The following is a 72,089-nucleotide window of genomic DNA, read 5'->3' as shown; positions in this document are numbered from 1 at the left end:
ACTCTGGAGAACATCCTCTTTGTGAATCAAGTGCTTGCAAGAACAGAAAGCCGCTCAGTGACTCCACTTTCGATTTCTGATTGTGAAAAGTGCAATTACAATGGTGGGTGTGTGTGAGTTTGAGACAGGTGAGGGAATGAAGGTGAATGAGTTCACATTCCTGGCATCCCCCATCAAAAGCAGCAGACAGTACACAAGAGAGATGAAGAAGAGAGTCCAAGCAAGTTTTACAAGATGGAGGTGAAATCTGCTATGATGTATGATTTGGAGATGGTGGCACTGATGTGGAGCTGGAGGTGGCAGAGCTGAAGATGCAATGATTTTTGTTGAGAGTGACCAGGAGGAACAGGATTAGAACTGAGTCTATCAGACGGACAGCTCAGGTTGAGCAGTTTGGAGAAAAAAGTCTGAGATGATTTGGAGAGATAGAGGATGTATTGGGTAAAGGATGTTGAAGATGGAGCTGACAGCCGTAGGAAAGCATCACTGTTATCAAAAAAAGATTTCAGTAACTCTGTAATGTAATGCATTACTTTACTAAATTCAGTGATCACGTTATGGTCACAACGATGTTGTTACTTGTATTGTAAAAATTCTTCAGTTATGTGCATGATGGGTGGATAAACATGCTTTTCTCTTCCTGCAATTTAGCACTTCAATCAGCTGATTTCAGTTTGTGTGCAGGGAGGAGGAAAATGGTGGGGCAGTTTACAGCTTTCCAGGAGTAAAGATATGGACATTACTTTAATTTTTAATGCACAAAAGAACAAGAGTGTACTGGTGAACTGTAAACTGCCAAATTAGTGTTTTAGGATAGAACCGTTTGCATTTATGTTTGTCCACCAATGGTCATCTGTCATTTTTAAGAAGCTTCTACAGAGGTGATCGAAGCTGACTGTCACAATGAATCGTAGAACAAATCATTGGTGGCTTTCAACGTTATTCACATATTGAAAATACAGAAACTGCCAAAGTTTAAAATATGAATCTCATTTTTCTAGTCTGATTGATTTGCAGTTCTTGGGGTACAGGCTGTTGTGTCAGGTCATTTCTAATGAACTGGAGTACATAAACAACACTGTTATTGTTCTAATATCATATATTCTACTGTGTATTCACCCAGTGATTAAAACTCATGCCTGCTGTCACATCATATTTGATTATGTTACATTCTAGTTCCCTTTTGTAATCCTTCAAAGCCTTCTCAGTCCGGGCACTGAACCCAAATGTGATATTATGTGACCCTTTAACGAGTGTGGTGTAGGTGTGCCAAAAGGATTAATGTTACACCAAATATGAATGAGTAGGAGGTTAATTGTGTGTATGCTCTGTGTGGGTGTCAAGCGTTGAGGCTCATAGGGTGCTAGGAATGTCAGAGCCAGAGAATGAAACACACAACGGGTTTCAGATTATGCTGGCTCCTATAACAGTGCGTGTTGAAAAGAAAATGGATCTAACATGAAATATTGAAGCAAGGGAGGTGAGCTGAAGTCTTCTCAGGACTTCATGGAGCTTATAGGTGCCCACCTATTTAGATGAGAATAGGGAATATATGAGTGCAATATGGCTACTTAGCCATATAAATAAGCATCTGTCTATGGCTTGGCTCTTATTCCTGCCAGTCAGTTGACTTTTCAGCACCTATGTTACCTTCTGGAGGATTCGGCTGTGGCTGACCTTTGTGCATCTTAATCATGGTTCCCGTTGGCCCGTGGGATACAGCTGTCCTGTAGATCTGCTCCACCCCTTCTGTGCAGATCACAGTCCCTCTCTTTGCAGCCATTCGACCACATTTATCCAGTCAAATGATGAAGTCCTCACTGTAGATGGCATGTACCATCAACAGATAGAAGAAGTGGCTGAAATAAAAAGTCCTACCAATGGCATGAAAAGGCTTTAAGGACATCACAGAGGCTCTGATCATGGCAGTGCAAGAACAGGCCCTAAGCACCAGATCCATAGTCTACTGCAGATGATGTGACCCAAGTTGCAGACTGTGCAAAGGTGCCCTGGAAAGAGTCCAGCCCTCAGTCCAGTCCAATATACAGATACAGATGATATTTTATAAGCACACACATACGCTCAAAAATTCATGTTTGTGGTTTGTCTTGATTACAGTTACCTTCCAACCCTTCAGATACCAGCGTGACCAAACTGCCTGTGACTGTGTTTGTTGCAGTGCCCACGTGCACAAATGCATTAGTTAAACTACACTTTTTTGTAGAATTAAAGTATAAGAGTAAGCTTTTGATAAGAACGGGTTTTACTGTGTGTGCTCTTTTGAAAAACCTTGATGGTAATAAAAAAGCAAAACACCACCTTTAAAGTAAATGAAAAACAAAAAAACAGTACATTGATAATTTTACTGTAATTCACAAACTCTGTCTGCAAACTCCTCTTACATGATTCGGAATTAAGCAAACAAATTTGACACACGTGTACAGCTGATACTTCTGAACCTCCTTATCTGTATCACAAATTGTGATATCATCATGTTGCCTGGTAGCTACCTAACAACAGGCTATAATTACCCATTTGTGCAATTACACACTTATAAATCTTTATAAAATTATCTTAGCATTTTCATTTCGTGACGGTAACATCTAATTTATAACCACAAAACATCAATTATGCATGATATATTATGAAGTCATCATGTTGCCTAGCAATCACCTCATAACAACTAAAATCACAGACTAAACAATGTTGTAGCATGGATATGTACCAGTTAATATGAATTAATGAATTATATATGATAATATATCCAGAAATGAAGATTTGTAGTCCAAAATAATACAAATAAATAAATAATAACAGCTTTGTTCCAGCAGTCATTATTTAGATAAACAAATTGTAGCTTTTATATTACACGTTAGGGAGTTTTGTTTGTTTGTTTGTTTGTTTGTTAATAAAACCTAAATGGGTTTTACTAATGCTTGGGGAGGACCCTTTGACATCCCTATTCAGTCACCTTTTGCTGATATCACAGTATCAGAAGTACTGTTGCTACTACTTTGCCGTTATCTAAAGATCTCTGTAACATGTTACCATTTATGTTTGGTGTATTGGTTGGCATCCAGATTGTTTTGGCTTAAGCAGCTTCTTTCTTTCCATTTCACGATAAAAGCTTAACTGTTCCACCACGAGCTCTTCAATAATTGTAGAAATTGTGGGAAGAACTGAAATCAGTTTGTAAATACAAATTTGGTGAATTTGTGGAGATACACATGTCGATGGCAATATCTATTTACCTAAAACCAACAACACTGTGGTTTCTACAACCTAAAATGTGGTGTTGCTGTTTCTTTTAGCAAAATGAGAGATGTGAAGACCTGGTGCATAATTATGCAGCAGCATCAGGTCTACAGTAAGTACGAGTGTAGTGTCCAAAATACTTTAACAATGGTCTGCTCTTGTTCCCCACTGAGTCTTGTATATGACAAACATATTGTATTGGTTGAGCGAATGAGTCACTCAACCACAAACACAGCATTTCTTTAATTTTCTTCCTCTGTCATTACCTACCCCTTCCCAGCTGCTATAACCTGACCTCAATTATCTAATCAATCACCCACTTGTATACTGTATATACTCCCTTGCTTCCCTTTGGTCCCTGCCAGACTGTCATTCCAAGTGTTCTATGTGTTTTCTTTGCTGGGTTTTCTCTTGTGTTTCCTCATTATGTTCCTTCTCTGTGACCTCTTGCCTGTTTTGGGATTTTTGCCTCCTGCTTCATTTCTTTGCCACAAGGACTTCCAGTAAATAACCTCTCATCTTATAATAAAGTTTGGGGATTGGAATTTTTACTGTCTCTGGTGTCCAGTGTTCTTCCTTGTAAAACCTGGACATGTTGCCCATACATGTAGGCCCCAGGTGGCAGAGATGTAGTCATTTATATCGATGTACTTGCACAAACCCGACTCTCTCTCTCTCATTCTCTCTCACACACACACAAACTCTCATCAGCACTACCCAGTAGAGCAGTTTGAGCTTTCCATCTGTCCCTTTTTTCCTTCTTTTCCTCTTGTCCCTGAGTCTTGTTGTTGTTGTAGTGCAGACATCATCCAGGCAGTCTGAAGACTGCAAAGGTTGGTGCCACCTGGCCCAGTGCCTTGTGACTGTTTAATGCCTATACTGCCAGCCAAGGTTCTGTCAGACAATGTGCATGTGTTTTTATGTCCATGCCAAACTCAAAGTGTAACAGGCAGGTTGGAGGAAGACCTCTAACAGTGACCTGACACTTCTCATCAATTCTCATCAACACACACTCATATGGCCTTGCGGGTTTCGTGTCGATGTTCCTCCCACGAACTCTTTTGCAAGCTGCCAAATCCTTATTTTCCCACAAAGGCTAAGCTGGTGTGTGTATTTGTGTGTTAGAAAGACAAATTTATGTGTAAACCAGTGTGCATGTAGAATAGGCATGCACATCCATTGCCAATGGTGGATACAGGGCATAAAGCTGTTTCTGTGTTGGAGAACTCAGCAAAAATAATTGATTGTCATTTAGGGTCTGAGGGCCCAGAAACTGTTAATTAAAAAAAAAAAAAAAACCACACAGAATAGTCACACTTTACAATATGTAGTCTAATGGAAACTGTTGTTTGACAAACCCATTAGCAATACAGTGAATACCATCTAATTTTCTACCTGCTTTTGTTGTTGCCAATAAACTCCCCTCTTAATTTTAGTGTCTCGTCATCCACTCTCTGTTTAAATAATGCTGAGTCTTTTTTCCTTTCCAAGTTGCTTTCATCTCTCAGCCCCCTCCGGCCCAAAGCTACAACAGTATGTCAGCCAGCCTGATTGAATAACCAAAGCAGCTCAGGGCTGATTTTTTTTTTTACAAAATGTTATTTTTCAGGAGACGTGTGCAGTGTGTATGGCCAGACATGAACATGCAGCCAGGGGCTACTAAGCTGTAGCTAAAGCTCTATCATTGCAGAACTCAGAAGAGTTCTGCAACGACTCATTTTGTTTGTCACTAAAACCCTATGATGGGTCAAGACACAAGTTGTAAAATAAGGTTGATCAATGGTTTATTTTTAGAGTATATATTACAATAATTTTAAACAAATCCAATGACAAACTTATTTTGTTGGCTTGTTCAGTAAAATAAATTTAAAGTTTGAAGCCATTCTGCTCATCTATCTTATTTTGGCATGTTAAGAAGTAAATACTTGCCATTTACTCATAAGTTTTGCATAAACCAAAGGCATGGACAAAGTACAGTTTAGACCTGAAAGTCAGAGTATTTCTGGAATGATAGAGGTCCATCCTTAGAGTGAGGATGGACCTCCATCTAGTCTAGTTGTTGCACATGGTTTAGAAAAGTAGATGGTTGCCATGGTCAGCATAAAAACGTCGGATCATACAAGTCAGATTTTCACCTACCTCGGATAAAAAAATCTGGTCCCATTGTAATACATTTCCAATTAAATATGATCGCATAAGTCGTATGAGTTTAGCGCTAAAGCCCTCCTCAGCCCCCTTCACGCCCGCTTCCAATATGTACGATCTATGTAAACTCCATGCATCGACTCGTTCATGACTGGATTGGCTGCACCTGGCGAAACAGTTCATTTCACTGGAGACAATCATGGCAAGCATAAGCTACAGACTCACACTTACGCACAGAAATATGAGATTATTAAATTTGTGGAAGCGTATCCAGGGATGAAGCAGAAAGCCATTGCAGCAACATTCAATATTAGACCCCAAACTGTCTGATATTTGGAAGAATTTTGAAGAATGTGTAAGTCGGATTTATCCGATTTACACATTACCATTTCAATACGATTTAAGGTGTGTTTACTGTACCTTTGTAATCCCAGTTTTTCAGCCAAAGCAGTGGAGTACAATTTATGATTATAAAAGCATCACAAAAATATATGCAGTTCAAACAACACACAATGTCTCCCAAAAAATGTCTCCCAAAAATCTTCCTAAAAGCCTTTTTGAAGCAGTAGGTCTCCATTAATCACAGGGTTGGCTACCTGATTCCTGTGTGAGTGAGTGAGTCTTTTCCCAAGTGTTAGTGAACCAAATTACTACTGATGGTTCAGGACCTTTTGCATAGTGACCCATGGCCATGGGTGACCGAGAGGCTAACTATAAAGAATTTTTGATAGAAGCCTTAAAAAGGAAAGGTTAAATAGGTGTATTAGGTGTACAACCTGATGGCAATTCTACACACAATTCAATCAGTTCTGAACCTCCCAGCATTGCTTGCTTGAATGGAAAGCTTAAGGTGGGAAGAAGCCTTCAGTGTGCTTGCATGAAAAACCAAGAACAGAACAAATAACAAAGCAGCTATCAGTGATAATTCAGTTCAATTCAATTTTATTTATATAGCGCCAAATCACAACAAACAGTCACCTCAAGGCGCTTTGTACTATACGGTAAAGACCCTACAATAATTACAGAGAAAACCCAACAGTCAGAACAACCCCCTATGAGCAGCACTTGGTGACAGCGGGAAGGAGAAACTCCCTTTAACAGGAAGAAACCTCCAGCAGAACCAGGCTCAGGGAGGGGGGGTCATCTGCTGTGAGGGGAGAGAGACGGGACAAAAGAGATTAATAATTGGTAGTGTGCCTCATTAATCCTGGTCAATAAAATGTAAAGGATTTTCATTAGGGCTGACAACCCAGCTGAGGACAGAGCTGGCTGACAAGAGGTCAGACAGGAAGAGGAGATGCTAAAGGGATAAGAGGGAAAAGAACGGACACAAAGAGGAAAGTTTGTTTATCGAGCACTTATAGAAGAACACATGGTGGTAAACCTATTCAATACATTTTCACAAAAGCATATAAATTAGGGCATGATGAGTACAAAAACTGTCTAAAAGTAGGAATATGAGAGAATCAAAACTTGGAAAGATTACAGTTTTATCTCTCTCTCTCTCTTCAGACACCTTGAAAACTAAAGAGTAGTTTACAAAGTAAATCTCTTAGACCTCTCTCATGTTAGTGTCCACAAACATTCTCAAGGTAGCACAACAGAAACATGCCAACATTAAAGAAGTTACTGAAGGTGTCCTCATATTCCTCATGTTGTCCAAGTAAAGGCACGTAAACAACATTACTCTACATGCAATATACACAAAAATCATTACCGTGTGGATCTCTTGGATCACATGCAGAATAATATCATTTTTATGGCTGTATGTCTTTCCTCTGCGTGCTCGCTTCGACCCACAATGCCAAGGTAGAGCCCTCGCCTAAACTTACATTTGGTGTCAACATGGAGGTTTGCAGCACTTTTAGCCAAACCTTATTTTACAATCATACATTTTAGACATTTATTTTTTTTATCAATGCTACCTTCATGGTGAGTAAATGGTTTGGGGTAAGTGGATCTAGGTGTTTGAGGTCATTGACATACAGTTGACATACAGTACCAGTCAAAAGTTTGTGTGTCCAAACTTTTGACTGGTACCGTAGCTTCATAGAAAAATTTTCTCAAGGAAGCATCATCTAATCTTCCAGAACTCTGTGAAAGGACTTGGTTAAGACACTCCTAACTACCACAAAACCCTCTTCTTTTCCAACTTGACCCAGTATTGGTAGATGGTGTTCTCGGGGCGGGATTAAGGAAGGCTTCCTTGCCTCTTGACCTGAAGACTGATGGCTCAGGTGCAGGAAGTCTAGTAAGAACCATTGTGTCGTGCAGGGCTTGTATTAACAATGTTTGTTGTTAGTATTGTTTGCTTGTTATTGTTCTTCCATATTTGCTCTGTTTTGATTTCTTTATGAGCTAATGGAGGACCACTGATTACCTCACTGTGTGGCATTTTACCTTCTCCACAGGCTTCACGTGAGTCTGCTTCAGAGTAAGCCTTGAACTTTGCAGCTATTACTTGAAGAGCTTGCTGATTTTCCAGTCTTTTAAGCTCTCGCCTTTGTGCAGCAATAACCTCCTCCATCTCTATTTCAGCCTGCTTTGCAGCTAGCTGTGCAGCACACTCTGTTCTTTTAGCATTGATGCTTTGCCGCCCTGAAAAACAGCTTGAGTGGCAGCTACGAACAGCAGAATTGGAGTCCCAAATATCGACTGAGCATACTCTCTGTCAAGCTCCATATGAAGTCTCGCATTTTCTGCCTTTGCATCAAACTCTTATTGCCCCACTTCACTCATATATACTTTCATTATCTTCATCAAGTCCGCTGTTACTGCTGTGCAGGAATCAATTTTTCTTCTAATATCTGTGGAAGGTGCTGACTCAGATCTTATATTTTCATACACATCTCTCTCCTGTGTCTCCAGCCCTTCAACAGCATCCATCATGTCTTGATCAGGGCACTCTTCTTTAAGTTTGGAACGTGTTGATCTAACGTGCTCCTTCCAGTGCTCCTTCCAGCTTTCATAAAGCTGTTGGTGCTGTTGCAGTCATCACCGCCCAAAGATCAAGGGGCAATAGAGGTGATTTCTGTCTTTGAGTCTGTGAGCTTCTTCTCCAGTGTGTTCTCTAGCCACACTCTGCACTAGCAAGCATTTTCCTCTTTTCATATTCCAGGACATACACTGCTCCTAACTGAATTTTCAGCCATTTTCTTTTTCTCTCTTCAGAAACTAAAGAAAAGTCATAAAGGTTAACATCTCAGACCTCTCTCATGTTAGTGTCTGCAAACAGTCTGAAGCTAAAACAATACAAACATCCCAAAATTGAAGAAGTTGAAAATGGTCTTATATTGTCCACGTAAAGGTTACATGAAATACACACAAAAATCATAACCGTGTGTATCTCTAGGACCACATGCTGAATAAGGTACATTTGTGGCTGTAAGTCTTTCCTCTGCATCCATGCTAGCTTTAACCCACATGGTAGTGCCCTCGCCTAAACTCTGGTCATGTGACCATTACATTCTGCATCAAACACTTTCAACCAAACCTTATTTTACAAACATGCATTTTAGACCTTTTTTAACATCTTATTTAGAACATTTAAATTATTCTCAAAGAATATATTAACATATGAATTTATGACAAAACGCAGAAAATAAACACCTTTTTTAAACTGTCTCTGGGACAGTTGCAGTCATCTTTTTCCAGTCGTGGCAGCTCAGTATAGAGGGTTTGTGAGCTGTTCTTTGTTTCTTCTTATTTTGTTAAATTTCAGTAATTTCTGTTCCCCTGCTGACTTAACAGTGATTTATCACATTCTATTCCATATCTACACTTCCCGTGCTGTGGTCCATGAATGTAATGAATTTAATGACTTATTTAATGAAATATATCAGACTCAAAAAACCGAGATTACATTAATTGTAATAGATGTTATTTACTTTGCACCAAATAAATAAATCATGCCAACTTGACTTTCAGTCTTCCTCTCTGGTTTCCTAACATTTATGTATTAAATGCAATAAATTTAAAAATTAGAGAAAGGACAGGTCCATAAGGACATGTGTTTTTGTCATTGTCATTCAGGTTGACCCTGTCCTGCTTACCAAGACACACTAAGAGACAGTGTGTGTATACATATGTGTATCATTGTGACAGTATGTCCTTCCAGAGCCAGACAGAACAGTCAGACTAAAGTCACCTCTTCGTGAGCTTTTAGACAGCTTTGGATGTGTGTGTGTGTGTGGGGGGGGGAGGGGGGGGGGGTGTACGTGTCTCACACAGCATATAGTAATGCCATTATATGCCCTTTGGTGCACAAGCTCACACATCTGAGGCTGCAGCGGGAGATGCAAAAAGCTGCAATCACAGTTAAAGTGGAAAACATAATCAAGAAAAAGGAAAATGAAAGCAAATATTACAAACCCAGTTTGCAGCTGCTGTGGCATCCACACAAATATTGACTTGCACAAATCTTTTCTGGGACTTTGAATCTAGGCAGAAGAGGATATAATGTAAATCTAACCATGCAAGTTCTCAAGAGATTTGTTGCAAAAGCACCCCAACACACACACACACACACACACACACACACACACACACACACACACACACACACACACACACACACACACCCATTTGCCTCTCGTCCATCTCCAATACAGTTTATAGCCTCAGCTCATCGCTCTATTTTGATCTGTGGAATGACTTTATCCATATTTAATGACCATGCTAATGAAGTTTTCACCTCACATTTGCCTGCGTTCAGTGTTTCTCTGATGTGTTCAGGGCACTCCAGCCTCCTCCCACAGTCCAAAAACATTCATGTTAGATTTACTGGTGTTTCTAAATTGGCTGTAGGTGTGAATGGTTGTCTGTGTTATCCCTGTTAAAGGCTGGTGACCTATCCAAGGTGTAACCCGCCTCTTCCCCACTCACAGCTGGGATAGGCTCCTGCCCCATCATGATAGATGATAGATTTTATTGGGTTATTTTGGGAGTTTTCTAGTTATTGCTGTTTTTTGTTTTGTTTTGTTTTTTCCCCTTTTAGTTTGCATTTCACTATTGTTCTAGTGCTCTAATTTTGATTACTATTGTTAGGCTGTTTTATTATTGCTTGCTTCTCTGATTATTCTTTGAGTTCTGTTATTGTAGAATTAAAATCATGGGTTTATGGTCTTGGAGTTTGATTAAACCAGCCACTGTAGGGGCACAAACCAGTGTGCTCCTAGTGCCAGTCCCAAGCTCAGGTAAATGAGAAGGGTTACATCAGGAAGGGCAGCCAGAGTCAAATCTTTGCCAAACCGAACATGTAGATCATCAATAAGATGATCAAGACAAAGGGAAACAGAGCAGATAATTGGGGCAGAGGGAAACACATTGGGATGCTGAAACTCATCAGGGAAACAACACAAGGGAAGCAAAACTAAACACAGCACAGCGAGATGAACTACCAAAATAAAACAGGAAGTAACTAAACATGGACTCACTAACAGACGAGCACTTGACAAGAAGGCACAGGAAACACAGAGGAAGCTTGATAAGTGAAACAAGGATTAACCACAAACAAACTAACCAAGAAGAGAACCCTGGTAAAACGAACAGGGCCTGAGAATAGAAATACTAAATACAGAGTGAAACCTAAACAAGATAGCAAGACCACAGGACTAAACACTGAGGCATCACAGCTAACAGGGACACAAAAGGATAAAAGACCGACCACAAAGACAAAGACTAAACCAGAATCATAAGAGAGGCAGGAATATACAGGGACTCTGGGAATAAACCAAAACCATGAACAGAACTAGATAAGAAACCAAAACCTGGGAATATAAATATAAGAAAACAATCAGGAAGATACAAAGCTCTGAGTCCTACACCCAGGTACCATAACACCTGCAGAGGTGTGGAAATATCTGTGAGAGTGGGCAGTAGACTTTTTAACCAGACTGTTTAACCAGACTATTTAACACAATCTCGGAGAGTTAGAGGATGTCTGAGGAATGCAGAGGAATTCTGCTGGTACTGATTTTCAAGAACAAAGAAGGTGTGCACACCTGTTGTAACTACAGAGGGATAAAGTTGAGATCCCTAACTGCAGAGATAGGCTCCTGGCTCAGATGAAGAGGTCCGAGGGCAAACAGCTGGATGACAATGAGCCATAATTATGCCGAAAGCATCTCTTTGTTTCTTTTCCACTCAGTGTCTTTTGCACTCCCTTCCTCACCCCCAAACAGTCACAGCAGATGACTGCCCCTCCCTGAGCCTGGTTCTGCTCGAGGTTTTTTCCTGTTAAAAGGGAGTTTTTCCTTCCTACTGTTGCCAAGTGCTTGCTCATGGGGGGGGTCATCCAGTTGACAGCCTCTCCCTTACAGTATAAGGACACCTGAGGCGACTGTTGTTGTGATTTGGTGCTATATAAATAAAATTGAATAAAATTGAATTGAACGTGCACCCCACCCCACCCCCCCGACACACACACAAACACACCCATATACACACACTCACAGGTCACTAGTTCTCATCCATTATTTAACAGAAAGATCTCCCATCGAGCAGCGTAGCGTGTGGGGCAGAGTCACTGAGAATGAACAGTAATTAGAACAGTGAATGGAGAGCTTGTCTTTGGAAGAAGACGGCAGTGGGAAGCTTAGAGTGGTGACATATTCAGCTGGGGGACAAAAAGAAGGCAGAAAGACTGCTTGGAACAAAGAATGTAATGAGAAGTCAGAAAAGTCCGATAGATAAACAGAAAAGGTCGAAGGATGAGACTGGCTGAAAAAGGAGGAGAAAACGATCCTTACAGTAAACATCGCCTAACTCGAATTAAAATGGCCCATGAATTTCATCCAACTTGTAAAAAATCCGTCTTATGTGTAAGTCGGATTAAATCCAATTCTTCAAAATATCAGACAGTTTGGGGTCTAATATTGAATTTCACTGCAATGCTTTCTGCTTCATCCCTGGATTTGCTTCCACAAATTTTATAATTTTTTTCTCATATTTTTGCTCTTAAGTGCGAGTTTGTAGCTTACGCTCGCCTCCTGCGCTTGCTGTGATGGTCTCTGGTGAAATGAACTGATTTGCCCAGTGCGGCCAATCCAGATGTCACGTGACTTGTACAGACACTCAAGTGACCTCCAGGCGTTTAGTGTGTGTAGTTGTGCATGAACGAGTCGATGCATGGAGTTTACGTAGATACTGGAAGTGGGCGTGATGGGAGCTGAGGAGGGCTTTAGTGCTAAACTCATACGACCTATGCGATCACATTTAATTGGAAATGTATTACAATGGGACCAGATTTTTCATCTGTGGTAGGTAAAATCCGACTTGTATGATCCGACTCAGGAAATGATTTTTATTGGAATTAACATTAGGAACAGTCGGGACCTGCAGAAGCCATCCGACTAGAACGAAGATCCGATTTGACTTAGGCGACTTTTACTGTATTAGCATGTAACGGATGCCTGCTTATCTACATAAACACTAACTGATGGTAGGCTTCCTGATGGAAGGATAGTGTTAGAGCAATGCAAGGAAAAGTTAGTTCAGTTTGTAATCTTTGCAAGTTTTCCAATGACTTCTCCTCAGTCAGATGCAAAAAATAAGATATGAAGTTTATAGTAGTATGATTGTTGTATGAAATAAAGAAATGTAAAAAACAAAAAGAAAAAGAAAGACAGAAAAGAAAGTTTGCCAAACTTAGATTTCTGAGTTGGACTGTACAATATGTGTGTGACTGTGTGCTACTGTGTGTAAATGTGCAGCTTGTGGGTCATATATAATGAATAGGGTCAGCTATAAATGTGTGCGCATGCAGGTTCTCGCAGTACAGTGGCTGAGAGATGTTATGATTTACACAGAGAGGTTGGAGGTCACTGTACACAGCTGCTCTGACCCTGAGAAATACTGACAGCAAGAAGTGCTGTTTGCACACACAGCTGAAGATGTGTGTTGTGTGAGTAACATCTGCAGACCCACAAATAAAGAATAACTTCTCCACTAGTTCTATTTCTGTAATTCTGGAATCCAGTGTAGGATGGAGGCGATGTTTCTGTGCGTGACTGTGTGTATTGGAGGGTAGCTTTCTCTGAGTGTGTGCTACATCTAGATGGACATTATTAGTTTAGTGAAAAGGCAGCAGAGGTAATAACCCTCACCGTTCCCACTTTCAGTAATATAATTAATTCAGGATGAGTGAAGCTGCTTTGTTTACTTGTGTTGCTTTTGTTGTAAGGAAACAATCGCATTATGGCCGGAGCCTATCCCAGCTGTCATAGGGCGAGAGGCACCCTGCACAGGTCACCAGTCTGTCACAGGGCCAACACTCATGTGCATTCACCAAACCCCACTAACTGCACCACCGTGCTGCCCTGTTTACTGAATACTTAAAAGAAATCTACATGGTGTCTCCCATGGACTTCAAATTCTGTGTTTTCATAACTGAGTCATGTTTCATGGAACTATTTGTCAGGTCAAGCAGGGGGAAGCTGAAGGAAACGCTTTGCTCTTTGAAGAAAAAAAAATCACCTCATTAAAAGGAAACCACTCCACCCTGCATTTACTGAAACTCTTGCTAAACAGAACAAAAGCAAGAACATTTGATCCTCGTGCAAGTACACAGAGACCCGTTCTTTTGATATTTGACATAAAGACAGTATTTAAGCTGCCGTTAGCACATCAGATGGTGCAAGGGCACATTTGGGAGAATATGATCACACAATTGGTCCCAGAAAAAACTGCACAAGGGCAAATTACTTATTATAATATTACGTAAGAACATTAACCAAAAAAGTAGAATTTCTGGTTACTGTTACATTCATAGACAGGAATCTTTGTCTATGTATAATCCAGGAAATGATTAGAAAACCAAAGTAAATGTTCAGCTTACACCTTCACAACATTGTTTCATGTTGTTTTAGATTTTAGATGATGTAGCTTTATAGATTTTTCACTCTTTTTAAATAACAGCAATATCACACATAATATTTATGATGTATACTCTTATATTTTTGACTTGCCTGCTAATCTTTTTAACCTTTTTTGGGACTCCATGATTTTGGAATCATGTCGTGATCTCACTGTCCGAGATTGTGGAATCATGGATTTTGGAAGTGTGTACAGCTGCCTCACCCAGCAGTGAAAACAGTGGTTTTCATTAATATTCCACACTGCAGCAGCAGCAGCAGCCGCTCAATGCTGCTGTTTTTTGAAATGTAACAGGGTTGTATGGTGCTTTTTTTATAACAGTTTAGGGACATAATCAGGATCGTCTCTTGAGGGTAGACATGAAAACACTGTAATTTTTGCTCTGCTCTGCAAAAGCAGCCTGCCTGCAGTGTTTTAATTGGCTGTTTTATATTTTTTGTCATTTATTTTTAGCTCAACAAAACTAATAAGCATTTGTTTTTATGTTCTTTGTATAGTGTCAGCACTTGTGTGGCTTTTCCAATAAAAGTTATGTTTTGGTGTGTTTTACTCATTTTTTGTGATGTTTATGGACTACTAGTGTGTACAGACAGAAACATGTCATTATATTTATTTATTAGCTTGTAGGCTCTGGGTTCCTCTTCTACACAAAATTTTTGCTCTTCCATTATTTTTTCTTTCCAGCGTGCCAGTTTTTTTGTTTGTTTGTTTGATTGGCACTTTCATAATTTACCAAACTAAAATACCCACCAGACGAGTCATTCTACTTCTCCAAGAGTCCAACACTTTTTTCCTCAATCAATCACATCATCACCAATTCACATTAATTCCAAATAGTCTCCATTGTTGAATCCACATTGGCAACCAGTGTCAGCAATCATAAGACAAAGACCATTTCTGCAGCACTTTGTTAATATCATAAAACTGCCTATGTCACATTTAGCGAAACATGTCTATGCCCTTTCATCTGCTTTCATCATACTTTATACTGTTAAATGGCACACAACTTAGTTATCACTGGGGCACGGGACAGGGGCTGTTCTTACTTGAACCTGCATGAGAAGGACACACCAAAATCATAAAATACTGTGATCACATGCTTAATAGTTTAAGGTAATGCTTTACATTGTTATTTGATGTAAATTATTTCCTTAAGTTGGGGTTGTGGCTTGCAAATGTTAAGTCAAGTTTATTTCTAGTGCACATTTAAAAACAATAGCAGCTGACCAAAGTGCTGTACATCTAAAATAATCAAATAACATAAAATATAAGATAAAATGACTGTTAAGACAGGAAACATAAAATAGTAACAACCTGAGAGTGAAAACAACACCAATAATGTACCCAGGATTCAGTCTGATTTAAAAGCCAGAGAATAAAAATGGGTTTTCAAACAGGTTTTAAAAGATGGAGCGGTCCAGATGTGAAGCAGCAGTTTGTTCCACAGTTTTGGAACAACAACTGCAAAGGCCTGATCTCTTCTGTGCTTTGATTTGGACCTCGGGACACTTTGGAGCATTTGTTCAGCAGACCTCAGTGAGGAATGTGCAAACTTAAAAGATCAGAGAGGTAAGAAGGTGCTAACCCATGCAATGCCTTAAAAACAAGTGATAAAACCTTGAAGTCAATTTGAAAACTGACTGCCAACCAGTGTATTGATGCTAATATGGCGGATATGTGATCCCGCTTACAAGTGCCGGTTAGTAACCGTGCTGCAGGGTTTTGGACCAGCTGCAGTCGTCGAAGGGATCTGGTGGACTCAAGATGCAGATTCGTTACGATCAGCGTTCAGTGTGTTTATTTACAGCGTATGGCAACACAAATAATGACGATTAGAGCCAAAGGTCGTGGCAGCTGCAGCTCGCAGTGGTCCAATCTGAATACTCCCAAGGGTCCAGAGCCAATCTCACTAACTGTGTTAGTTAACAATCCGGCTTCAAGTGCGTTTCTAACTCCAGCTTGTAAAGAACCTGCTGATCATCCAAAACTTCCAACAGCTGCAGGAATCAGCCCAGCTGTTTGGCAAATGAGTGTCGGAGGAAGACCAGCCTCAACAACACAAGAATTGGTTAGAAACACACACCTCAGAATGGCAAACCAGAGTGAGGGAGAGAAGGAGGTCAGCCAGCTTCATGACAACTGATCAGAAGGTCAGTGATTCAATCCCTGGCTCCTCCTGTCTGCATGTCAGAGTATCCTTGGACAAAATACTGAACCCCAAGTTGCCCCTGATGCATCCATTATAATTGTGTGAATGTTAGAAAGGCCTCTTAGGCCTCAAAAAAAGCACTTGTATGATTGTGTCAATCATGCTTGTAGTAGACACTGGAATAAAAGCCTTAAAATACGGTGCGAGCCGAGGCAGTGATACCTCTCTATCCATCACAAAAACGGACAATATAACAAAGGACATGCACCGGATCTTTGACAGATACGTTTTGGAGATTTTTCCCTAAACGGACAAGATTGGACCCTGAAAGATCAAAACTTCGGATACTCACCTGTTAAATATGCGGGTAATATCCTAATTTTTTGATCCACCAAAGATCTTATATCAGATTTCTTTGCATATCTCTGTAAACGGAAAAGATTGGACCCTGAAAAATCCCAACTTCGGGTAGCCATCTGTGAAATATACATGTTATATCCTAAAATCTGCTGATGATCTTGTCTAGAATCTCTTTGCATATTAACTTTATCTTTAATGGATTCAGTATCAAGATCTGACATATCATTTTGCATATTGAATATTTGATATTCTTACATATGCACACAACAGGCATTCGGTGTCATTTACAACATTACTGCAATGCATGATTTGAAATCTTTTATATTAAATTTTATTCTACAGTATCAGGAAAAAAATCCCAAATTTATTTTTGCGTCTCTCTTATGTTGAGCAGCAAAAGCCCTTTTGGACAGGCTAAAATCTGAAACTCCCGGATTTAATCTGTTTGTACGTGGGTATGCGTATGCTTGTTAGGAGTCTTTACAAGTCTTGCCTACATATAGGTAAGCTGGGATATGTGTGCATATACTGAATGAAAAATAGTTCTGCCTCAAAAACAGGCTGTATGAGCATGAAAACACATTAAATAATTCAGAATAAAACAAGAATTCTAGTTTTAACTAGTTTGAAATGTATTGAGTGACAGTTGCTGCTCTGTAGTTCATACAATTATGATTGACAGAAAATGAATCTGAAACTATTCTGAATATTTAAAGATTTCAGTGATTTTCATTTCATTTTCAGAGAAGAAAATGCCAACAATGCCGCTGGTTTCAGCTCCAGAATGAAAATGTGTAACTTTGGCATCTTAACTGAACAGTAAACTCAGCATCTTCGTTTTGGACTGTTGGCCAGACAAAACTGAGCTTCTGAGGACATCACCTTCATCCAGAAACTGTGGCAGACACTTTTCTCCATTTCCTTATTTATGCACCAACAACTAAATTAATCAAGAAAATTATGAAAACAATAACTTATTTGATAAGAAGAATAATAATAATTGTCAGTTGTAGCCAAAACAAACTGTATTAACATTAAGTCTCTCTCATAAAGGACCTTATCTCCTCGGGGGGGCTGCCACATCACTGGACACCCTGCTGTGTACCATCCTGCAGGAGTTGTTGAGCTAGTTTATGTGGTTTAGTCTGGTGGACCTCCACTCAGGCTGGCTGACTCTCTGGGTTTGCCATCTCCTGGTCGCTCATCAGGCATCAGGATGTCTTTAAAATATCTGCTGTCCTCCTCATTGAGCTTATGATTGCCACGGCCTCGCGTGCACCCAGAAGCTGAAACAGAAACACTTTTAAGCAGTGCTGCACGTGCTTCGTTGGGATTTCTAGTGGCTGGCAATATTGGTTAGGTGCATGCGATTATTAAGTTTTGGCTAGAAGAAAATTAAATTTTTTTTTAATTAGTATTGGCTAAGTCAGTGTTTTTGCTGTAGTAGTTCTAACAGAATTAGTGCAGTGCCAGTAAAGGAAGAGATGTTAAACAGCTGATATTTCTAAGTACTTTTCAGTTATTTTTACAAATTCATAAGTCTAGTTTTATTTTCTCCAATACAAAACAACTTTCAAGAACTTCCACTATCAAATGGCTGCTACAATCTCAAAACATTCAGAAAACAACAGAAATCAGGACCCTGATCCAGAAAGCAACAAACTCAGATTATCAACTCTGAGATGGCCAACTCTGTTTTCAGTTCCACTAACTGCTGATCAGTCTGTCCAGTCATCTGAGTTTGTTCAGTTCAGCACATACACGAGAAAAGAAAGCCTTGATCAATGGAGCTCCGATACCAGGATTCACCCTGGCACTCTGTCTCAGGTTACAAACAGTGATTGCTGGGATTAATGTGCGGTTCATGTTTCAGGGAGCTAATGGACAACCTGGCAGCTGCTCTACTGTCAGCGGAGTCACAGATCGAAGATTTTATTTTGAGCTCTTAATAAATCCACAATGTTCACTGATCACCGTCAGTAACGACTGATTGAATATAACAAGAAACTGATGTCTAACTGGGATTTCATGTTTGCAAAGCTGCACACTTGTTCAGTATAATGTGCTCCTATGGAATGTGGACTTTAACTTCAAAATCTGAGTGTCAGTCAGCTGGTTCAGGTGCAGCAGGGGGGAAAGACTCAGGTTTAGTTTACAGAATCAATTATCATGGTTATGGTAACAGACTCAGAGGTGAAGTTAACTTTCTGGAACAAAAACCAGTTTCCCTCATCGCAGCATTAACAAACTCAGAGAAACACACGTCACAAAACCTCAAACCAGAGTGAGGGACAGAAGGAGGTCAGCCAGCTTCATGACAACTAGTCAGAAGGTCAGTGATTGAGTCCCAGGCTGCTCCAGTCTGCATGTCCTTGGGAAAGATACTGAACCCTAATTTGCCCCTGATAGATCCACTGGAATTGTGTGAATGTTAGAAAGGCCTCAAAAAAGCACTTGTATGATTGTGTCAGTGAGGTTTGTAAAACACTTTGAGTGCTCAGTTGTGTCAAAAGTACCGGTCCGTTTACCATTTGTGTTATTCGTATGCCTTTAGATTAAATCAGGTCAAAGTTTGACCTGTTTGACCCGCAGTCAGAATTTCATGAACTTTGTTTGAGCTACAGTAAAGTTTTGGTGTCACTTGATACACGGACACAAAAAACACACACCTCTAAACCCAGGCACCTCGTGGCCTTCATCACTTGTATATCCTGACAGCTGTTTTTGTGTTCTGCATTGATTAGAGAGACTATTAGTCTAAATAGTTTAGCTAAATAGTCAGACACTATTTAGCTAATCCTTTTGTTTCCCTGGCAACACAGCAGCCCATAATATATCCAATTTCTATATTAGAGGATTTGGTTTAAAGCAAATGTAAAAGGATGTAAAATTTCTTCAGATTTTTTTTAAGTTGTGAAGAAGATAACACAGATTACATGATCTACCAACACAATGAGGAAATGCAGTTAACTATACATCAGCCAATCAGGCCGTGTGTGTTTACTGAAATGCATCTTTGTGGTTTAGGTTACTGCAAGCCGGAATCATTTGCTATCTTTAAACAAAATGTGTTTGTGTCTTGTGGCTGTCTCATTCCCAACATTTTAGTGCTGCTTTTAAAACCTGTTCAGCTTGTAGGGTGATGAGGTCAGAACTCGCCACAGGCCTGACACCAGGATCAACTGACCAAGGGGGCAAATCTTTTTATCTGGTGAAACAATAAGTTATTATCAACACCTGTCTCTGCATTTAAATACTTTTGGCAATAGAACAACGTTTTGAACACTTGTGCCATAATATATCGTTAGCCTAATAGCATAATTGCCTAAGTCATATTTTGGCATATTTTGAGATACCTACCTAATTCTACTCTGCTAACAGTGTAGATTCATTTAGATAGATATCTCAATTTTGGCCAAAATATGACTTAGGCCATTATGCTGTTAGGCTAACGATATCAGAAATGAATTTTCTATTTCATGAACTTCCATGACACTGTATTGGATTTAACCAAGCATTAGTCTTTGTAAAGCTACATAACAACAACACAATCTTTCTATTAAAAAATGTGTCTTGACACAATTTAGGAAATTTAGAACTTGGAACATGAGCCTATGTGGAATTCTACTATTTATAAGCTGGTGAAGTATGAATGTGAAACAAAATAATAGGAAACAGCATCAGGGTCATTAAGTATGTATGGGCTGGGGGTTCTGATGGCAGGCAGAACATACAGCTGAGGGGCCGTGCAGAGTGCATATAAATCATAGCCAAATAATCGCTGCTGCAGTTGGGACTTTTCACTATTGCAAAAAATAAACAGGTTTTCTGCATTTGGGAAAATTTGTAAAAAAAAACCCAAAACAAAACAAAAAAAACCCACCTTTTTGTGTGTGTGTGTGTGTGTGTGTGTGTGTGTGTGTGTGTGTGTGTGTGTGTGTGTGTTTTTTTAGTGCTGCAACCTCATCAAACTGACTGAACATGATGGTCCTGCATGGGAATTATGTATTTGGGACTTGCTTTCAAATACATTTCAGCGTAATGTGCATATCAAATGTCAAATGTCCAATTTCAATTATTTGTGTGTGTTTGCTTGAGCTTAAAATTAAAAGTACATAAAACATCTGTTTGTTTGTTTGTTTTTTCTCATTAGATACATTAATATTGACTCTGTGGACTACCCGGGATGTGGTCTCTGTTAACATGATGACTGCTTTGTTCTCCATGCAGCATAATTGAGGCAACAAAGCGCAGCATTGGAAAAATAGGCACATTTTAAAGATTGCCTAGGAAACATGGTTGCTGCAACATTTTTTTTTCCAAAAATATAACTAATGTTCTGCAGTCATGTTGTTGTAGAGTAGGCCATTTAGAATTTAGGCACACCTGTCATTTTAACTAAATGCCGACGCTGTGAGACGGATGCACCACAGAGGACAACCTGACTCGAAGAAGCATTGATCATTGGTCTCTTTTTTTTCATGAGGTTGACCTTTTATGCAATTTTAGGTAGGATTTCATTTATAAATGGAACATTGCATGCAGCTGCACAGATTTTCTAAATCTGGCTCTTATTTGTTTGCACTATTTTTGCCATTTTAGCAAATGGTGGATTTTTTGCTATTTTTTTGCATTTTTGTACATTTTTTGTATCTTGTATACACTTTTAGTGGATTCATACAACGTCCATATGTCATGCCTGCATTGTATTTCCTGGTCTGCAGTGACTGCTGATTAGGTAATTAACGTAACTGAAAATCTGTTGATATGTTTATATTTGAGTCAAGTTGTTAATGTTAATGATGTCTCATCACATTCTGTTTTTAAAGGCTTACAGTAAGAGTTCTGTGAAGACAGAGCAAAGAGGCATGACTGTGTGCTTATGCAGAATCTATCTTGCATACAACTTGAGTTTGCAAGTTCAAGTTTTCTTGGTGTCTCTTCATGTATGAACTCCAAAAACGACTGCAAACCACAGAAGGCCCTGTTTTTCTCATGTGTGCAGTAGGCTACATTGTACCTAACGTACAAGAGGGGTTAAGGCAAAAAATGGTATGTCTTTGTAATTATGTTTTGCTACTACACTGGTTTTTAGATTTATTGTTGCAATTTATAGATTGACTGCTCTCTTGGTCTATTATTTTTAATAGTTTGCTTGCTTTACATTTGCCTGGGACATTATTGACAATTACCAGGGATGCTGCAACATTGCCACATTGCTCCAGTAGAACACCGAAGCGCCTTTGTACAGTATTTCTGAATCATCAAGGACAGATAAGTTGTGACGGAGGTAAGAAATAACTTGGTTCAGTTCCTGATCCAAAGAGCATTCAAGTTTCCAGTCACCATGGAGATCTTTTTGTCAGCTTTCAACAAGTGACATTAACAATAAAAGTGAGTTTTAAGACAAAAAAAAAAAAAAAAAAAGAAAAAGAAACACTGGCACCAAAGATGGTTTTTCTGGGAGGCAACAAGCGAGCCAGTGCCTGAAGCCTTGAATCAGATGGTTCTGGCACATCTGCTTACTGAGATTAAGTAGTGTGCCAAGCGGCAATGGTCTGAGATATTCTAACATGAACACAAGACAGTCTTGAAAGACAAAAGAAGTCACATTATGTGTAAGGTTATGTTTTCTGTCCTGTGTGGTTTCCATTGTTTTGGTATAATTCATAATTGGACTGGATACTGATTTGATTCTAATATATGCACAACACAGAAATGTTTCAGGAAAATTTTCCATATGATAGTAAATTTTTTTGCACAAAATCCAACTTGTCCAGGTTGTCATTTAATCAAGTTAAATTCTGAAACTGACAGAAACACAAGGAAAAAAAAAATGCAATTTACAAACAATTAGCAATGATGAGTCTTGTTTGTAGATCATACAGTAAATTAAACTATGACGTTTAACTTATGGGACTAACTGGTAAAATATGCTAGTGATTTATTCCTCTTTCAGACTGAATATGTGTTATGTGTATCTATCTGAGTTTGTGTAACGTGAAAAATGTGTTAGCAGAACTTTGTAGTAATAACAGGAACAAAGACCACTGATGTTTCCGTGGAGAAGCTCATGTGTCTGAGTTTGGCCAGTCAACAAGTTTCAGTTGCTGTAGCACGTTAAGAAGTAATACTAAAGAAATGTAGACATGATACCTCAGTGATATGAAAATATACAGAATACTGGGTGTGACGAAACACACTCTGCAGATGGGATAAATATATGCTTTCTGCAGGAGTTTACATCAACATTAGTAACATTAGTGAACACAGCTCTTTTCTGGACTCAGGAAGAGCCAAAGACATGCATTCAAACCTGGGACCTTTATTTTATTGTATTTTATGGGCTTCAAGAATGTATTGACAGGTGTCCTGCTCCTGTAGATGAAACGGGAAGCTAACTGACATATAATTTTTCAATTCAAGACAATTTTATTTATATAGCACCAAATCACAACAAACAGTCGCCTCAAGGCACTTTATATTGTAGGTAAAGACCCTACAATAATTACAGAGAAAACCCAACAGTCAAACCGACCCCCTATGAGCAGCACTTGGTGACAGTGAGAAGGAAAAACTCCCTTTTAACAGGAAGAAACCTCCAGTAGTACCAGGCTCAGGGAGGGGGGGTCATCTGCTGTGACCGGTTGGGGCTGAGGGGAGAGAGACAGAGATTAATAATAACTAATGATTAAATGCAGAGTTGGGTATAAACAGTATGAAAAGAGGTGAAGAAAAAGAAACACTCAGTGCATCATGGGCTGCACCAGCTACAGGTGAGCCATCTGTCACCTGGTATTCTTCTGATACATCATTAGCCCTTTTTTTTTGTTGTATCTGACCTTCAGCAGCCTGCTTTGAAAGATTAACCTACATTTTAGTCAGCTAGTATCTTTTTTTCTACCTGAACGGACAAAACATACCTCAGTGAAACACAAGAGAACCAAACAGACAAGGATGAGGGAGGCTCCAGGTTTCCAGCTAAACCATGATCTTTCTTTCAGGTCAGCTGCTCTTGCATTCAACAACATACCAGTTGTTTCTGGGACTCAGTTCCCAGTCTCAGAGTGTGGCGATGATGATGCCCCCCCCCCCGAACTGACATCCTGGCTCCCCCTTTGTTGTAGCATTTGTGCTGTACCTCGTCAATCTCGAGTTGTGATAGCAGTTGCTCCTTGTGGATGCTGAAACTCTGAGTCTAGATGTTAGATGGCAAAGAATCTGTGTGTATTAGTGGTGGGCGGATTGATCCAAATATTGATAATATCATTACCAGCATTGGTATTGATATTGATCAATACCAGTGTAATGAGATCGATACTTCAGCTTCAGTTTCTCTCCTGTATGCAGTGCTGTGGTTTCATCAAAGTTGCGAGCTGACTGTGTCTAAATGCTGCCCCTGTCAGAGCACAGAGCAGGCACACTTTGCTCCTCCCCTCCCCGCAGTGTTTTTAAGTTATACCGTCACGTGACACGTAACATATTTCACTTGGAAAAAAAGGAATTTGTCAGCGGTGTCAAACTCCTGGCCTGCGGGCCACGTCCAGCCACACCCCCTATTTCCAGCCCGCAATTTGATGTCAAAAATATAAGATAATTCGCTTTCCCCTCCAATTAAGAGGAGTTAGCGAAATGTCAAAAAATTGTCTTATATTTTTGACATCAAATCGTGAGCCGGAAGAAGGGGGCGGGGCCAGAAGTGTAAATGTTTTATAAAGTTGTGGAGTGATAATTTTGTACGGCTTGTTTATTTAAGAAAAAATCCAGAACATTAGTGAATGAAGGGAAATTTTTTATTAAATTTTTTGTATTATACTTTCTGAACACTCTACCTGAAAAAAAATAATAATTTGTTATTGAGTGATAATTTTGTACAGTTTATTTAAGAAAAAAATCCAGACATCACAATGTATGGAGAAAATTGTTTTGTTACTGTTCTAATGTTTCAAAACAAAAACTTTTATTTTGATGAAGTATTTTCTATTTACCTATAAACTTTGCCCAATTATATCCTGGTTTTTAACTAATTAATGATCAAAAGGAGAAAAAAAATCACAAAACACTTAAACTTCATGAAAATTCATCAGAAAATTCAGGTAGAACCAAGAAAATTCGGATGATTGGATTTTTCGCCATTGAGAGGTACCAGAAAGACTGTAAGGCTGTCAGCAAATTAATCAGTTATGACAGCCTGTACCAAAACAATTGTAGTATCTGAAATTTGGCACCCTGACCAGCCTTGGATAGCCGTGTATCTCAATTCTCTCCGGGATGTTATGTAAACAGAAGCTCTACACCCCCGCTTGTCCCGTTCATGTGACCTGTATGAACTGGTATCCTGGCGACGAAGGCTGACTATTCCACCTTATCATGAACATTATCATGAACTGCTAGCCAAGGGGGGGAGCTGGCTTGCCTCCACAGCATCCCTATGTTTGTCTGGTTGTTTTGTCTTTTCTTGGATGGGTTTTCTGTTAACTATAATTTACCCATTGTGGGATCAATAAAAGTATCATTCATCATTCATTCATAATTATTAAAAAGTATTGGAATTGGTATCAGATCGATACCAAATCTTGCAGTATCGCACACCACTAGTGTGTGTGTGTGTGTATATATATATATATATATATAAAATATTTATTTATTTGCAACAAATTTTCAGGATGGTTTTGTCTAAACAGAATTATCGGTTGTTTACTGTACAGTATAAAGCACCTGGTTACTGTTGTTTTAGATTGATGCAATATAAATAAAACTGAGCTGAATTAAACTGCCAGCACAGTGCTTCATACGGAACCCCAGACTCGTCCCTCACATTGCCATATGATGCTTTAGATATTTTTTTTTTCTGGTGCCCTACCTTCTTTTCTTACCGTCTTTAACTGAAGTAAAGGATGATGGGTGCTGGAGCATCAAGACACCAAGACTTCTTGATAATGGTGCCTGGGCTTTAGTGCCATGGATTTTACAGCAAACCTCTCTTGCATGTGTGTACACATGTATATGTGTATCTGACTTCTTAATGGTTAAAGCAAAAATGAGCCACTGGGTTGACTTAAGGATTGTACACTGTTCTGTCTGTTGTTGTAGCTGCCTCTCTCGCTCTCTCCCTCTCACTCTTGCTCTCTCTCTCTCTCTATCCCTGGGGGTGGGGGTGGGGGGGCACATGTGTGTATTGGCCATCAGTTGTTTTTGCTCTCTGGGGGATCAGAATGAAACATGGGCATAAGGAGCTAACATTTTCCCACAGAGCTGCTCATACAACACTCCTTCATATGCATGAGATTTGTCGTAAGCCAAGTGTGTATTATTGAGTGCTCATGCATGTGTGTGTCTGTGTAGAGCATGAACATATTTCCACCTCTAGATCGAACACTTTTTTAAGGATGGTATGCAAATGATAGATAGATAGATAGATAGATAGATAAGACTGACTCTCACAGTGCCTGTAATCTCATGCTATAGTAATAAACACAGGCATCTGGAAATGCTGAAACATGGAGGCACTTGTTTTCTACTAAAACTTCTCTAACACAGACCTGCATGTTCCACAGACCTACATCTAAACTGTATGGAGGTTGACCCACATGTAACATTAGATCTCTTTTCAGTTAGCATGTAGTGACTATTCTCAAATCAATAAATCAATGTTTGGGATGCTGTCAGAGGCTTCTCCTGCTTGCATATGTTATTTTATGGAGTCTTTTCATTTATATTTAAAGCAGTAAGTGCAAAGCACAACCCATATTGACACAGTAGCCATGCTTACGTGTTGTGCCAAACTGAAATAAACCAAAATTATCTTTAAGCTCATAATAACGTTGAATTATAAGCTGAAATATACTCAATATGTTTGTCTTCTTGGATTTCACAAGCAGTAATGGAAATGAGCTCTGCAAAAATCTGTTTTGCAGCTTTACAGCATGAGGCAATTTGGCATTTTGAAATAAGTGCCTGCCTGTACAACGTGCAACAGTTCCTGCTCCCAATTTAACTCTTATAATTACATGCCTTTGGAATTTGGATAGGACAGTGGATGCATGGTGTGTGCTTTTGGAAGCAATATTGGATATGTTGTTGGTTTGGGGGCCAGAAAGAGTGCAGAAAATGCAGGCTGGTTCTGGCTGTGAGTGGAATCCACTGTGGTTTACCTCTATCTCCCCTCATGCAGGGCTCTGTCTTTCTCAGCCTCACTGTGTTTTGTTTTCTTTAGGGGATTTGGAGGTCTCTAACTCTGCCATCCAAATCCATTGTATTTGCTATACACTCTCCTCCAGTCCTCCTGTATCGCCTCTACTTCTTCTCATGCCTACCCCCTTTTCATTTCTCCTTAGTTTTTCTCTGTTTCCTGCTTCTTTTCTCCTCCCAAATCTCATCTCTGCCTATTTCTCCCATTTTTTGTCTAATCCTATTTGTTCTATTCTCCTGCTCTCCATTACTACTCCTTTTTTACCTGATCACATCTCCCTCCAAGCTTCTCTCTGCTTGTCTCATCCTTCGCTCTTCTGCTTTTCACCCTGTCTCTGTTTCTACCTCTGTCTTTCTCTAATTATTTCCTCTTCTACCTGATCTCTACTTTTATAATCCTCTCTTTACTCATTTGCTTTTCTTTCTGTCCTCTGTTTTCTTGTCTGATCTGCTTTCCTCATCCTACCTGTTTCTTTTCTCCTCTATCCTTTACATCCTCCCCATTTCCAACATTTTCTCCTCCCAGGGAATGCCTTGAAGCACTATCTGTATTATTATATTAGTACAATATTAGGTGTCGAATGATCCACTTTAAAAAACAAAAATGTGACCTTTGTGTTTGCCACATGCAAATGAAAGCACAGGAAAACACAAAGACTGGGGATATAAGAAAGGCCTGGATGACTCTACTGTGCAATCTGACAAGTGATGAGTGAACCACTGGAGGCACATATAAACTGAGGAGACAGATGATGGGAAACAGGTGACACTTGGTGGGTGGCTGTAGCTCAGTAGGTAGAGCAGGTCACCTACTGATCGGAAGGTCAGCGGTTTGATTCCTGGCTACATGCCAATGTATCCTTGAGCAAGATACTTAACCCCAAGCTGCTCTCCTACCGTCCCGTTGGAGTATGAATGTGTGTGAGTGTTAGCTAATTAAAAGCACTTAGCTTAGTAAACATGGAAGTGCTTGTATGAATGGGAGTGCATGGGTGAATGTAAACAGGTTGTGTAAGCACTTTGAGTGCTCATACTGAGTAGAAAAGCGCTATATAAGAGCTAGTCCATTTACTGTTTTTTATCATTTATCTGTTTATTAAAATACCCATTATAGCTCTTGGCTTGAGGTTCCTCTGCCGACCATTCATCTCATTGTGATGCTCTCGAGGAGTGGCTCTGTCAAAAACATGGGTCTACACTAAAACAGCTTTTCAAAACTTTAAAGCATTTAAAGGAGCATGTGCTGTATATTTCTATTTCTGAGCATTTTGTTATTTGTATATTTAATGAGAAAGAAGTAATAAAACAGGAAGAAAAAAGAGATGCTGTGAGGTTTGTGGGTGTGTGCCTGTTTTGAGGAGGAGGCCTGCTGCTTCTCTCTCGCTTTTTGGGATTAGCTCCTGTCGTCTCCTGTGGCAGAAAATCTCTGGAGGAAAAGGGATGGATTGGGATAAGAGAAAATGGGAGGATGTGGGAGGAAAAAAGGAAGGGAGAATTGGAACTAAACAAAATCAGGAAGGGAATGAAAAAGGAGAGTCAGTGGGAGATGATGGGCTGAGAGAAGAGGGGAAAAGTTTAAAGAAAAGGGAGGAAGAGAATAGCAGGCTAGAGAAGAAATGGCAAGAAAAGGCAGTGCAGGAAGGCTGAAGAATATATCTCTGTGAATATATCAGTACCTGTTATCAACAAAAGCAGGAACATAAGTCAAATAAGAGGAAAAACACACTCCAAAAAGAAAGCAAAAAAGAGCAAAAGAAGAAATAAAGGATTATAGAGGGAAAGAAAAAGTCATAGAAAGCATCTCGTTTCAGAGCTGAGAAAGAAAAGTAAGATTAGCAAAGAGTAAGGCAAAGGTGAATGAGTAAAGATGGCAGGAGTGCAAGGAAGGGAGCTTCATCTCTGATATTCTTTGTATCCATATTTTTCTCTGTTTTCTCTGTAAACATTTGAACTTGTGTCTCTCTTTAAACACTGCTATAATACAGCCCTGCTGGAGCTCTGAAAAGATGTAAATAAAAACAGAATGTTTGGGAAATCATTTTAAAGCTTATGTCAAAATAAGAAAAATAGCAAAGAGACAAATAAAATGCTAAAATTGAAATTTTTATAAAGAATATACGCAAATTTGATGCTAGTAACACGTCACAAAAAGGTTGGAACGTGGGCATCAGAGAAGTGTGATTTTTATTGGACTGTTTGCCCACACAGTTATTAACAAAGTAAAAAGCATTGTGCGTTTGTTTGTGGAGATTTCAACATCAGTAGTTAAAATCATTAACTTTTCAAAGATTCTGGAGAAATCGCTGCACCAGGGACAAGGTTGGAAAACAATGAATGTGACCCTTTGGGCTGCTTTACTAAATGTCTGCACTGATAACAGACATCTAATAGAAATCAGTGCAAAGGCTCAGGGACACGTCTGAAAGCTGTTAACAGCTGCAGATAAAAGTTAAAGCCTGACAATAAAAAAAAACAAACTATACAACAATCGAGCATAACATTATGGCCACAGGTGGTTAACACTGATCATCTCTTCATCATGGCATGGGATATATTAGGGGGCAAGTGAACTTTTTGTCCTCAGTGTTGATGTGTTAGAAGCAGGAAAAATGGGGAAGTGTAAGGATTTGAGCGAGTTTGACAAGCACCACGTTGTGATGGTTAGATGAGACTGAGTCAGAGCAGCTTCAAGACTGCAGCTTTTGTGTGGTGTTCCTGGTCTGCAGTGGTCAGTATCTATAAAAGTGGTCCAAGGAAGGAACAGCGGTGAACCCGTGACACATTAACTTTTACATCACGTGGATGGCCGGGTGCCTGTGCATCGCTTAGCTGGGGAACACCTGGCACCAGGATGCACTATGGGAAGAAGGCAAGCTGGTGGAGGCAGTGTGATGCTTTGGGCAATGTTCTGCTAGGAAACCTTGGTTCCTGCCATCCATGTGGATGTTACTTTGATACGTACCACCTATCTAAGCACTGTTGCAGACCATATACACCCTTTCATGGAAACGGTATTCCCTGATCACTGTGGCCTCTTTCAGCAGGATAATGCACCCAGGAATGGTCTGAGTGAGCTTGAGGTGTTAATTTGGTCTCCAAATTCCCATCTGTGGGATGTGGTGGACAAACAAGTCCGATCCTTGGAGGCCCCACCTCACAACTTACAGGACTTAAAGGATCTGTTGCTAACATCTTGGTGCAGAAACCACAGCACACCTTCAGGGTCAGGTTTGGAAACTTTATGGTATGTCAGTGTCTCCTTCATGTATCCACTCTATTATATGACTCATTTTTATGTCCCTGTTATGTATTGACCAATGGGGGAATCATGCTGTTATTTAAGTAGAAGTCTAAAACCCGTGGGGCGCCCGGTGTGCGGTATATAAACAGCACCTCACAGGAAGTTGTGGTTTCAGAATTTGCCCGGCAATGTCCTCCAAGCCTGCAACACTACATTTAGCCTACAAACTTCGACATCACATCATTCAATGTGCTGCTTCTCCCTGTTTTTCTTGTGCGTGGGTACATAATCCAAATTCAAAGTAAGTCTGCTTCTTCACACAGGGACAAATTATTTTTGCTCAAAGTGCTGCCCATAATTGAATTCCTAGGGATTATAACATAAATCACATTTCACTGCTGAAAAAAGCAGCTGCATGTGTGCTAAAGGTTTGGACATTCGAAACAAAATCAAAACTTTTTTTTTCTAATCACAGTACTATTTTGTTCACTCAAAAAAAAGTCTCCTCATTATATGCCAGTTGTGCCTTTGTTTTCCCATGGCAGCAGTCTCCAAATTTTAATCATTTTGGAGAGAATGCAGATTTGTGGGAAAAGGTGTAAAAGCTGTTTATTGCAAGGTGTAATTTTTTAATCTCCATTTCATATACCCTCCTCCTTACATTTCCCACTCTTTCCAGCTCTGTATGCAGCTCTGCGATATGCTTCTGCCATCAGCTTTCTGATGAGATTAGGCACCAATTTCTGGTGAGGATGGAATCTTTGCAGATGACAACTCTCCTGAGCGTAGGTACTCTTCACATCCCGAAAGCCTGCTTAATGAGTTTGTGCATACACACACAGCTAAGATGGCAGGCAGTGACACCAGATCAGATTCCAGCAATGCTTTTTTTCTCCGAGTTAAATTACAGGCTGGTGTAACTCAGTAGCAGTGATATGTAAATCAAATAATAATAATAATAATAATACATGAATAATTTTTAAAAGGACTGTAACAGTAGCAGATTATAAAAGCAAGGCTGGAATCGCTGAAAACCGGAAGTTTAGACTGATCCTGCCGTCTTTGGCAGCATAAACATTGTTGGGTGTGATTTACAGTTGAAGCTCAACCACCTGAGCGCAGCTCTGCTCGCCAGGTTTTAATAATATGACCTGAATCATTTGAATAATTTTTTTTCTGATGTCTTCAAAAAAAATTCAGCTGTAAGGAAGAATTATGTCTGTAACCTTGAAATTGTGGAACTGAGCACATGCACTGGAAGAGAGTGCATGGGTCTGAGAGAGTGCGTGTGTGTGTGTGTGTGTGTGTGTGTGTGTGTGTGTGTGTGTGTGTGTGTGTGTGTGTGTGTGAAGCCTTTTTGATTTCCATCATTAAATATTAAATATGACTGTTAATATTTGATGGTGAGGCCTACCCCTTGATTTTTTTTGGATGAGCTCACAGATGAAATTCACTTTTTCCTACATTTCCTTCACATCTTCTTCTTCTTGTTTTCTTACAATTAATATTCTTCTTCTTTATTATCAGCTCAATGGATCTTGCTTTTTTTCATGTTTTCCCTTTTTCCTAATGAATTTTGTAATCCACTGGATTTTATCTGGCAACCCCACATAAGGCATCATAAGGTGAAAGGCAGGGTGCACCCCCCCCGGCAGGTCAGCAGTCTGTTACGGGACACAGAGACACAACTGTCACCTCCACACAGAAAACAAGCGCTGCATCGAAAGGGACAAATGATCTGTGTTTGATACACACATTCGTGCCTCCAGTGGGAAGATTTATAAATCTGGTGGTTTCTTAAGTCTACATCTGTTGCTATTAACAGGCCAAAATATTTCATTTTTATGTCCTGTCTTTCTTACTTCTGATTTGCTCTTTCTTTTCCTTTAATATTTAATCTTTATCTCCTCTTTCATCCATTTGTGATTTTTCCAATTTTGTCCTTTTCTTCGGTCATTACTCCATAGTTTCCATTACCTCTCCTTGTTTTTTACTCCCTTTATTTTTTGCAGGCAATTTCGATTATTCTCCTGTTTCTTTATTGCTTCCCCTTCATTTGTTAAATGTATTTCCTTCTGTATTTTATTCCATTCTTCCCTCTCTGTGTGTTTGTTATTTAGTCCATCTCGCATGAATATGTGTGCACTGTTGGTTCTCAGCCTAATGGTAACAATTTTCTTCTTTCTTCTGCTGCTGTGTTTCAGCTTTTGCTGTTTTTGCTTTTATTTTCAATTACAGGGACAACATGTCACTTACTTTCAAATGTGGTATGCACTGCTGTTTGCAAAGGGGGGTCAAACAAAATAAGCATGATCTGTGCTAATGGTGATTCTAATTAAAATGTAAGGTTCCAGCAGCAGCAATGGGCAGTAAATACACTGCAGCTGCTGAAAGCCGCTGGAAGCAACATTTCTCTCCTGTTTAGGATTACAACAGTGCGGGGTGTGCAATAGAATAAGAAAAAGATCATAGACACTAACAGATGTACTTGGCTACAACTGTCACACACAGTCGCTGCTGACACGTCTTCACTTCTAATCACCTATGATAACAAGAATGCCAAATCTCCGCTGGCAGTAAAGGCACATTCCAACTTTCTTTCTCTCCTCAATTTGATTCATGAAAATAGAGTGTAAACACATGCAGAGAGACAGCTACACACACACACACAACTGATTGTTACCTTCTTATCAGTTCTGGTTGTGTTCTATTTATGAGTGGTAATATGATACAGTACATCAAGCTTCTGTGTCAGATGAGAAATGACAGCTGACATGTGCAAGCTGGCACGACACAAAGGCAACAAGAGTTGCTGAAAGAAAGATACTACTTCTCTATTCTTCCCCCCTTCCTCTCGTTCATATCTGACCCAGTTGGAACTGATGTGTAAGGGCTTCACAACAATGAAAACCAAAGAGACAAGGGGAGAAGTAGGTGGAGGGGGTGGGGTTATCAAAGTAGGGAACAGGGGGTGTAGGTGGGGGTCACCGAAGTAATCAGAAGTCTAATCTTGCGCTGCCTTGCTCTGGATTTTGATCTTTAATTCTGGGTTTTCTGTTCTTTTCATGACTAGAAACTTACACCTCAGGCTGAACGCTGCCTGTTTTTCCTTCTGTGTCTGTACTGATGTTTGTGAGGTGGTGGTGGTGGTTTTGTGTTTTTGTTGTTGTTTTTTTTCAAAGTGTGAAATAATTTAAGAAGAAACTCTTGTAGGAGTAACTTGTAATAATCCCCTCTGCCTCTTCAATCTCATCCTCTCTGTGTTGTTTTGTTTCAGCTTATTGTGTCTAATTTTTCTCCATATTTTGATGAAGTTATATTTCACACAAAAACCTGTACTGACGATGCATTACAGTACATCTGTAAATGGATACGTTTTTTTTTTAATGTGGATTATTATATCGGAATATTTAACACAGTATATTGGAACGTGTGATTTATGACATCAGTAGGTGTGCCACTTTGTATTTACTGTGTCTTGGATCTACATATGCAAAATACCTAAAATCTGGCTCAAGTAACTGTTGGGCTGCTGGACTGAAGTAAATATTTTTAAGATATCAAACAATAATAATAAAAAATTACAGTCAAAAGTTTGGATACATGGGTGAGTGTGTCCAAACTTTTGACATTAAAAAAGAAAAAAATATTTTCTGACAATTATTTCATGGTTCATGCTTTACAGGGTTAGGGTCAAAGGTTAAGGTCAAAGTTTTCAGAGTCAGAAAGGTTAGATCACCATAGCAGCTTATGCTGAATATATAAGCTGGTCTGGAACCAAACAAACAAAACAACAACAAGAAAAACTGCCTTAAAGTTCTGAAGGCAAAAGTTGTGCCTTATGGATTTTGGTGCATACTGACATGGTAACGTCACACATTTCCTGTAGATTTGTCGCCTCCCTTTCCACCAAATCCCAAAGGTGCTCTACTGGATTGCAACCTAGTGTCTGTGGAGGCTATTACAGTACAATGTACTAATTGTCATGTTAAAGAAACCAGTTTGAGATGATTTTAGTTTGACATGTTACATTATTCTGCTGGAAGGAGCCATCAGAAAATGAGAGCATTACATGGTTGGGAATAACACTCAGGTAGGCTGTGGCATTTAAACTATTAATTACATTACTACTAAGGAACCTGAGGTGTGCCAAGAAAATATCCCCCACACCATTACACCACGACCACCAGCAGCAAGAACTGTTAATACAAAGCAGGATGAATTCATGCTTTCATGTTGTCTATACTAAACTCTGACCCTGTTATACAAATGCTGCAGCAGAAACTGAGACTCATCAGACCATGCAGACCTTGCTGAGTCTGATTAAGCTGTAGCCTCAGCTTCCTGTTCTTAGCTGACAGAAGAAGCACCTGGTGTGGTCTTCTGCTGCTGCTGCCCATCTGCTTCAAGGTTTGAGGTGTTGTTGAGATGCTCTTCTGCATACCTTGGTTGCAAAGAGTGGTTATTTGAGTGCCTGCTGCCTTATATTAGCTTGAAGCAGTTTGGTCATTCTTCTCTGACCCTCTGGCATCAACAAGGCATTTTCACCAGAGAACTGCTGCTCACTTCTCTTTTTTTCTCACTATTCTCTAGAGATGGTTGTGCGGGAAAGTCTCAGAAGATCAGCAGTTTCTGAAATACTCAGACCAGCCCATCTGGCACCATCAACCATGCCACATTTGAACTCACCTTAATCACCTTTCTTCCCCATTCTGATGCTTAGTTTGAACTTCAGTAGGTCATCTCAACCATATCTACATCGAGTTGCTGCCAAGTAATTGGCTAATTAGACATTGCCATTAACAAGCAGCTGAACAGGTGATTTAAGTACTTAATTAAGTGGCCATAGAGTGTCTGTGCCAGTAGTGGTGCTGTGGCAATGCATGCACAAAAACCGGGTTCCCAACTGTTGACAATTATGTGTGGTGAGGACATAAATGCTCATTATTGCAGGAAAGATGTAATGTAGTTAAGTGTATACTTATTGTCATCCTTGGTTAACTATGGGCATAATGTTAATTAGGATGACATTTTTCTCAGTGTTCAGGTGAAATAAGCCCAAGGCAATGATTATGTTTGTAATTTGGATTGGACTGTTAACGAGGCAAGTAGAGGTATAACTTGCAAGGAAAAAAATACCTTTCTAACCTTATTTATTTATTTATTTACTGTGATGCCATGGTTCAATAGTTTGCTGAATTAAATGTTGTGGCTCTTTCCACATGCATTTATATGCTGGGGGTTGAAAATAATGCCCTTCTATGACTTTGACTGTACATTCCTTTTGAAAATTCATATTTAAGTAGTGACGTATTACTTGTTGAAATGTCCTTAAGCAAATAAATAAATCACAATTCGTCAACTATCTTTTTATTCTTTTAGGAGGAAGCCAACAATGATTCTGGGAAGAGATGATCATATGAACAATAAACAGTGGGTAGAAAACAATAAATAAACACGCAAAACAGAAAATAAAACACCAAATCCTTTATAAGATTGACGGCATGGTGGCTTAGCACTGCTGCCTCACAGCTAGAAGGTCTGCGTTTGAATCCACCTTGGCCCTGTGGAGTTTGTGTCACAGCAGGCAGGAAGGAGGACCCCAAAATGCAGAATTCCAGGACAGGTGTAATTTACAGACACATTTATTTACACCAATCATATGAAAATAATACAGAAATAAACATGAGCTCTCCCCAAAATACACCTGACGGGGGAAGAGACGCGAAACTGACTAGACTTCACTCAACTTAACCTAACACAAATAGACATACATGAAGGACAGTGGACAACAACCAATGACACAACAACAGGCATAGAAAACAAAAGACTTATATACACAGGAGGTAATGGACAAATGGGAAACAGCTGGGAGGGAAACACAGGAAACAAAACTAAACCCAAAGCACACAGACCAAAGACCTACCAAAATAAAACAGGAAGAAACCTAACATTGTACTAAACACCTGCAGATAAACAATAGCACAGGGAGACAGAAACCACAATAACACAGAACTATACAACAGGAACACAAAACACTGGGCCACCGACCCAGGACCATGACAGGTTGCCTGTTCTCCCCGTGTCTGTGTGGGTTTCCTCCCACAGTCCAAAGACATGCAGTTACTGGGGTTAGGTTAATTGGTCACTCTAAATTGCCCATAGGTGTGAATGTGAGTGTGAATGGTTGTCTGTCTCTCTGTGTTGGCCCTGCGACAGACTGGCAACCTGTACAGGGTGTACCCTGCCTCTCGCCCTGTGACAGCTGGGATAGGCTCCAGCAGCCCCACCCCACCCCCCGCGACCCTGAATAGAAAAAGCAGAAGAGAATGGATGGATGGATCCTTTACAAGATGAACAGGAAAGTTAAGCTGCCTGAACTGGCTGTTGTTTGACATCTTTTATAATAGTTTTGATAACAAGTTAAAACAACAAAAATGGCATTTATGACAATAAGACCAGATTCCTAAAAAATTCAATTATCCTCTCAAAGGAAAGAAAAATCATCATTATAGTGCCTCAGGTTTAAAATATCCACCCTTGACCTTCTCAGCTACGAACTTGAAACACATCACAGCATTTTTATGTACACTTGATTTCCTTTTCACCTCCTCATGAGTGCATACAGGTTGCTGTATTTACTGTTGCCAATAGGGGCCAGCATTGTTACACCAACCTATAACTTTTCTCCGCTGGCATCTGCTGAGTGTTGAAAGCCAGCACAGAGCGGCTGGATGGCACACACTCAGCTACGGCTCAGACTGATAAGGGAATACACCAAAGTCAGTCCAGTACTTCCTGTTGGAATACACACAAACTGGTTTTGACTGGAGTGGATGGAGGAGAAGGTTGGGTGAAAGGAGGAAAGAGAGAGGGATTAGAAGTCTAATAGGGAAGAAAAGTGGAGAGGGGGCAGTGAAAAAACATGTTGGCAAGTGATGCCAAAGTGGAAGTGGTGAGAGGCAGAGGAAGGACATATATGGGTAGGTGAAATTAAGAAATGGGAAAAGAAAAGGAGTACGATTAAGTCAGAGATGTAGGACCAAATAAGAACACAAAGACAAAAACTTTAAGAAATAGTGAGGAAAAATTAGAGATTATAAATCTTTAAATATTATGAAGTTAACCTTTTCTCCTTCTCTCCTTATTTCAGCTCCATTTCTCCTTTTGCTTTCTCTTTTCTCAGGTTTTCTCATCCTCTCCTCTTCCCCTTTCTGTTCACACATCCTTTCATTCACTTCTTTCTTCTTCTTCTTTTTGTGCCTTTTCAGTCTTCCCCTTCTTGCCTTCCTGCAGCCCACTCCCTCTCAGAGCGCTGGAGGTAGACAGTAATGAGAAGAGTGACAGATTGCAGCAAGTTATCTGCTTCCTAATGCTACTTACATGGGGACAGCTTGCCATGTTCCCTCGATGGAGCGATGGAAAAAGAGGGAGCAAGGAGGGGGGGGGAAAGAGCTTACCAGCCTTCCTCTAACTTCCTCACATTTCATTCCTTCTTTTCTGCCTGTATTCTTAAGTCTTTTCAGACTTCCGTCCTGGTTAGTCTCCTTTTGTTGTACCGGAGATTGACAGGTTCATCAGATGATTGAGAGGTATACTGTATATATATATATAAGGAAAAGAAAATGATGATATTGAGGTCTCAAAAACTCATGTATCAAATATGATACACTTGGCATAACAAGGTTAAAGCTATTGTGTCATCATTTTCCTTATTATGAGAAAAAGGAATGGATTTTGAGCCTTCATATATAAGCATTTTTCTAACTCCTTAGTTGATGGTGGTACACAGAAACTGGTCAGTTTTTTTTCTGAGCAGCAAACACAATGGCATCGGTGAAGACGGCACAGCAATGGCTGTTTTTCCTAAGAACGCTGAAAAAAAGCTGGCCTCCCCAACAGGTGCTGCTGACCTACTACTTCTGCACCACAGAGAGCATTTTAATACACTGTGTTTGTGTTTGGTATCTCAGCTGCACAGCAGCTAATCAGAAAGCTCTACAGTGGGTTGTGTCAAGATTGCAGAAGATCACTGCCCTGGAGGACATTTACAGCACACACTGCCTCAGGAAAGCCATCAAGTCGCAAGGACACTGCAGACCCGTGCCACAGTCTGTGTGAACTTCTGCCGTCCAGCAAACGCTGCAGAGCCGTTCATCCACTGACTGAGGAGAAGAGAGAGTTTGATCCCAGGAGCAATAAATGCATTTAATCAGTCCATCAAGTGCAAAACTGTGTGAACTCACAATTCTAACTAAATCACTACAAACTTACACTACAGCTGTGACATTGCTTAACTTCTTTTATGAACCAGTTGCAGTATGCATGTTGTGCTTTGTTTTTGTATTATATATTTTTATTGTGGGTTAGCACTGCTGTCTCACAGCTAGAATGACGTCTAGAAGGTCTGGGTTCGACTCCACCTTGGCCCAGACCTCTTACTGTGTGGAGTTCTCCCCATCTCTGCGTGGGTTTCCTCCCACAATCCAAAGACGTGCAGTTAGTGGGGTTAGGTAAATTAGTCATTCTAAATTGCCCATAGGTGTGAATGGTTGTCTGTCTCTCTGTGTTGGCCCTGCAACAGACTGGCGACCTGTACAGGGTGCACCCTGCTTCTCGCCCTGTGTCAGCTGGGATAAGCTCAGGAAGGAAGGAGTGAGGAGTCCAATTTTGGTTAATGTTCAATTCAAAAAGCACCACCAAGAGGTCAGAAACCTCTATGTGATTTATTAATTTGTTAGTTATGAAATAGACATTCACTGCCAAACTGTTCAGGTTATGCCCTGTAAGAGCTCAACAAACTGACAGTTGGGTCTGGAATCACTTTTTTAAGAGTTCAGCCCCCAGAATTAAAGCAAAGAGTGTGTATTGCATTATAAGGGTTTCATTTCAAATTTGTTGTAATATCACATCCATCCATTTAATTATGCTTATCCAATTCAAGGTTGCAGGGGAGCTGGAGCCTATCCCAGCTGTCACAGGGCGGCAGATGGGGCACACCTTGGACAGGTTGCCAGCCTGTCACAGGGTTGACACAGAGAGATAGACAACCATTCACGCTCCCACTCACACCTATGGACAATGTAGAATCACCAATTTAACCAAAGTCACACACGTCTTTGAACTGTGGGAGGAAGGCAGAGTACCGAGGGACAACCCACACAAGCACGGGGAGAACTGCAAACTGCTTGTAATGACATAAAAAGAAAAAATATTTCTGGACTTAGCTGCATGTTAAAACCAAAGACTAGTAAACCTCAAAGAATCATATTAACGATTTATGTCTTTTTAATTCTCCTACTGTATGAAAACAATAATGATGAGTGTGTTTTGCTGGATGAAAGTGATGCCTTTCATGGTGTGGGTTTTCTGTGATTTGGAAATAAGAAAAGATAAGCTGGAGATGGTTATTCTTCTTTGTCACATTCAAAATGAATGGAACATTTTAAGAAAAGATCTTCTCAGTTCTGTGCCGATCAGTTTATGCCTTTCTAATGCTTAATGTGCTGAATGTGTTATCTTTTAATTCCACAACAGTTCATTCATTTCACATTTTGAGAACCTATTTCCACTGCATGAATCAGGTGCAGATATCACAAAGTGTGATGAATGTAGATTTACTCTGCGTACACAATGATAATGCATCCATAAAGCCAGAATAATGTTTTCCTGTCAGCGTTGATTCCGACTCCCCAGAAGTATATCAGTAGGGAAGAAGGAAACTTTTATTTGTTTATTTTATTTTAAGAGTGACCATGTTTGCACGAAGGTGATTATGATGAAATGATAAAAGTCTTAATCTTTGAATTCAGGAGTTTTCAGTCCCATTGCCACAGGTGTATAAAATCAAGCACCTAGCACCATGCAGTCTGCCTTTACAAGCATTTGTGAAAGAATGGGTCATTCTAAAGGGCTCGCTGAATTCAAGCGCCGCAGTGTAATAGGATCGCGTTGTTGCAGCAAGTCGGCTGTGGGCATTTCACCCCTCCTAGATATCCCAATGATCAATTATAAATGGTATTATTGCAAAGTGGAAGTGTTTATAGCTACTCAGCCATAAAGTGGCAGACCACGCAAAGTTACAGAGCCGAAGCAGATAGTGTGCACAGTGCGCCTGCTGACTCACTAACTGCAGTAACATGCTATGGCATTAACAGCACAAAAACCCGTGCCGTGAAGCTCATCCCTCTTTTCTCTACAATCTGAAGCTGGAAACATCAGGAGCATCTTAAAGTAAGCTCAGACTTTTCTGCATTTGTTTAAAATTTACAGATGTTAGCCCATCATCCAGTGTAAGTTAACAGCATTGGTAATGACCAAAATCATTTTTTATGTTTCTATCTCTCTATTTTTAGGCTTAAAACTTTTCTTTATCATAGAGCTTATAGTTAGGGCTGGATCAGGTGACCCTGAACCCTCCCTTAGTTATGCTGCAATAGGCCTAGGTTGCTGGGGGGTTCCCATGGTGCACTGAGTGTTTCTTTTCATTCACCTCTTTTTACCCTGTTTATACCCCACTCTGTATTTAATCATTAGTTATTATTAATCTCTGTCTCTCTTCCACAGCATGTCTTTTGTCCTGTCTCTCTCCCCTCAGCCCCAACCGGTCTCAGCAGATGACCCCCCCCCCCCCCCCCCCCCCCCCTCCCTGAGCCTGGTTCTGCTGGAGGTTTCTTCCTGTTTAAAGGGAGTTTTTCCTTCCCACTGTCACCAAGTGCTGCTCATAGGGGGTCGTTTTGACTGTTGGGTTTTCACTGTAATTACTGTAGGGTCTTTACCTACAATATAAAGCACCTTGTTGTGATTTGGTGCTATATAAATAAAATTTATTGAATGTTTCTGTAATGGTTAATCAACCAGTATGATAAAACTATTTAACCTAAATGTTTTTAATGCTAAACTATATTTATTGTTGTTATCCATGAATTTTCAAATTTCACTGTTTTCAATGGAGAAAAAAAAAAGCAAAGCATGTTATTATTATTTTTATCAAGATGTCAAATTACAGTTATTTCCTTGTGTCCCTGAACAGAAACATGAGCTTCAATGGTGGAATATTATATTTGAATAATTTCTTACTTCTCTGTCTAATTAATAACAATATAATTTTTTTGGTTAAAGTAGTTGTTGACAGATTTCTAAAATATTTGTGTTTTCTTGTTTTAATGACAGGTGTTCAAATAAATGTATCAAGTTAAATGCTGTAAAAATAATAGACAGATAAATAAAAGGAAAATATGACATCCAAATGGAGATCTTCCCAGTAATCATATGACTAATCTATCATTTACTCCACCTCCAACAGTATGACTGCATGGTTCCACTTGTCCTTGTTCCGCTCAGCAGCCACCACTCTTCCGCTTGCTATAGGCGCTGGTTAAGCCAGGATTATGTTCTCTTGTGGGCCCACACACAGACAGCTGCACTCACCACGGTCAAGTAGTTGTTGTTATATCCATTTCTTCATGACTGCTTGGAGGACATGTGTGTAGTTGGTGCAGCGTAGTGTGGTGTCCGCACAGAGAAGTCTACACAGTCAACAAGTTGGAGAGCACATCAGTGTCTGCAAAGAGCCTTCTGACAATAAAGTTTGTCATTTTGGCCAAACAGGCCATTGCTCTGAAAAGATTAACACCCATATTGGTGTTCCATCTTACAGCAGATCTATAGATTATAGTTCTACATTATAGAACTGCTGTCCAAGAAGCTGGAGTTGAGTGCAGAGACTCTTGAGAGACAGCCAGGAAGGGTTGAGTTAGCTAGTTAGCAGTGACTGACCTTTCAAAATAAATGCAGGAAATACTGATCCAGACGTCATTATTGTCTCAGAAGGCTGAAAAAAAAAGCTAAAATGACTCACCATTTTAGATGATAAAATGAGTCATTTTAGCAAGACTCATTTGTACAGGCTTGCTTTTAACTAGTGGTTTGTGTGTGTTTTATTGTGTATTATTGTTTTCTTTTAAATGCTGTAAAGCACTTTGTGATTTTATCTAGAAAAGTGCTATATAAATAAAATTTTACTTTACTTTACTTTACAAATATATTTTGGCAGTTGTAATACACCTACTGTAGGTGGCTGCTCAAGTAAAGTGTAAAACTTTATTGAGTATAATGTTTTGGCGCACCACGGAGTCGAGCTCAGCTTGCAGTCCAGGCAGATGAGCTAATCTAGGTGCTCATCCTATTCCCAAATCTCATATGTGCTATGCTATTTACTTCAGGCTGCATACGGTGGTGGCTGCTGCCTCTGCAAGCTGTTTTGCAAACCCACCTCCAACCGAGCTCTTCAATTTCATGCTTCTTCCTGACTTACCACGTCCGCTGTCACTGGTGCCTACTCCTGGTTCTAGGTCCTGCTTCAGCACTTCCTTCCTTCTGACTTTCCAGAGAGGGACACAGAGGTTCTCATCCTGCATAAATTAATTCTTTAAAGGAAACATAGTGGATTATTGTGCCTCAGAATATTATCTTCTATGTTGTCTACAATAAATATAGCAAATGTCGTGGCAGAGCTGTTATTCAAAGTAAAGTGGTAGAAATCCAGGGATAACTGCACTATCTACAATCTGTGATTGACAGATGGTTTCTGGTAAATGTAGTGCAATGAAACCAGAGCAAAACAGTAATGAGCACTTAGCAGCACACGTGGAAGGCAGAAACACACACTCCTGCCCCCCGAAAGTGAAAGAAAGACAGGAAAAAAAAAAAAGGATTATCACTTTGAGGTTACCAGTGCAAGATCCAGATTTAGTGCCTCTCTGGAGCCAGGCTCATTAAAACATGCCAGTATTGCTGTCATATGAGAAAATACCTGAGCAAGCTCAGCCTGTGACCCATTTTGTTATATGGGGGAATGTACACTAATGGACACACTATTTGACATAATACACACTGGCAGTTATACAATATTTTCTTTTTGCGTGAATGCAAACACTGCTACTCTGCAAAACAACGCAGCATCCTGTTAATCTCACATTTGCTATTTATACGTGCAAACACAAAACAGGCATTGTCATACAAATATTCACACGCTCACCCGCAGTTGATGCACAGCCGTTCTCAGTCATAGACACACACACACACACAGTCCCACAAATGCCTTGCAGTCACCCTGCCTGTTTGGTATGGCACTGCGCTGTGGTGGAAGCTGTCACCAACTAGTCTCACTGGACAATTCATTGTCACACAAAAGTCTGACTGGTTGACAGATCGACAGACAGAATTATGAGAAGCCTGCAAGACATGTTGCAAGAAAGAGAAGGAGTGGCAGAGGAGGGTGGGGGGGGGGGATGCGATTTAAAGTTAATAAAAGAGAGGACGAAACAAAGGCAAGTGGAGAAGGAGAAGAAAAAAATTCAAATAAGCATCATTTGAGTAAAATTACTCTATTCCTTCAGAAACACACCTGCCCGTGTTAATTACAGAAGTCATTAAAATCGGTCATTAAAAATACTCATTTTGAGTGCATTGGAGAAGTAATTATAGCAAATGGATGTTGACAACACTGGGACATTCATTAAGCTCTTCATATGAATGATCCATAAAAATTAAAAATGATACCAGTCACTGTCACTATTAGCCTGACACTCCCTGTTTCTCTTCTCTTTCCATCGTTTTCCCCGGAAAGCTTCTGCAGTTTTACACCGAATTTAAATGATTTTTTTTTTAATCCATTAGGGAGTGAAAACATACAGAGGACATGGGGTTATGGACACTTTGATTGCATGCTGCTGCTTATATTGACAAAAATATTAATAATTGCATACTCTGACAACGTGTTTAGCCATGTGTTAATAACTAAATGCTAATTAGGTATCATACAGCCAAAATAAGGCAATCCTACCCAGTAGAGGTGTTTTTGAGTCCAAAAGGTTCAATGAAAAAAATATCCTGTAGCCAAATATCCCATTCAAGTCTAAGTGTCTGCTATATGTGTTTGGTGGGGAGTAAATATACACATAACATATCAAAACTATTAATGACCCCAATACACACACACACACACACACACTCTCTAACGGCTTCTCGTTCTCTCTCTCTTTTACACACGCACAAGATACACAGCCACAGGGCATGAGTGGGTGTCTGGTTTAAATAAGCTGTCATAAATTTATCTGATTGAGCGACTGCCTGTCATACACGGCTCTGATTAGCTGACAGGTACTCGTTAGATATTCCTTGCTGTCCAGAGGGGGTAGTCCAACCCGGAATCATTACATGAATCCCAATCTGCTCAGCATTCCGCTTATGTATGAACGTTTGTGCATATTCCTTAAATGGAAGTGGGACATTTCCCCAGTCACTAGATACAGGTGATTTACAGCATATACTGCATACAGTAACAGCCAGTTGACCACTGAGGTATTAGGTTGTTGACTCATCTATCACTAGGTTCAAATTGATCAGGAGAGACCTAATCAATCACTGCCTAATCAGTTTAACTTTTAGCACTGCATCATGACAGGGTCAAGTACCACCACAGCCCCCCCAACACACACACACGTATACATGCACACATGCATACACTTAGCATAAAAGGGTCATCTGGGCATAGTTGACTGACACATTACAGCTGAACTATTACAGTATTAATATATTGGATGTAGTGACTGTGTGTGTGGGCGTGTGTCAGTGTCTGAATTATGATTAGTTGGTGCATGTGGTGAGAGCAAAATAGAGGTATGTGTGTCTCTGCATATTATGGATTGTTGTAGAGGGCAGGGAACTAAAAATGTGTGTGTGTGTGTGTGTGTGTGTGTGTGTGTGTGTGTGTGTGTGTGTGTGTGTGTGTGTGTGTGTGTGTGTGTGTGTGTGTGTGTGTGTGTGTATTTGTAATTACTAATGTGAATTTCTGACTTATGGTTCTCATGTGTGAGCACATAATAACTAATGCTTGCAGGGTAGATGGGCGCAGAGCAGACCAATGATTATGGAGTCATTCCTCAGCTCAAGGTTGGCAGGGTGGACACACACAAACACACAGAAACCGTTACTCTGCTGTGGTTGTCCTGCCCCACCCAAAAGTCCTCATCACTTACTACAAATGGCAAAGATGTTAAAAATACATGTTTGTATTCCTGGACTTGTCAGATGGCTTAAAGTAGTGTACTCATTTTTGTTGTTGTCTTCAGTCTAAAAGAAAACTTAATCTCCACAACAGTCATATTTATGCCTGTACCTGTCGCTTTCACATCGGTATGCAGTTACAGTAAATTCATCATAAGCTAACAAGGTAGATGTAGAAGGTTCTGCAATTTTAGAAAAAAGGGAGAACTGGGGAATTTCTGCAGATGTTAACTTTACCTTTTTTTCATATATTATAGAGTAAATATTATTTAAAGCTAGCTATAAAATATCCTGACAATTTAAGCTGTCATGTGAAGCTGTCATGTGGCCTGAATGATGATCCCACCACAATGATGATGACACTGTCCAAACTGCTTCTGTCTGCACTTGGAAACAATGGTAAACACCATTAGCATAACTGCTAGCTTTAGTAGCTAGGTCTTAGAGTAATCATATCTTTTAAAAAAGCTATTTTTTTTAAGGATTTATTTTAAGCCACTGCATGTACATTATCTTATTCAAGACTTATATTTCCTATGTAACCGTAACATGTTATAGTTACTGTTCAGTTTTCTTATTTGGGGGGTAAGAGGTGGGCACACTGCTGGGGATAACTAACAATGACTCAAGAAGAGGTTAAACTTATACCAAAGAGAACAGCAATAACCAAAATGAAACAGGAAGAGAGACACACCTGAACGGGGAGACAAGATTATGTTGACACAAAAAACAAAAAGACAAACAGACAAACGCAGAGACGAGACTGAAGGATGGGAACGCAAAAGGGAACTAACAAACCTAATGTCATCTAAAGCTAAACTAAGAGCTAAAGCGCGGATAACCAAAACTCATAAGAACAAGGAAATACAAAGTAACACCATTAACAGAAAGCTAGAAATAATACAGAGCTTGAATATGAATAACCATGAACTCACCGAAATCTCAAAACGCCTGGGTCCAGGACCTGGGGACCATGACAGTATGTTGTTTTGTTGACAGTCTTAGCTGGTCACACAGAACACACACACACACACACACACACACACACACACACACACACACACACACACACAGACACACAGATCAGTAGTTAGTAAAGGTCATCAGGATCCTCTGAGGATTGTGGTTAAGTCTGTGTTTATCCTATTTGCAGCCAAGCATAGAGGACAATGAAGAAATAGTTTACCTTCTAGCTCTCATTACCAAGTGTGTGTGTGTGTGTGTGTGTGTGTGTGTGTGTGTGTGTAGGAGTGTAATTTTCAAACAAAAACAATTAAATAAATGATGAAAAATTAAAAATGGTTAGTTTTTTTTGCATTTTTTTGTTCTTTACGTTGTTCTACCATTAAGGTTAATCTTGTTTGTTGATTTTATATATATTTATATTCTTTTCTTAATAGTGTGAATTATTATATTTTTACTTATATTTATAATAACTGCGGCTGCTGTTACACCCAAATTTCCCCTCTGTGGGACAATAAAGGCTGTTTCTTCTTCTTCTTCTTCTTACGAGCCTTTTAAAACACATTACATAATCTGAATAGGTAACTATATTACTTGTGCAGAGTGATGTTTGTAATTTACTCTTTGTATTTATTTTTGTGTGTGTATTTATTTCCACATAATATTCATTATATCATCATACTATGATCAAATAAAATGAGATGGGTGTTGGAACCTCCTGCATTTTGTTGAACTTGTTGACTGTGTTTATTTTTTTGCTCAGTTTTGGTCACCTACAGTGCAGCCTCGTGTTCACAGACCACTGTGTGTCTGTAGTTATCTAACTTTCAGTCCTGTACAGGGAGGACTTTTTGTAGAAAAGATGACTGTGTGAAGGCTTGATTTTGTGTGTGTGTGTGTGTGCACGCGTACACTCTGTGGGTATTACCAGACAATTACTTTTGTCATTTTTCAGCAGACTGCATATATCAAATCCTGTGCAGTGACCTTAACTGTCACCTGCCCACACACACAAATAGACACACACATGCTTGAACACAGACACACACGCATGCATTATAAATTAATCACTATATCCAGGTTCTTGTTAGTGTAGTGACCTAAGTCAGTATCGGTGTACCCTATCATTTGTGTGCGTGAGTGAGTATGTGAGTAAGCAAGTGTAAGTTATATTAGATGTTTAAATATTCATTGGGCTTTCCTCAAGGCCTCACAGGCAGAAGGGAAATGGTCAACCCACTATAGCACAGTGGTTAAAGCTGCAAATAGTGTATATGGATTCTAATCCAGGATTTTAAACTATTCATAGAAAAATCGTCTGTGTTGAGCCACATTTTTGTTCTATTTACTGTTGTGTGAATGTTGTAATTGTGTTCCCAGCTTACTGGAAGAAATACTGCACTAGAAATGAACAGGGTTCTCTTCTGGGGACAATGTCAACAAAACTTTGTCTTCATCAGTCATACTTAGACTAAAATATTTCAGTCAGTATCAGGTGATGTATTGACTGACCATAGAGACTGACACACACACACACACACACACACACACACACACACACACACACACACACACACACACACACACACACACACACACACACACACACACACAAAAAATGCTGCGGGATGTTTAATCTTGCCTTGAGGGTCATCACTTAATCTGGACATAATAACAAAGGAACCCTGTTTCAGTCCACAGAGTCACTGGCAGCCAAGAGCTGGATTTTCTGAATCATTTAGCTTCTCCTTTTATCCTCTCTAGCCTTTCTGTGACTCACTGATTCCTTATGTTTGTAAAATAAGGAAAAGGAAAATGAATTAACCATGCAATACAAAGTAAGAAGATCTCTGATTGTGCCACAGACTGACAATGTTTTATAAGCATCAACAACACAACAAATCTCTTACTGTTATGATCCCCTGGAGGGGGGGGCTTTGGTTTTTTGGTTGTATTTTCTTTGCTTTTGTGTTCTTGTTCCGCCTGTATGTTTGTCTGTGGGTGTGTCGTGTGGAGCCTTGCCTGGTGCAGAGGCAGGCGTGTCTCGGGGACTCCACCCGCGGGTCCAATGCTCACCTTAGACATTCACTGCAGGAATGTCTTAAAGACATTAAGGCCTGGATGACCTCTAATTTCCTGGTTAGACACCATGTTTCTAAGAGTCTAACCAGATACTTACTCTGGATGGCATTACTTTGGCCTCCAGTAACACTGTGAGAAATCTTGGAGTCATTTTTGACCAGGATATGTCCTTCAATGCACATAATAAACAAATATGTAGGACCGCTTTTTGCATTTGCGCAATATTTCTAAAATTAGAAACATCCTTTCTCAGAGTGATGCTGAAAAGCTAATTCATGCATTTATTACTTCTAGGCTGGACTATTGTAATTCGTTATTATCAGGCTGTCCTAAAAGCTCCCTGAAAAGCCTTCAGCTGATCCAAAATTCTGCAGCTAGAGTACTGACAGGGACTAGAAAGAGAGAGCAGATTTCTCCCATATTGGCTTCTCTTCATTGGCTCCCTGTTAAATCTAGAATAGAATTTAAAATCCTTCTCCTCACATACAAGGTCTTGAATAATCAGGCCCCATCTTATCTCAAAGACCTCACAGTACCATAGCACCCCAACAGAGCACTTCGCTCTCAGACTGCTGGCTTACTTGTGGTTCCTAGGATACTTAAGAGTAGAATGGGAGGCAGAGCCTTCAGCTTTCAGGCCCCTCTTCTGTGGAACCAGCTCCCAGCTTGGATTCGGGAGACAGACACCCTCTCTATTTTTAAGATTAGGCTTAAAACTTTCCTTTATGATAAAGCTTATAGTTAGGGCTGGATCAGGTGACCCTGAACCATCCCTTAGTTATGCTGTTATACATGTAGGCCTAGTCTGCTGGGGGGTTCACATAATGCACTGTTTCTCATTCACCTTATTTACTTTGTTTATACTCCACTCTGCATTTAATCATTAATTGATGTTAATCTCTGGCTCTCTTCCACAGCATGTCTTTCTCTCCCCTCAGCCCAACCGGTCGCGGCAGATGACCCCCCCTCCCTGAGCCTGGTTCTGCTGGAGGTTTCTTCCTGTTTAAAGGGAGTTTTTCCTTCCCACTGTCACCAAGTGCTGCTCATAGGGGGTCGTTTTGACTGTTGGGTTTTCTCTGTATTATTGTAGGGTCTTTACCCACAATACAAAGCGCCTTGAGGCGACTGTTTGTTGTGATTTGGCGCTATATAAATAAAATTGAATTGAATTGAATTGAATTGAACCTGTGGCTGATCTTTCATCACTCACCTGCTTTTCATGTGCACTGATGAAGCGTAGCTATGAGCCGGTGGAAACTTTCAGTCATCGTCAGATTGTTGCATCAGCCAGTCTTTTGCGCTGGGAAATCCCTTTTAGAATTGGTGCATTTAATGTGTGTGTGTGTGTGTGTGTGTGTGTGTGTGTGTGTGTGTGTGTGTGTGTGTGTGTGTGTGTGTGTGTGTGTGTGTGTGTGTGGGACGCCCACAGAGATGCCGCAGCCTCCAGCAGCCATTGAGTCTCTGCAGCTTTGTTTTTGTTCACGTACTTTTGGAATAAACTCTGTAAAGACTTTATTTCTGTGTTCAGCGTTTGAGTCCTCACCCGCAAACCATGACACTTACGAGCTTACGAAATAGAGAGAAAAACTTTCAAGAAGGTCTGTATTAAGGCAACTTACTTTCTCCAAGTGTTTGTTTTGTTTTTTTTTACATGAGGCTTTTATTTTGGCGAACTTCCTGCTGGGGCACAAGTGTTTTTAATTTACGGAAGCAAAATTAGGTGCAACCCTGCAATTTAAGGCTTTGATAGTTTAATAAGGTGATGTGGAAATAAGGTACTGTGTGATTTGACTTGTTTTATGTCCTTGTGCGGTGAAATAGAGTCCATGTATCAGTGACATGGCTAATTTTTTTTTTTACTCTGGTGATAGTTGTGCCAATGTTAGCTTGAGTACATCCCAATAATGCTAGCCTTCGTCACCTCAAGGAACTTTGTACTGTAAGATAACAGCAGCATTTACACACCTCCCGCAACCTTGCAATAGTGGGAAGGAAAAAACTCATTTTTTAATAGGAAAAAAATCTCAGGGAGGAGCAGCCCGCTGCCTCTCACTGAGGGCAACTCCAGACTGGAACAGAGTCGAGTCCCTTTCTAGGAGACTGGTTCCAGAGCACAGGCCGTGCGACTATATCCGACTATATCTAGCTGCTGTATCTCAGCCTCACACACTACCTCAGGCTCCTTCCCCACCAGAGAAGTGACGTTCCAGGTCCCAGTAGCCAGCCTCAATAGCTGGGCCTCGGTCCACCAGGGCCTCAACAGCGTTGCTGTCATGGTCAAGTCTCTCTTCACCACAGCAGACCAGTACGGTGTGTGCATCACTGCCAGCGCTGCACCAATACATCTGTCAATCTTGCTCATGTATCAGCTTCTATAGGAAACTAAATGGAAAACTTTGATTTAGCATCATGCTATTTCTTCTCTGGATAATTCCCCTCATGCCCCCAATGCATATTCTCAGACTTTGTATTCAACTGTATACATTTTTTTTATTATAATTTTTAATAATAAAAAATTTAAAAATGAAAAAAAAATATATATATAATATTAAAAAAAAAAAAAAATATATATATATATATATATATATATATATATATATATATATATATATATATATACATGTATGTATATATATAAAACATTTTTTTTTTTAAACTTTTATTCTGCCTAGTGTCCTGCTAGAAACTAATACACCATTTGCCACTTGGCTTTAACCTGCCCCAGTCCAAGCTGGAGGTCATTCTGTTGGATGAAACCAACAGAACAACATCAAACCCCAAACCCAGCAAACAGACCACCGAGCTCCTTCAACACCAGAGAAGTGATAGGCCATTCATGTCTAACCAGTTTTGGCACCTGGAGATTGGCGTGTCAGGTCCTCTGCCCTCAACTGCCCCTACAGCGCCTCCTGTGGATGGTGTGTCCACATGAGGGTGGCCACGTGTGCCTCTTTCAGACTGGGCCTGGTCGGGCCCAATGGGTCAATGCTTGTTTGCCCTGTCCTGAGCAGATTAACTTGGTCCCTTGGTCTTGGGGTCATCATAGGGGTCTTCTGAATCATTCCAAGTCTGGAACATCTCCTAGGACCATTTTGCCTTGTGAGACCCTGCCAGGGGGCGAATTGCCCTGACAGCATTGATCTTAGGGTCATTTGGGCACACAAACCCTTCCACCACTTTGAGATGGCGATCCCCTTTGTGGATCACCACCTCATCCATCCATGGATGGATGGATGGATAATGCTTGGATCCTAGCATTACTAGAAATACTAGATTTATGACAAAAACCAAGTTAAATGCAAATAAAACAAGTCTATATTGTATTCATCCCTGAGTGTCTCATGTGAATCCAGTGCCATTACAGTGAAAACAAAATAGTGGCCTTTTATCTTTTTCTTTTTAAAATATGCATGAATAACTTTTCCCTTCGAACCTAATTAAATGCTCGAATGTGCCGAAAGCTTGTTTAAGGTCACATCTGTTTGCATGTTTTAGATGCACCGTTTGTCAAAATAAACCCAACCAAAGAGAAAAACGATTGTTATTAAGAGAGAGCTATTATCACATCCAAGGCCTTAGAGAGATGCAACGTGCCATTTAAAGGACAAAACAGAATAACTCACCACAAATGATAGACTGTGAGGCAGCACAATTACAACGTCTCCAGGAAGACATGCGGTGTGTTTGCATCCAGAAAATGTGTGTGCAAGGAGCAGGTTTGGGTTTTTTCTTTAATTCTAGAGAGTATTGGAGAAGAAGGAAAAGGAATCAGGTTTTAAACATATTTAGATTTTAGAATGAAAACACGGAAGTTACTTAAAAAGATGTCATAGTGATACAAAAATCAGATGAAAAGAGATAAAAGAGAAACTTGAAGGTCAACACGGATAATTATTGTTTCTCTACTTAAAAGACTAAAGTTAATACTGTCAGGGTGTTGTGTGAAGAACATTTACCACTGGACGCTAACTCGATAATATGGAGATGTAGAATATCTGCAATTACGCTCCCAGCAAGGCACTCAGAGGGGAGTCTGGCTGTGCCAATCAGCAGAAGTTACAAAATTGGATTTAGAGAGCAGGTACACAAGGCAGATTAAAACTGTTTCAGGAGTTTAGCTGCATCACCCCATATAGCATGGCTGATCATCTCAACAAGGGGGTGACATAGCCTGAAGTTATAGAATTACACTTGCAATTTCAAGGTTTTTATAGATCTAAGTATCTGCTTCGAGCATTTCTTTTTACTGAATTGGATTTATACATTAAAGAGTTTCTGCAGTGCTGAGATCTGCAAGGTGATTCAGTTGGTTTTCATTACCATCCACTGAATTGAAACACTAGTACTTCAGGTATTGTTATTTACAAATCCATAATATTTGTAGATGCTGGTGCTTTAATAGACTCCAGGTGCAAAAAAGTAACTAAAACTTATGCCAAGCTGTTAATGCAGACCTTTGTCAGTACTAAGGAATCGAGCCTGTTTCTGTATTTTAATATACAGTGTGTGTCATCCTTTGACAACACAATGAGGAGCCCATGGATCACCCGGTACCACACTCAGTGTGTGTGTGTCTGTCTGCCTTTTTCTTTCTTTCTTTCTTTCTTTCTTTCTTTCTTTCTTTCTTTCTTTCTTTCTTTCTTTCTTTCGTTCTTTCTTTCTTTCTTTCGTTCGTTCGTTCGTTCGTTCTGTATATTGTTTGTGGGGATTTGAAGAATCCCACTAACCTTTTGGAGCTTTGTGCTTTCTAACCTGTGGTCTTAGAGATGTTCAAGGTTTTGATCATTTTCACAGCCTTTGGTGCATTTATCAATATGTCAGACTATTTTGAAAAATTTGCATGCTGATGAGCTCTGAGTGTTGGGTTTTGATTCGTGATCTATAAATTTTCTCTGTTTTTTTTTTTTTCTATCTTTGGGCTACTATGTGCACGTGACTTTACCTTTGCCATAAACTGAACACGGGGAAATGTCACCTTAAATGGACGTAAACAATAATAAGAATAAGTTCGGGTGCTCTGACTGAGGTTTGCTGCTCCTTATGAAGCAACTTTTTCAGCAACTTTGAAATAGTGTGCATGTCAATACAATCATGTAATGCTGTATCAGTCTAGGCACAAAACCAGTCAGACATTAAGATGTCTAAGAAAAATCTCTCTGTTATATCCTTCCACAATAAAAACAAATAAATAAATAAAAGATGTTTTGGCACAATAGTTGTCCACATGTTAAAAATACTGGAGGGTAGTTCAGGATTTATATTAACTTTGACCCCTTTAACCTTTATGGTCCTGCAGATTATGTCAGTTTGTGGCGACAGGCTCGAGCAAACTCAGAAGTTTTAACTTTCCGTAAAGAGCATGTTATTGTTAGGTTGCCATCAGCAGTTTACATTCATGCTTCCAACACCACTGAATTTCTGTGTTACCGTCTACTGTGCTTTTAGGTGCTTGCTTGCATGTTTCAGAAGTAACTGACCTGGTTTACCATAATAAAAAAAAAACGCTCACCGTCTCATAGCTACCACTCATCACCGGCACAGCGTGAGCGCTTCCTGGTATACTTTGTTTTCCCCAATCCCATTGGAGCATTACAGCTGAATGCCTCCTGCTTTGCCTGCGTGGTTATCAAGCAAAAGCCATATTGACAGGGCAAACATCAAACACTGTTTTTCTCTTGGCCTATTTACTCACTGACAACAGAAGGGAAGTACTTCACAAGTTTTTATCCCTGTGTCAAGTCCATCTGTCTTTCAAAGTATATCTGTCAACACAGTGTAAATGTAAGCAACCCCTTATCTTTCTTCTACTTTTTAGGGCATTTTGAATGTGATCAGTATGCTGGTAGGGTGGTGACTGAAGGCTGAGTGGCATGCATGTGTAATGTAGCAGAGGGAAATTGTACATATTTTAGTTATTTTGCAGCACAATTTCCTGGACTGACTGAAAATGACATCTGAACAGTACAAGCCTTAAAGAGTGGAGGGCCCAGCCATTAGTAGATGCAGACATCTGACACCTGTGACTTATTATTTCCATTAAACAGCAAAGTAAATATATGCATTTAATAATATTGATTCTCCCAAAGAACCATATATATATATATATATATATATATATATATATATATATATATATATATATATATATATATATATATATATATACTGAGATAAACTTAAGAGTGGATAATTTACATATTTAAATGTTTAAATATTTGATTCAACCTTGTGGCTTCTACCAGCGCCTCATTTACTGTTCTAGCTTCTGATTGGTTAGATCAATCACATGTCAGACAAAAATCCAGGAAGTGGTATTGTAGAGCTCATGAAAGTGTGGGTATCCAAGTCCATTCATGGTCATGCTGTTCTTCTCTTTCTTCTTCAGAAGGACCCATTAAGCCTACACATTTGTGCATAAGGTCCTTCCACCACTGCTGAAAGCAAGGAAAGAGTCAGGAGGCTAACTCAAGGTAAGAAAGGGGCTTGTTAGCCTCTCCTTTAAAACTTTGCTATTATCTCTGTTTTACATTTAATGATCAATGCAAATGAGTGAGGGGGGAGAGCCACGTGTTGATTTCTTTATCTCCCACCCTCTTTTAATTCAAGGGTCATTGGCGTTCAGTTAAAATATGATTTGCGATTATTTTAGTGTCTGCTGCTGAAAATGTTTCTGTATCTGAAGTTTGCATGTTTCCTGCTTTAAGGGAAAGTTGCTTGCAAAAGATTTTGTTGGTGTTGCCATTTAAAGACTTAAATTGAGGAAACCAGATTAAGACACTGACCTCTGTAATGTGTGAATCTGCCTGGGGACATGTTTTCTACATCTTCCACCATCTTCCTCTCACCAATGTCGTATTGCCTCTGCTGTGGTGCAATTTAAGGGTTAAAGGAGACGGTTATGTTGCTAGTTTATATGAAGTCATGTTTTCAGTCAGATTTCAAGTTTGGATACATGTTCTTAGGGGCTGGATTTCTATGTTAACTTGAGGAATGCTTTATTGGGTCAGCTCTTAACCCCACAAAAGCCAGACTGCTTACACTTGTGTTCATGAGGCTGGTAAATAGGCATGTTTTGTTACTCACTCATACTAGTACAAATATTGACAACTTAATGCCACTTTTGAGCCTTCTGAGGCCCACGATCTCCCTCTGCCTTCTCTGATAACTGGCCTCTTTTTTACTTATAGTAGAGTTTCCACAATTACTCAGGCTTTTCCAGTGTGCACCATTTCAGTTGCCTCCATTAATTTCCCAGAAGATTTGTCACCTGAATGACAGACAAAATTGCACAGTAAACAGTAGGAGAACAATTTAAACACTGTTTGTTTGTTCCATTGCCACTACACGTGGAATTAATATTTAGTGAGGCATGATAAGTTGAAAGTTTTACCACCTTATAATATCTCAAGTGGGGATAGTAGGGGAGCTGTTGGAGTGTTTGTGACTTGTTTTATTCTTCAGATTGAAAAGGTTTGACCCTGGAGCTCATTAACACTAACAGTGATCTCCTGCATTATTATTGGCACATGCAATCAGATAATTTGCATTCTGAAGAGTCAGAAGTTGGTTTCCATGTTGTGTATAAAGCAAACTTATACTTTCCACTTTATTCTTAATACTGAAGTGTACAAAAAAAAGATAAATTTTTTAATGTAAATTTACATTTTATTGACACTAACATTTCTGTTAAATAATGCCAGAGTCAGGACCACTGCCATGTTTCTGATGTACTTGTGTAGCCTCAGTATTACCCACAGATCTGATCTGATCTGTTGACTGACAGACTGGCAAATGCCATCTGTCTTCTCTATCACTCAATCAGTTACACTCTCTTAAACACGCGCATTCACACAAGGAAAGATTTAAGCACAGACAGAGATATCTGTTGTTGACACAAGCAAAATTAAAGCCTCTGCAGCCCTCATCAGCTTTGGAGAATTTAGGCCTGATGCCAGCGTGTTATCCTACCTTCACCAGAAAATCTAAGATAAATATTTGATGTCTGATAGACTTTTATTTTTTGTCCTGTTTCAGATCTTTGATTCTTTTACTGCTCTATTTTTTTTTTCTTCTGACTGAAATGCTAAACTTTGTATTGATCTTGAGCTCATAAGCTCCAGTCATCATTTTTCTGCATCTTGGCTTCGTGAGAATGGCATGTACAGCAGTATGTTACTGTAGTGACAGTCTCCAAGGGTATGGCAGTGACAGCTTCACAGTGTCACCTTGGTGATGGTTGCTTAATGATGGAGGAGGTTGGTAAGTGGAGTGGACGTGTGATACTGACGCAGCAGGGAGTGAAGCGCGGGATGCCGGTGTCCTGCCAGCTGTCTTCCAACCTTCTAATGCCAGGTGAAAAACTCCTATCTCTTATCATTATGTCCTGCACAAGTCAAAAGCATTTTTGCAGCAGTTCCCTTTTTGCTCAGTTTTTGGGGAAACGTTGCTGTTCAATAAAGCTATTCAAAGGCCCACAGTTATCCCTAAAAGGACTTATGATGATTGCAGCTGCCTCAGTATATTTTCTTTTAATTAAAATTAACATTAGCTGCTACCTTTTTGTTATCCTAAAAAAGTGTTTATTATTTTACGCTCCTCTTCATAGATGTGAATTTCCTATAGTTTTTTTTTTTTTTGGTGACTTACTAATTTTATTTTTTTTGTTTGTCAGTGTTTGACAGTGATCTGATCTTTTATGTGCATGTGCGATCTCGTCATTTAGAGCTGCCAAATTCACCCAAAAACCAAACCTGTTTAAAACTGCTGCATGTTCCACCAGTTTTCTACCAACTACCATCTCTAGCAAAGCTTTAAGCTTTATGGTTTCATATTTTACACTGAAATAAATGGTAGCTGTAGTTGGTGGCTCATCCTAGGTTTAATAAAAGCACCCGAGCCTTTGAAATATGTATGTATACAGAAAAGGCAAGACTGGAACTTTACAGCACTGAACACCAAAAATACCTCCATCCATCTGATTCTAAATCACTGAAAGAGAAGAATGTTGATTAGAAATAATCTGGCAGCGCAGTGGTGCAGTTGTAGCACTGTCACCTCACAGCAAGAGGGCTGTGGGTTCGAATCCACCGACCGGCTGGGGCCTTTCTGTGTGGAGTTTACCTGTTTGTCCTGGCTGGGTGGGTTTGTGTGTGGGTTTTCACTGGGTGCTCTCACTTCCTCCCACAATCCAAAGAAACACACATTAGGTTTATAAGTGATTCTAAATTCTCCATGAGTATGAATGGTTTCTGTCTTTGTGTTAACTTCTCCACCACCTTTTGCCCTATGACAGACGGGATAGGCCAACCACACCCCTGAACTGGGTAAGCGTAAGAAGATGGATGGATAATAGAAATCTTTAGGAGAATTCTGTGACTGCAGTGACTGTGCTCAACCTTTTTGTAACCTTATTGTAACATATAGTGATTTGTTAAAGTGCTGTCATGGGATGAGACTGAATGCAGCTAAGCAGATGGACTGAGATTATATGAACCTGTAATAACTTCACACAGGTTAAGTATAAGTATAGCTTGATGGGGAGATGATTAGGCTGTTTATTCTATACACGTTTTTATGTCCAGGTTATATCAGAATTAAGGTCACGGCTGTCATCCACTTATTTAGGTTGCTACTTAAAATCTCTGCATGACCAAAAATGTCAAGCGGTGAGAGTTGCTCCTAGAAAGACTTTGGGTAAATCGAATGAACACGTGGATCCAATATTCTCTCTCGCAACAACAGTTTTGCCTGAAAAATGTGTAACAGTTTAGCTTTGTTTTAAAAAAAAATGCATTTTTAAACTTAACAAAAAACTCCAGAAATGTCCTTAAATCATTTCTAATCTGAGGGTTTATTTTTCTTCTACATTTTTTCTTTTTGAAAGAAAATTAAATGTGTTTTAGAGTGCTGTCAGTACTTTAGCACATCCTTCAGTCTGCAGCAGTTTTTATCAGTCCAGTTGTTTGGATAAATCCCTCCATCTGCCTTTCCATCTATTTTTTTTCCTTTCATCCATCCATCTCCTACCTGGAGTCACTTTTGTGTTGCAGTGAGCCGATTGTGTTGTTGCTAATCACTCTCTTTCAGCTTCACCTCCAGCAACGATTAATGGGTTTCATTTTCGCTCATTTGGAGTCACACCTGTGACCAATGAGAGTAAAGTAAGGACTAATTATATCCATATTTGAAGTGTGTATGTGTATGAGAGGGGGGAGATAAAACACAGCAAAGTTATAATAAATCTAACTTTACTTGATCTGTGTGTGTGTGTGTGTGTGTGTGTGTGTGTGTGTGTGTGTGTGTGTGTGTGTGTGTGTGTGTGTGTGTGTGTGTGTGTGTTGTGTATGACTCCCATCTGAGGTTGAAGTAATTACACTGTTGCTGCAAGTGAACTTGGTGTGTGTGAAATGCAGAGAGATGTGAGACGGGGGTTGTGGGGAGAATCACGCTCCTGTGCCCAGTGGTATACCTAATCACTCAGATGTATCATACGAGGTCTGCATGTGTGTGCATAATTACTTGATACATCACCTGAACTAGCTGTCAGGAGCTACCTCTCTGCTCCAGCAGAGCCTTTGTGCTGTGCATGTGTGTCTCTGTGTGTACACATGCGAGCTGACTTACATATGCGGGAGAGATAAGGTGCATGTGTGTGCAAGATTAGGCCTGCTTGAAACTATGGTGGTTTTTGTGTATCAGTGTGTGTGTGTAAACTGTATGCATAAATCCTCTGATGTAAGCTGTGTGTTGGCTTTGTGAGCACTTTGTGTCTGCTGCCTGTGAAACGCACGATATAAATAACACTATGTAACACGATTTTTGTCTTTGACAAGCAAGTGTTATTTTCTAACTCTTTTTATTGCTTTTGTGCATTTTAGAATGATTTTTTTGCCCCAAAATAGCTATTATGTTATTAGTTATTATAGTTATTTTTTCTTTTAATTGAACATTTTTACCATTTTTGAGGCAATTTTTGAAGAGAAAACAGCTTGAAGAAAGGTTAAAATCTAAATGAAAACCACTATTAACTAACATTATATGGGAAAATGGCAAATTTGTAGCATCATTGTCCGAACCATAAAAGCAAAGTTTTGGGATCAAAAATATATTTTTTGTTTACATGTATGTACAGAACTAGAAAAACGTAGTTTAAACCTGAAGACGAGACTAAAGTGGAAATTTGTTACTCTCACTTTGTATTAACTAATGGTTTGTGTTAATGCAAAATACTATTTTGGCATTAAAAAAACTAATTTTGGGGGGGTTACTAAAAGGGTCAATTTTGCAACTGAAAGATGTGTACATGGTTACATTTTTATTTGTATGAGATTCCCTTTCAGAGTGAATCCATCAAACGTCATGTACTGAGGTTTGCAGCAGGCAATTGACTGCAAATTGTGTCAAATTTAACACTAAAAATCATTATAGTTTATGCTAGGAGCATTAAGTTATGTAGACTGGCAGTGGGAGAAGTTATCAGAACTAGTGTGAGACTGACATAGGTGGATGGCTCAAAGTTGTGAGCTCACCTCAAATGTTTAACACCAAGGTCTGCATATCAGTAGTTCTAGTATTTTGATGGAGGAGAGCAGAACTTCACTGAACAGAAAATTAATGTGGAGCATATTAATGCAACACTCTTAATGCAACACACATCCTTATGTTTCCTTTTTTTTTTTTAAAAAAAAAGGTCTCTAATAGTGAAAAGTGATAGCCAAACAACATAGATATAAAAAATTTGCATGGATTTCACACACATTCACACATTCACACATTCACATTCAGGACATTCACCCCCATATCTGTGTCAGTTATTGCTTCCGAGTGCAGTCACGAAATATAGCACATGTTCATAACAATATTTATTACTGAAGACCAAAAGAACCAAGTCTCATTTTGGCCACATAGCATTTGCATACGCTGCTCCAAATGACTGCAACTTGTTACAGAGAACACTGAAACTGACTACTCTCATCTGAGGATCCACCTTTAAAGAGACAGATAAAAAATGTTCTTAAGGATGTTTGTAGTTGTTTTATGTAATGTGGCTAGATTCATTTTATGATTGTTATTGTTGTACACTGTCTTGTAATTTTACTGTTACTGTTTTCTTTTACTTTTTAATTCTTTTATTCCTTTCCCCTTTTGCCAGGCCACAGTTGTAAATAAGAATTTGTTCTTAATCTGTTCGCCTGGTTTAAATAACAGTTTAAATAAATTAAAAAAAAAACAAAACACATGTGGCATTGTGTGAGCAGATCTTGTTACTCCAGCAGCTAAAATGGATTTACTTTTTGTATCTTTCTCTTTATCGCTGTATTTGCTTCCTCACCTTTTTAATTTCTCTTCTCCTTTTTCTCCTTTTTCTCGTTCTTGCTCCTTAGTTTTCTCTTTTGTTTTTTCCTCTCTGGTTTTGTTCCATCTTTTCTGTACTAGTTTCTTTTGTGAAAAGTATCTATATTATTGAAAAATATTTATTTTCCCTCTTTTTTTTTTTTTTTCTTCCCCCACTGCTTTTGCTTTATAACCCTTATCTGCCCTCTTTGCTTCCTGGCCTGTCTTCCTCTTTGTCTTTGATCATTTGATGTTCTGGGCTTGGCTCTCAGTTCAGCCTCCTTTTTTTTGTACAACCTTGTAATAAATATTTGATTTCTCTTCTTTGATCAGTCTGGGTAGATTCTAATAGGCAAGTGGAATTCGGGCATCTTGTACAGAGGCAGTATTTATTTACACTGTTGCTGTATCCAAACAATTACTTGTAGCAGGAACATGCTGATGTAATTTAAGTTCAGTATTTTACAGATCTAGAAGCAACTCTCTAGCTTTACTATATTCAGAGTCTAATTTAGTTTATTCACATTTGTGTTGCTGAAGTATGTTGTCATATCAATACTCCTGCTTGGTGTTTAAGCCTGCTTTTGATTTATGACCGTTCTCATAAAGTAAGGACAACATGCTCATTCAAGTGTTAGGAAAAAAAAATGTGACTTCAACTTCAGCTAACGTGGCGAGGCTTGTCTTGGTGGGATGATATGTCTCACTTTGGAATCAGATTTCATTCAGGTATATAGTTCATCAAATACTCTCACCATCTCAGGAATGCACATTGAAAAGCTGATTTTTCCACAAAGTGAAAATGCATCTCTTAGGACACATTTTTGTAAAACATTTGTTGAAAAGTCTGGCATCTTGGCCTTCATAATTAAATTATGAAGACCAATGCAGGGCAGAAATGACTATTCTTAGTCATACTTTAATAAGTTGCTGTTCTTGCGCATGTTACCTCCCACCAACAGGAGGTGCTATTGTTTTGGTGTTTATTTTATGGGTGTCATAATAGCCAATAGGAATGATGGAAGTCAGGGGTCATCAACTGCATTTGTTTCGGCAGACACTGTGAGACACTCTCGTAAAGTAAAATAAAATTAATATTGTATCCTAAGTAATGAATATAGGAACATATATTTTGTTGTCTTACAGAAAGCATTGTCTGTAAGTAAGAGGGCTGGGCGATATGGACCAAAAATAATATCTGAGAAATTGCTCAAAAATAAACTATTGGCATATTTAAATAATGCTTCTCAAATAAATTAATGCTTTTTTCCTCCATAACAAAAGACTCACAGCTGTGCTATTAAAATGTAAATAGAAAAGATACAGAGCAAAAACAGCAAAAGGCTGACTGATTCTTTAATCAGTCAGCCAATAGGTGAACATCCAGGGAGTGGACATTGAGATAGTGGACTCTTATAAGTACCTGGGTGTTCACCTAAACAATAAACTGGACTGGACTCATAACACTGATGCGCTCTACAGGAAGGGTCAGAGCAGACTCTACCTGCTGAGAAGGCTGAGGTCTTTTGGAGTGCAGGGGACACTCCTGAAGACCTTCTATGACTCTGTGGTGGCATCAGCCATCTTCTATGCAGCAGTATGTTGGAGCAGCAGCTTGTCTACAGCTGAGAGGAAGAGGATAGACAAGCTCATCAGGAAAGCCAGCTCTGTCCTAGGATGTCCTCTCGACTCAGTGCAGGTGGTGGGAGACAGAAGGACTCTGACCAAAATAACATCACTGATGGACAAGGTCTCCCATCCCATGCATGAAACTGTTGCTGAGCTGGAGAGCTCCTTCAGTGACAGACTGCTGCATCCTAAATGCACAAAGGAGCGTTACCGCAGATCCTTCCTCCCAGCAGCTGTAAGACTTTATAACCATCACTGCTCCCAACAAAAACCACAATAGCCTACACAATGTAGGATAATATATAATATACTGTAAATAGTCCGGCCTGTTAAGGTTCAATACACAGGCACATCATGTACATTGTATATAGTGTTATTATTAGTAGTAGTAGTATTAAGGTTAATATTGTTTGTTGATTTTATATATATTCTTTTCTTAATAGTGTGAATTATTATATCTTTATTTATATTTATAATAACTGCGGCTGCTGTTACACCCAAATTTCCCCTCTGTGGGACAATAAAGGCTGTTTCTTCTTCTTCTTCTTCTTCTTCTTCTTCTTAAAAAGCCAGTCTGCAGTGAAGTAGACTTCACCAAAGTGCTTCCTCCTGTGTGTACTCCTGTACATCTAGTACTCTGTGCAAATAACAAAACATGTAAACAGACTGAACAAAATTCCATCCTTCAGTCAGCAGGATTATAGCAGCTCAGTAAATCCACAGACATATGCGCTGACGTATCACAGCAAGGGGCCCACCCGCTCAATGCCACGTCTACATATCCACCGGCTGCATCACGGAGGACACGACAAAGACCCACTTTCGCTATTAAGGTCATGTGACTTACGGTACAACCCAACTTCTGCTGTGGAGTTGCGGTATGGCGGCGCCCTCTCGCCTGCAACTCTTGTCTGAAAAGCCGCTAAATCTAGCAACAAAGTCGCTAAGTTGTCCCAGCACAGCAGTGTGAAGCTGTGCTGGGACAAGAGAAAGGTGATCTGGTGGATCTACAAGCATGATTGGAACGACTATACGAATACCTTTATTAGTCCCACAATGGGGAAATTACAGTTAACAGAACACCCATCCAAGAGAAATACAAACACAGAAACAAACAGGGGGGACAGGTGTCTGAGGTCGGGCAGCTGTTTTGCCGGCGCTACCTTTAGCAGGAACACAGAAAGAGATACACTGGGATAGGTAGGTTAAAAAAAAATCATCTCGTATTGTGTTCATTATGAACACCTTATGAGGTTCCAAAAAACACCTCAGCAAAGCAGCAGCACATTTAAAGCCTGGAGAGCACTAGGGTGGGTAGGGGAGGGGCTGCCAGCGGAGACGAGCAGGATGCTGTGATGGTCACGCAGCTTCCAGACCAGCAGGTCATGATAACATGGTACAGTCAGCCTTGGTTGCCAGGATACCAGTTCATGCAGGTCACAGCACGGGGCGGGGGTGAAGAGCATCTGTTTACAAACATCTCCCAGAGGTGATTTAGACAGACAGCATCCAAGACCTCTGGGAGCCAAATTCCAAATCGTGCAATTGTTTTGGTTCAGGCCACATAACCATTTGCTGACAGACCTTACAGTTTTCTGGTTACCTCTCAGAAATCCAATCATCCGAATTTGGTTCTACTCCGCCACGCAGAACAGAGACTCCAACACTCCTGCAGATGTAATCCACTTCGATTCAGCTCTACTGAGTCTGATTGAGTTCGTACTGTTTCTGCATCCCTCATAGGCAGCCTTACTAGGGCCTGAACAGCTGCCCGGAAACCAGGTATCCCCAGGTCCAATTCGGGAAAAATCCTGGTATCAATGTAAATGCCACGTCCGTCTCCACCGAGAGCAGGAAGGAAAAAAAAAAAAATCGATATAAACAATATTGGCTCATCTTATATCGCGTATGAAAATACATCTATTTCTTTAAAACTCGATATATCTCCCAGCCCTAGTAAGTAATATTGCTGTTTAGCTCATCTTAAGTAGTATTATTACCATTTTTGGTTTAGAAATGTTTAAGATGGTCACAGTTAATGATGTTTACATTGGTGGCATGGTTACATAGTGATGTTGTGTGTTTTCATATCTTTGCACCTTGGTTAGCGTTTGTAATGCATATTCAGCCACATTCTGTTTGTGAATTTCTCTAAGCTGCTAAAGGGGTTGATTACACAGCACCTATTCAAGTACTCTGGTTTCTGTGCTCTGTGTGTTTGAATGTGTAATATTCACACCACAAGCAAGAATTGTGTTTTATAATTTTTTGCAGTTTCACTTTGTCATCATTTGAAGGGAAACATCACAATAAAGACGAGCACGCCTGTTATTTGTTGAAGAGTTTATCTGTCTGCTTAGCTGCATTCAGGTCGAACAGTGAGAGCAGAACAGTTGCCATTGACTAAATATGTCATTCAGATACACATACATATAATACTGAGTGTACATAGGCTAAAAACTGCAATCAGGGCCACAGAAGTATAAGACATACACGGCCACCTTTAAGTTCAGGCAATCAGTTCAATCTCTGGTTACCAAAACTTTGTACAATAAACGCCTGTATGAAGCAAAATGAAACAAACTTTTTATGATTGTTCTGTAGGTGTGATCACATGAAATCCAACACCCTATTTCTTCAAGCACTGCCCTTGAGCAAGACTCTGCACTGTGCCGCTAGTGTGTGCAGGAGGAGTCACCGAGGGGTTCACACCTCTCTGCTGCAGATTTTCTTTTTTATATAAACATACTGTATATTGGTTTATTCACTCCAGCTCTTCCAGAAGCTTTTTGCAGTGAAATCTTTGTAGTAAAGATGAGGCCTTACTGTTTCCAGCAGCGAGGCAGGTGAGAATCTCTGAGGATTTAAATGAAGAGGAGATGAATCAAAATCAGCTGTTGCCTCTGGGTTGTACAGCCGCAGGCTCAGTCCTGGAGGGATTTGGAGCGTGTGTTTCCTTGTGGAACCCGTCATGTTGGATGATTGAACTTGTGTATGTGTGCCGTGTTGTTCTCATGAGACTGAATATGTGTGTGTGCAGCTCCACAGGTAAAGGTGTGCATGTTAGTGAGGCCAAGGGAATGACTGGAAATTTACTTTAAAATAAAAGCTGATATTGTTTTAACTGGATTTTTTTTTTTTTTTAAGCTTTATAAAAGTTAATAAACCAAACCTTAGGGACTTGCTGAAGGATTTGGAGTAAACATTGGGCTGACTACTTTCACATGCTGGAGTGCAGCTCAGTATTTACATATATAAATATGACAAAATCTGTGGCTTGCTTCATTCCACATTGTTAGCATGCAAAAACATTTTTTTTAAAAAACTCAGCATAATAATTAAGCTCCTACAATCATTTATAACAGGAAGGTCTACTTTCTTTTTACTATAGGGATCCAGTCGTCCCTCGATAAATCGTGGTTCACTTATTGTGGCTTCACTGTGTCACGGATTTTTAAAAAAATATATTACTAATTCTGTTTCACAGAGTTTTCAATATTTTGCAGGATTTTGCGGTATATAGGTATTTCTGTAACACCCCATAACTATGTTTATAACCCAGATGATAAGTCATGCCTACGCCTTTAGCGGAAATAGAAGTTACAGCCGAGGGTGAAGACACTGCACCACCTTCATCGCCATCAGTACTGCACATAATTCATCATCTTCATCATTCAAGTTGTAGTTAGAGAGTGGGAAAGATTTATAGGACTGTGGGAAGGGTATATAAATATATATATATAATATATAAATATATATATATATATATATATATATATATATATATATATATATATATATATATATATATATATATATATATATATATATATATATATATATAATTATAAAGCCACTACTCTGGGGACTTTCACCTATTGCGGGGGTCTCTGGAATGTAACCCCCGCAATAGGTGAGGGATCATTGTACACTTTTAGTATATCATTAACACCAACCAGTTGTTCACAATTCATAAAGGAGGTGACAATTTAATTGTTTCATCAAATTTGAACATTTTGAGTCTAAAACCACAGGATAATTAAGATTAGAAGTCAATTTCTTTCTTTTTTTTTTTCTTTTTTTTTTACATTAGTAATTATTCCACTAATTTTAGGTCAAAACAGCATCTGCCCTAAACCTCTTTAAAATTGGTGTATACAGTGAAATTAGAAAAAAGCGTGTCTTTATGTTTTCAGTGTTGTGTAACTTCATTTGCAGGATTTTTTTTTTCATTTATGTATAACTGGTTTCATAAATGAGCTCAGGATGAAGTAATGTTGGAGTTCTGTAAAATAAAGAAATGAAAAACTGTTAAAAGTTTCTGAATTACAAACTTCAACCAGCAAAGTTTTCAAGTTCGGGACTAAGTTTGCACCCTTCAGCATAGACTATGAAAGTTTAAAAGGTGTGTGTGTGTGTGTGTGTGTGTGTGTGTGTGTGTGTGTGTGTGTGTGTGTGTGTGTGTAGGGGCAGGGGCATGTGTGGTTTTTGTGTGTGTAGAGACTCGAGAAGGATTTAAAGATAGATACTAAAGTTACAGATTGTCCCCTGCAGTGCAATATTCTATACACACACACACACACACACACACACACACACACACACACACACACACACACACACACACACACACATTAGGTAGCAGCTATCCCCCACAGAGCTATATCTTCTTCTGTATCTGACATTCAATGGCTGGTTGGACACAGAGCTACAAATGTGTGTGCGCGCCCACACACACACACACACACACACACACACACACACACACACACACACACACCACGCTCACACATGGTTGACTTGAGTCTTTCGCAGTGTCATCATCTTCACTGTGAAAACCTGCAATCCTTCTCTCTTCTTCTCTATATCACACATTCTCCCCCAAAGATCAATTTCTGGAAATAAATGGTAAAGCTAAATGGAAGGATGACAATCTGGCAGAAAATCTGGACCAAATGCTGTAGTCAGAGAAAAAAGGTTCCCGGAAACTTTTGAAAACAGCACTTTCCTGCCCCTTTCCTTTGTGAGGAAATAGGTTGACTGCCACCATAGGGCCAATCTAATCGTAAGTGCTCTCTAAAATAGCTTTTTATAGGACCTGCTGTCTTGAATTTCCAAGTAGATGTGGAACAAATCCTCCAGCTTTGCTTTAAGGGCCTATTCAAGGCTTTCACTGGAGGCTAAGATGACACTTTGTTCATTAAGTTTCACCTCAGAACTGTTCAGGTGAACTTTGCAGACATGTATCAGTTGGTGTTGTAACATCAGGGATATTTTTGCTTAGGATCTGTTGTGAACTGTCAGTAGTAGTAAAGAAGCTGTGCTCATAAACTGCCCAATTCTGATGTTCTCACCAAAAATGCATTGTTCTGAGACAAACAAGAAATACCTGACATAACTTTAAAAACAATTCAATAGTTTATGCTCACAAAATGGAGGAATTGCCGTGTGAAAATGTCAAGCTGTGTTTAAAATTGACTCATATTAATCTGTGGAATAAATGTAATTTTATCATGCCACCATATTGCTTAATCTATCTTAAGTTATATGAACATGACATACATTCACTGGTTAATTTCATTCCATTATATAAGTTCAGTTTATTAACCTTTCATTGTGTTCAAATGTCTGGTTTTAGTAAATCCAAAACGATTGTGTTAATTTATTCAGCATTAATCAAATACTTCAGTAAAAGAGAAATTTTGGCTTGTTGTATGAACTATTGTGTACTTTATTTGTGTAACAAGTGTCAATCATGTTGAATGAACTAATACAGGGTTAAAAAATGCTACAAATATCAATCTTGTTGTTTCAATAAGATAGGTAACTTACATAAAAAACTAAAGATAAATTATTTACATTAAAAAGTATGTGACACATCCAAAGAAATGTAACTTTGTTTCTGTAATTGGCAGCAGTTTACAGCATCTGAAGTCATTTTATAACTAGTTTTCCCCTTTTTTTTTTTTTTTTTTTTTAAAAGAATACTTTATTTTACTTTTTCAAAAACAATGTTACACTTATAAAATGACAAGACAAAATCATCTCTGGAAAAAACTCAATATCTCTTGAGTAATAAAACACGCCTAAAATAAATACCTTTGCAATGACATGACACAGAAGGAGATAAAGAAAAAAAACGGGGGTGGGGGGTAATCATTAAGGATTAGATAAATATATATAGGAATCTGAGATACATTGAGAGACAGATATTATCACTATTCATAAATCCTCAAAAACAGGTAGGGTAATTAACCCAGTGTGCTGGTAGGTTTTGCATATATCTTAAAAATGGTTGCCATATTTTATAAAAAATCTTACTTCTATCTTACTTCTGTATCCAATAGGTTATTTTCTCTAGAGTCACACAGTTATTAGTTTCACCAAGCCATATTTTAATTGGAAGGGTGGCCTCTGATTTCCACTTTGTCACAATACATTTCTTAGCAATTGCCAAAAGAAGTGCTCTAAGTTTCTTAGCATGATTTATCTCTAGATTGGAAATCGCCAAATTCCCTAAAAGACAAATCACAGGGTCCAGTGGAATCGTAACTCCATGGATGTTTGATAAAATTTCGCACACCCCCTGCCAGAATCCCTGCAATTTAGAGCACTGCCAAGTAGCATGGAGGAACGTTCCCTCCGCCGTGCCACATCTAAAACAATGAGGGGATATATGGGAGTTACATTTATGTAATTATATGGGGTAAGATACAACTGATGCAAGAACTTGAATTGTACCATCCTAAATCGAGTGTTTAAAGTAGAGGTGACCCCTTCTCTGCTCAAATTCTTCCATAACTGCTTCTCAGTAGATATTCCCAGGTCCTTCTCCCATTTAATTCTTGAACTGTCCATATCTGTTATTGTTAAAGTTGACATAAGGGCTGTATGCACCCTTGAGATAGTTCTGAATAATGGCTGGCCAGCATGACACATATACTCGATCAGAGTCATGGGAGGTAAGTTCCAATTTCCTTTTTGATTACTTCTAATAAAGTCACATAATTGGAGATAACTAAAGAAATCCTTATTTGTCAACTCAAATTTCTCTTTTACCTGTTCTAGGGACATAAATACTCCATCTTTATAGCAGTGTTCTAATCAGCTAATAACGATTTAAAGTTACCAGTCTGAAAAATCTTCGGTAGCAGTCTGTTTCCCCATAAAGGGCTTTTAGGAGAAAGAAATCCTTCTAACTTAAACAATTCATGAAATTTATACCAAATTTGGATTGACTGTTACTAGTTTTCCCTTTAACGCACCTTTCAACCCATTGCTCTCTGTTCTGTGGAGGGGTGAATTTAAGTGCTAAGAGGGATGAGTCAGAATTAAGCCACGTGAAAATTTCAAAGCTTGTGAGCACACAAAAACTGTAGAAAAATGTTGAGTTTGTCAAAGTCGCTGCATGTAGGATTTTAAATTGACTCACTCCAGTTGGAAAGCAGCTGTAACAACCATTTTAAATCAATCTTTGACTCATTGTCCCATTAAATCAGTTTAAACCTGTACTGTATTATAACACACTAATTTTGTTTTTGCTTAATATTTCCCTTATTGCTATACTTCTCTGAATGATATAAAAAATCCTTAATAGTGAATAGTTTTAACATATTTAACATTAATTAAAAAGAGGTAAAATTGGGTTTGTGAAGTTCCGTTTTGAAACCTCGATTAGTGTTTGCGGCGTTGCCATCTTGGTAATTTGAAGTCAGATCTAATGAGTGTGGTGAGTTTGACTGTATAACTGCACACATTTGCTGATTTCAGTTCAATTCAATTTTATTTATATAGCGCCAAATCACAACAGTCATCTCAAGGAGCTTTATATTGCAAGGTAAAGACCCTACAATAATTGCAGAGAAAACCCAACAATCAAATCCAGGCCTTAATGTCTTTAAGACATTCCTGCAGTGTAACTAATTGATGTCACCTGAGTATCATCTGCATAACAATGAAAATGTATGCAATGCTTTCTAATAATACTGCCTAAGGGAAGCATGTGTAGTGTAAATAGAATTGATCTTAGCACAGAACTCTGTGGAACTCCATAATTAACCTTACTGTGCAAAAGTCTTGAGCCATCTGTGTGTGTCTCTCGCTCTCGCTCTCTCTCTCCTCTCTCTCTCGCTCTCTCTCTCTTTCTTTTTTTTTTTTTTTTTTTTTTAAATGTATATATATATTTTGCATAGGAGAAGCCAGACTTTCACCTACTGTATTTTAAGTGCTCTCCAGGCTTTTTGAAGGTCTTTCAAAGTTGTTCTTTGGGTATTGTCTGGTTTTTTTTTTATTTTGTTTTTGTTTGTTTTTTTTAAAAATCATTTTCAGTCCAGTCCTTGAAGAAGAATGTTTTTGTTTGTTGAATGAGTCATAGTTCATTGTTAAGTGGCTTAACAAACAAAGGTACCTAACAATATGATTTATGGAGTGATGAATCCAAATGTTTGTTCAAATTCTCATGAATGAACACGCTCATCAAAGAGGTACAACAGTGAGTGTTTGCAGCGTCTGTAAAACACAGTGGAAGCTCGGTCACTGTTTGGGGCTCCATTTCAACCAGCGGTGACTTTTCAAAGAAATTACAGAAACCTGCCTAAGAGAGTTCAGGATATGTTGAATAAAGGGGATCATATCAAATATTGACTTTCAAGCTCTGTTTTAACCTCGCAACCATGCATATTATAATATATTAGACTAGAACTTGATAGATGTGGGTCGGTGTGTAACTCTGATCAGCTGTTTGGGCTAAATTTTGTGGGGGCTGGGATAATCTCTTTGGAAATGTACGACAGGACTGAGCGTGGCACTTACAAACAAAGCATCCTCATGGTGCCTTCCAGAAAACGGGTCAGTAGAAGACTTCCGGTAAAATGGTGTCTGGACTACAACGCGAATTCCGTAAATTTTTCCTGAGGAGACTACATGCTCTCTCAGCTGCCCCAAGATAACAAGTGTGATATTCAGAGTTTTTAAAAGGAGCTCTGAACTGCAAAACAGCATCAATCTGGAAACTGTTTTCAAAATACTCAGACCTAAAAAAACGAACTAGAATATGCCTGTTTAAAGAGGAAATGACTTCTGCATACTTTAAAGTTACACTTTTTTATAAATTCAACATGTCACAAAGTTTGCAGATGTCTTACCAGTTTTAGTAATGTGCTCTGGGCTGCATACTTTTATAAATGGGATTTTAGCAGTAATCTGAAAATCAGACAAATTATTTCCTTTTGTTAAAGGACAAAACACAACAATGGCATTCACTTAGAGTTTTGCAGACAGGAGGAAGGCTCTTATTTCATGCCGAATTATTAAGAAGTGACAAAAGTTTCACTGTAATGTAAATGATGCGCGACAGCTGAGCAAGTACCAAAATGAGAAAAGCAAAAATCCCTCATTTTAACATCGTCCTACATTTCAGGAAAATAGCAAACAGGAGGACTGTTTTTATGACAGTTTTGTAAATACTTTCTGTGAATGATTCCTTCAAAGAGAAGCATATACTATGTTTAAAATCACACCCAGGCATACATATTTGGGCTGAGGTTTAGAAGTCATTGTCATGAAGGTTATACGTAAGTTTAATGAGGAAGATCCGTAATCACTCATCTGCTTTCCCAGGTATTCGGCTGCTAGTTTATTCTTCATATCCCATCACTTTCCCATGCTGTTAAACTCAAAGCTGACATCATTGCTCTATTCCAATCATCTTTATACCTGCCTTCTTTAAGCCAATCAGCCTCCACTCTGCCTACTTTAAATCTCACCACTTACCTGTCAATCAGCCCTTGCAGACTCATT

Source organism: Archocentrus centrarchus, chromosome 5, assembly GCF_007364275.1.
Source record: "Archocentrus centrarchus isolate MPI-CPG fArcCen1 chromosome 5, fArcCen1, whole genome shotgun sequence".
Classification (NCBI taxonomy): Eukaryota; Metazoa; Chordata; class Actinopteri; order Cichliformes; family Cichlidae; genus Archocentrus; species Archocentrus centrarchus.
Note: the sequence above shows the minus strand (reverse complement) of the source record.